Consider the following 60,948-nt stretch of genomic DNA (forward strand, 5'->3'; position numbering starts at 1 on the left):
GGTAAGTAGCTACTAGAGATTTTAGCTGGTCTCCCATTAGAATGAATGGACGCAGCCGGCGCGCAGGGGGTTAAGGCTGTGTGCCGGCTGCTTCCATTCATTCCTATGGAAACGCAGCGGAGCCTTCACACTGAGTATACACTCCACTCAGAATGAGCGGAGCGTATACTCAGTGTGAAGGCTAACATTGTTAGCTTTTCCCACAATGCTTGGCCAGTAGCAAAGCATTGTGGGAAATAATCACTGATCTCGATCCCACCTAAAAAGATTGTGTTCGGAATTCCGATGGCGATCGTGAAATTTTCTCGATCACCGATCGGAATCCGATCTTTTCTGAACACTGTCGCTCAACCCTACCCGTGACCTTAGACCTATACTCCATCTTGATCATCTATTCCCTGTCATGAGGGCTTCTTTCAAGGCATTATGGGTCAGCCCCCTGGTCTCTGAGGCTATGATCCCTTAAGTCTATCTATCTATCTATCTATCTATCTATCTATCTATCTATCTATCTATCTAAAGCTACTCAGCAGATCCAGGGTGCCAGGGGTCTCTAGAGTGTCCTGACATGCAGCGGCATCTCTCTCACGTGACCTGGCACCACGAGACCCCGGCTTGTAATCTTATCACTTCTGATAAAGCTAACACTAGAAAAGTGAGAAGACAAATATTGGTTGTTACACTGCAAACATCATGTAGATGGAAGTGATAAAGGACAATCCAGTGCAGGTCCGGGGCATGACTAAGGTCAAAGCAAACCAGCAAAACTACTCAGTATCCAGCTGACCTGGTTAGGGCTGACCCCAGCTTAGAGCTAGGTTCACACTACTGTTATGAATGTCTGTTGCTGTAATCTATGACAGGATGAGAGCAACGGACATCCTATCCTATCCTACTAATATTAGAAATGTGAAAGTTTGTGTGTTTGTGTGTTTGGATGTTTGTTCCTCAATCACGCAAAAACGGCTGAACGGATTTGTATTGTGTGTCTGTGTGTTTGGATGTTTGTTCCTCAATCACGCAAAAATGGCTGAACGGATTTGCATGAAATTTGCCATATACATAGATAGGAACCCTGATTAAAACATAGGCTACTTTTTATCCCGGTAAATGACGTCACTACACAACAGCAGTGAAGGAATTTAGGTTCACACAGCACTAAAGGACCTGTGATGACATCATCACAGGTCCTTCAGCCTTTCTAGGATAGGACCATGCTAGGCAGTGGGCGGAGCTACTCACTATTTTGTGGGCAGAGCTATATATGAAGCTGGACAGTGTGAAAGCTGAAGAAAATGGAGTCTCATGGAAGATCAGCAGACTACAGAACATGCAGGATGTGTGTGGGCAAGAGGACTATATCAGGTCTAGAGTTTCAGTGAGTATGATGGGGAATGTGTTGTTCTGCCTCTGATGGGGGAAGGGAGAGAACTTTGGCACATTTCAGCAACATCCGTTCAGCCCTTTGTAACACAGAATCTGCTCACACGGTCACATAACAAAACCCCTGTAATCACAATTGCCCGATGTAGCAAAGCTTAAACGGCGCTGTAGCACAGCTCAGTAGGCTCTCCATCTGCAAACATGTACATACAGCTGGGTATCCTACACATATGCAGCCATGTAGCAGAGCCAAGACGCGGGAGTAGGCTGATCGAACTGTGGCAAATTTCTGCAACATCCGTTCAGCTGTTTCCACCACAGAAACTGCTCAGACACTGACATAAGAACACCCCTCTAATCCAAATGGCCAGATGTAGCAGAGCTTAGGCAGCGCTGTAGCACAACTGAGTACGCTCTCCATATACAGAGATGTACATACAACTGAGTCTGCTGCGCATATGCAGCGATGTAGCAGAGCCGAGACGCAGGAGCAGGTGGATCATCCACAACAGCAATTGGCTAAATATAAGCGTCTCAGCGCCAACACCAACTTGCAGACGAAGTCGTGGACAGATGTTAGTTAATTCATAATGATGGAAGAAAAGTGGTACCATGTTGTTTACTCTGGATTTGATGGGAATGGAGGCGGCTCCATCTGTGTCTGACACTCCACTGCTGTTAATGTAGGGTAATGGGGCCTGCACAGCCATGTCTTATCTGGTATAGGGAACGTGTACCCATTTCTGCGATGTCCCTTTTTTAGTGATATGTTTATTGAATTCTGTAGCGGCAGTGGCCCTTCTGTGATAGTGAGACCACCACTGATAATAGTGGCTATTACTCCTGTTACATACCTCCCAACCGTCCCGATTTCCGCGGGACATTCACGATTCCGGTGACGTGCCCCGCGGTCCCAGTTGGAGGGAGGTATGTCCCGATTTCAACTCAGATCTGCGTCCAGAGGTTGAACACATACGCGGCTAAAGCAAGGAGCTGACACAGGTCAGCTCCGTGCTTCGCCGTTGCACGCCGCCTACTGGCTTGTAGACGTGATGTGATGAAGTCACATTGCGTCTACAACTGTGTCAGCGAGAGAGAGAGAGGTGCGGAGAATGCAGCGGGGGAACGAGGAGAAGGTAAGTGTAATGTGTACACTAAGGTGAAACTGGGGGCAGATGAAGGAGAGGACGGCATGACACTGGGGGCAGAGATGTGGGGACATGAATCTGGGCGCAGAGATGGGGGGACATGAATCTGGGGGCAGAGATGGAGGCGACATGAATCTGGGGGCAGAGATGGAGGGACATGAATCTGGGGGCAGAGATGGAGGGGAAATGATTCGGGCAGAGATGGAGGGGACATGAATCTGGGAGCTGATGAAGGAGAGGATGGCATGACACTGGGGGCAGAGATGTGGGGACATGAATCTGGGGGCAGAGATGGGGTGGACATGAATCTGGGGGGAGAGATGAGAGGACATGAATCTGGGGGCAGAGATGGAGGGGACATGAATCTGGGGTCAGAGATGGAGGGGACATGAATCTGGGGGCAGAGATGGAGAGGACATGAATCTGGGGTCAGAGATGGAGGGGACATGAATCTGGGGGCAAAGATGTTGGAACATGAATCTGGGGGCAGAGATGGAGGGGACATGAATCTGTGGGCAGAGATGGAGGGAAATGAATCTGGGGGCAGAGATTTGGGGACATGAATCTGGGGGCAGAGATGGGGACATGAATCTGGGGGCAGAGATGGAGGGGACATGAATCTGGGGGCTGATGAAAGAGAGGACGGCATGACACTGGGGGCAGAGATGTGGGGACATGAATCTGGGGGCAGAGATGGGGGGATATGAATCTGGGGGCAGAGATGGGGGGGACATGAATCTGGGGGCAGAGATGGAGAGGACATGAATCTGGGGCAGAGATGGAGGGGACATGAATCTGGGGGCAGAGATGGAGAGGACATGAATCTGGGGTCAGAGATGGAGGGGACATGAATCTGGGGGCAGAGATGTGGGGACATGAATCTGAAGGCAGAGATGGAGGGACATGAATCTGGGGGCAGAGATGGGGGGACAAGAAACTGGAGGCAGAGATGGGGGGACAGGAAACTGAGGGCAGAGATGGGGGGGACATGAATCTGGGGGCAGAGATGTGGGGACATGAATCTGAAGGCAGAGATGGAGGGACATGAATCTGGGGGCAGAGATGGGGGGACAAGAAACTGGAGGCAGAGATGGGGGGACATGAAACTGGGGGCAGAGATGGGGGACATGAATCTGGGGACAGAGATGGAGGGACATGAAACTGGGGGCAGAGATGGGGGACATGAATCTGGGGGCAGAGATGGAGGCGGCACATGAAACTGGGGGCAGATGAAGGGTGTATATGAAACTGGGGGAGAGATAGAGGGGGGACATAATATACGGGTGACTGTAGGAGGATTATACTGTGTGCGGGCACATGAAAAATTAATGTGTGGGCTGTTTTGGTTGTGCTGCTTTCTTCTTGTTCCTATATGTGTATATATGGCAGAATTTGCAGAGCTGCTTCCCGTCCCTGTTCTCTTTTATGAAGATGCCGCTCGGGTCCTTCCCCGCGTCTTACCTCGGAGACGGCTGATACTTCAGGGTCGTCTTTAGTGTAGTCTCTGCTTTGCTATGGCAGCCTAATGGCCAACTGGACCCCCAGAAATCTACCCGGTCCCAGCCTGGTCGCACTATTAGGACTACTGTGAGATTACTATTATTGGTTGATCGCTTTATGTACAATCTTATTCACAGGCTTCATTGTAATCAACAATTTATTATTATTTTTTTTTTATTAAAGTGCAACTTCCTTGAAAACAAAACTCCATGTGATGTAGGGGATCCAGAAAACTGAGATATGAGGAGTTATTTGCAATATGGCTGTATCTGCCCCAATGTGGTCACTGGTTGGACTTGAAATAAAGACATTTGTACTCATAGAGATGACTAACATCATCAGATGTGAGAGGTCTCATATCTCAGCTACTTGGACCCCTGTGAGTGTAATTTAAAGGGGACCTTTCACTGCCTCCACCATCTCCATCTCTTTGGATCCCCCCAAAGCTGCTGTTCCACTGATTCTAACGCAGTTGGAATTTTTCCTCTAGCCCCCACCATTCCTGAGCAATCATTGTTGTTAGTTTCAGCACCATTATGGTCTCTACTATGAGGTGGGCGGTCCATGTCTTTCTGCTCCAGCCTAGGACCGCCCACCTGAGAGTAGAAAGCCCAAGTGCATGGAAACTTATAGCAGCAATTGCTTGGGAACAGAGGGGGCTAGAGAAAAAATTCCAACTGCACTGGAATCAGTAAAACGGCGCCTATTAAAGGATGCAAAGAGTTGGAGTTGGTGGAAGCGGTGAAAGTTTCCCTTTAATGTTGAATTGTGATTGGGATTAATCCCAACTCATCCAAATTTTCAGTATTTGCACCATCATCATTGGAGGAATATTGCTACAGTTTTCATTTTTTCCTGGGTACATTCTTGATCACTATTTGCACTGACGAGTATTGACCGGGGCGCCAAAGACTTGAACTTCACAGAAATTGAGATATCCTGATTTTCCAGGTAAGATGATGTTCACGTATCGACCCTTCATGTTGTTGCAAAGGAACTTCTGAGTTCCAGCCAGTGGGATGGTTGTAATGGTACCACAGCTGCAAAAAAAATGGTTTAATATAGTTATTTTTATATGGGCCTCATGGGATAAGGCAAAGGAGCAAAAATGAGTGACCCGGGGGTAGCTGTTATTGATAAATATGACAAATAGACTACCAAGAAAGCCAAACCAGCAAGTCCCTTAGAGTTTAGAGATAGAGCCACATGAATGTATGGCAGAGCACGATTACCAAATGGATATCATTACTCTCCTTTGGCCTACAAGTTCACGAAGGTCTGAGAGCACGTGCCCCATATGCCTTCCCTTTAACATGTCCCCACTTACAGTTATCATACATACTCCACAGTAGTCCTTTCTCTTCCATAGACATTAGAGTCAGGTACTCACAGGCAAGGGCTTTCCTAGTCAGAGATGTAACTCTAGGTACTGGATGGAAAGGTCCAAGATGTGAGCAAGATGTCTAGTACTACCAATTGTTGCTCATTTACTACAAGAAGTCAGGTCTTTACCCCCCCTAAAATAATCCAATACCTGCCAGATCAGCAGTCATTTCTACGGTGCTGAGTATGGAGCCCAGAAGTGTTTGAGAATGGGTCTTCTCGAACACGGTGGCTGCATCATCGTTGTCGATGACTATTATCAGCTTCCACCAAGAATGGGTCTTCTTGAACACAGAGACTGCATGGTTGTATTCAATGACCATTATCAGCCTCCACCAAGAATGGGTCTTCTCGAACACGGTGGCTGCATGGTTGTAGTCGATGACCATTATCAACCTCCACCAAGAATGGGTCTTCTCAAACACGGTGGCTGCATGGTCGTAGTTGATGACTATTATCAACCTCCACCAAGAATGGGTCTTCTCAAACACGGTGGCTGCATGGTCGTATTCAATGACCATTATCAACCTCTACCAAGAATGGGTCTTCTCGAACACGGTGACTGCATGGTCATAGTCGATGACCATTATCAACCTCCACTAAGAATGGGTCTTCTCAAACACGGTGGCTGCATGGTCGTAGTTGATGACTATTATCAACCTCCACCAAGAATGGGTCTTCTCGAACACGGTGGCTGCATGGTCGTAGTTGATGACTATTATCAACCTCCACCAAGAATGGATCTTCTCGAACACGGTGGCTGCATGGTCATATTCAATGACCATTATCAACCTCTACCAAGAATGGGTCTTCTCAAACACGGTGGCTGCATGGTCATAGTTGATGACTATTATCAACCTCCACCAAGAATGGGTCTTCTCAAACACGGAGGCTGCATGGTCGTATTCAATGACCATTATCAACCTCTACCAAGAATGGGTCTTCTCGAACACGGTGAATGAATGGTCATAGTCGATGACCATTATCAACCTCCACCAAGAATGGGTCTTCTCAAACATGGAGGTTGCATGGTTGTATTCAATGACCATCATCAGCCTCCACCAAGAATGGGTCTTCTCGGTGGAGCCTGTATGGTCATAGTCAGTGACCATCATCCTGTTCCCGATGGCCTCCTTAGGTAACAGAACATCTAACAATCTAACAGTAACATCACAAGGGGCAGCAACTTGAAAAAAAATCATCATAAAAAAATAGGATTTTACCTTGGGTTGTTATTGCCATTATTGGCCAGTGAATCTCCAATGAGAATTTTGGCTCCATTGATGTAATCGGCGCAGCAGTCCCCTCGGTTGGTGATGGTGATGTAAGATATTGTATGCGTCTCCAGTAAATCCAATCTCCACCAGGGTGAGAGCTCAAATTGGGATGAAAAACATGATCCACGGGAGTAAAGAGGATCCACATTTTCATCTATGGCATTGATAGCAGCGCTGAGCCCCCCTGGATAATTTGTAGATTGCGTCGCCCGACCTCGAATTGCAACATTTTGTACTGTAAAAAAAAAACATTGGCAAAACTGAACAATTTTTTGGAATATTGTAAATGGACGACCACTAGTAAGATCCTAAACATTGGATTAAATTATATCTCCCTTTCCCATGTTATGCTTGAAAAGTCTTAGAAGAAGAGATTTCTTGGTGGGTTCCTTACACCGTGGAGCTACTTTAGTTGTTATATTGTAATAATTTACTCCTCGATTCTCGAATCTGCCAATATAAAGTGATGTCCAGCAGGATTTTAGGTTGTTGAGGCTGAAATATTGAGAAGCTCAATGGTACAGTATGGTTTGTTGGGGTTCTCACAATGTAGAGTTGTCACCTGTAGTCGACCTACTGGCTTTCACCTTCAGCCTATCATGATGAAGAGGAGACCTCTCGGAAGAGTTGTCAGATCTCCTAAGCACGGTGCTGTACCTCTGTAACCTTCCAAAAGAGGGTCATGGTTTGCCTTGTCCTGGTCCCTTTCCTAAGCTCATTCTGTAGTAAGAGATTACGATACTCACGATTATCTGTGGTGCACGATACAGAAACCCACAATACGATGAAGGTCAGTAAGAACATGGCTATTCAGAAATCTGAAAAACAAGGAAATCACAATGGGATGAGCAGAACACGATGGAGGTGTCTAGATCTACGTCTAGGTGGATAAGACCCCACCCTCAGTCATCCTGTATAAGAATCATAGAGGCTTCCACCATCTGGAGTCTTCTCCTTCTGGTCAGTCTTAGCTTTTGTCCCCATGTGATCTGTGCTCTCCTCTCCTAAATCTATTAGATCTGATGGTAAAGAACGGTGGAAACTATACGTTATGGTTTCCACCGCTCCAAAGCATGGACTAGAAAACAACAGTGGCTTCTTTACCATCAGATCTCCTCTGTTTGCCTCCATTTCTTCAGGTACCTTGGGACTTTTTATGGAGAATGGGGACAGACTGATGTGCTATTTGTTCTGCCCAAAATGGAAAACTCATGAAAGGAGCCATCACTGGGTGTTTATAAGGTGGATACAATGGGAAGTCTGGAGCTGGACTGGTCCATGACCATGCCTAGGAATCTGCCCTGTCCTGGTGTTGTATATACTCCGGCCCTGACCTCAGACTTGGGAGAATAACTTTACATGTACTGTCCTGTATATAGAGCCCCACTGGAGCCCAAGAGTGGTATACAAGGTCCAATTAATAGTTCTATATGGTGCCCAACTAACAATATACTGTACAGTGCCCAAAAAACAGGTGTATACAGTGATCAACTAACAATATTATACTATACAATGCCCAAGTAATAGCTGTATACAGTGATCAACTAACACTATTATACTATACAGTGCCCAAGTAATAGCTGTATACAGTGATCAACTAACTATTATACTATACAGTGCCCAAGTAATAGCTGTATACAGTGATCAACTAACAATATTATACTATACAGTGCCCAAGTAATAGCTGTATACAGTGATCAACTAACACTATTATACTATACAGTGCCCAAGTAATAGCTGTATACAGTGATCAACTAACTATTATACTATACAGTGCCCAAGTAATAGCTGTATACAGTGATCAACTAACAATATTATACTATACAGTGCCCAAGTAATAGCTGTATACAGTGATCAACTAACACTATTATACTATACAGTGCCCAAGTAATAGCTGTATACAGTGATCAACTAACACTATTATACTATACAGTGCCCAAGTAATAGCTGTATACAGTGATCAACTAACAATATTATACTATACAGTGCCCAAGTAATAGCTGTATACAGTGATCAACTAACACTATTATACTATACAGTGCCCAAGTAATAGCTGTATACAGTGATCAACTAACACTATTATACTATACAGTGCCCAAGTAATAGCTGTATACAGTGATCAACTAACAATATTATACTATACAGTGCTGTTCTGTGTTCAACTAAAATTGCTAATATTGGGGTATTATCCCTTTACCCATACTATAACCGGACCCTCATGGTACAAGCCTGGAGTCTCTGCTCACCTGTGTGCTCTTCTCTGTCTGGTGGTAAAGTCTTCCCGGCTATATATATGGAGCCATGGGACGTCTCCTGAGGTTCTTATGTCCCTGGGAAGTCCTGAAGGTCTTTTATGAAGCCAAACTATGTGGTTGAATTAGAGATAACGGATCCCCAACTAAACCAAATGTTTGTCCAGGAGTCAAATACCATTAAGACCGCAGGTCACGTAGGGTAATGGGAAATCCTCCCTGTGTCCACACGTTTGATAAAATACCTTATTTACTTATAGATTGTAAGAGTAAGATTGTATAGAGTGTATCCCCATTTCCTCATAGATTGAAAGTTCTTCTGATCCAGGCCCTCAAGCCTCTTGTGTCCCCGTCTCCTCAAAGATTATAGCTTCTTGTAGGTGGTGCCCTCTCCTTTTTGTGGTAGGTGGTGGCCCCAATGCCACCAGAAGGATCATAGAAGCCTTGGGTGCACAACCATAGTAGATGGAGAGTCTGCCCAGTCTTGGAGCAAGAGATGGTCAGGAGAAGTGGTTCTTGGTGTGTTAGATAGAGACAATCTGGAGAGCAGACATTTTTGTTGAGCCAAGTGTGTGTTGGGCAAAAAAGCCAATTGAGCCAAAGAGTCAGAGAGCGTCCTTGGAGAGGAGACCATGTGGAGAAACCATTGCACAGCCCCTGAGTTACATACACTGGCAACCACTGCTTAATCTTGCATCCTACTTAGATACAAACTTAAGAATTTAATCGTCAAGCCATAGTACTGACCTTGTCGAGACACCACCAAAGCCAACGCTGAAGGCAACCCTAGTCATCCCATGGACAATGATCGGGAGAGAGTCAATGCTCCAGACTTTATGAAGGCTCCAGAATAAACATTAGAAGCAAACGGCATCTGAGACAAACCTGGATGGTCCAAGCCTAGAAGCTTGGATGATCCAGTGAGGAGTAGCAAGGTTTTAGTTAGCAAAGTGAGGGAATGGCTACCGACCAACCATCAACCCATGCGTGAAAAGTAGGAGACTCTGACCACTGAAGGTAAGCTGTGGCATCAAAAGACTGGCTGGCCATCCTAGAAAGAGATCTCTGCTGAAGAGTTCAACTCCCTATGGAGATGGCCCACATGCTCGGTAGCGGTGACTACCAGTGAGTTGAACACATGAGAAAAAAGGGGCACTTTGAGCCAGCCAAGATTGTCACATAGCTCCAGAGATTTTGCCACCATCTTGACCTGTGGATGGATGCTCTTGCGTTGTATGGGAACCACCAGAACTGCATCTTGGCTGAAGCTGGGGCCAACAGGACTCGATTGGTGACATCCAAACCAACTATCTATTGCAACGTGTCATGATGGATTATCTGGTGGCAGAAGAGTCACTTCAGTTCTGGGATCAGCAGAAGAAGGTACATGAGATGTACAACCTCATTGCCCGGAGTCCGGATCCCCATACACTGAAAGTTAACAAAACTGCCTTTGAAAATTGGGAATTGGTTAATGATGGAGAACCAAACAGGTCAGAGAGCCAGGATGTTGCCAGGGAAGGAAAGGGAAGGTATAGTGCAGGAGGGTTTCCCTTGTGCTACCAGTGGGATCCAGTCTGAATGCAGGTAGTGCCAACTAGTGGTGGCTGTATAAATCTGTACCCAGTGAGCTCCCCCTAGTGGTGGCTTTTTATTCTGCGATTGCTCACCTCCTGTACTGATTCTCAGTAACATCCTGTATTCAGCCTGCACCCACTAGTGACCATCAGGTTCTCCAGCTGATGATTTCCCACTAGGAGGGCTCCATATAAAGTCACTCATATCAGTGCTCACCACCTCGAGGGTCAGACCTGACCAGGTCAGCTGGATATTGAGCAGTTTTGCTGGTTTGCTTTGACCTCCTTGAGGACGCTGCCCCGTGGACGTGCTTGGGGCCAGCACTGGATTGTCCTTTATCACTTCCATCTACATGATGTTTGCAGTGTAACCAACAATATTTGTCTTCTCACTTGTCTCAGATTCTAGTGTTTGCTTTATCAGAAGTGATAAGATTACAAGTGGGTCTCCTGGTGCCAGGTCAGGTCACAGAGATGCCCCACACATATAGCACGCCAGGATACACTGCATTACTTTATGTACTCTCATAACTAAAACAACCTTTTAGGGTTACAGCCGCCTCTCCAACCCCGCAGATATCTCTGAGAACCCCAATAATTATAACTAATACACTCATAAAAACATGAAAGATCTACAATGTCGTCAAAGACATTCTCCCCAGCGCATCATAACACTGAGAGAAGCAATGCAATGTATGTACACAGTGACTGCACCAGCAGAGTAGTGAGAGCAGTTCTGGCATTTAAAGGGGCTTTTCAATTCATGGAACTTGCTTACATTAGGATGCAAATTAGCACTTTGTAACAAGGGCACTGCTATTGCTCAAAAGATTTCATTTGCATATCTGCAAAAATGCTCTCATCTCGGCAATGGCAGCAGTGATTCACAAGGTGAGAACACTGATTCACGTGACAGTAACCTATCTATCTGCAGGGCTGGGGTGATATGCTGGTTCTGGTGACAGTAACCTATCTATCTGCAGGGCTGGGGTGATATCCTGGTTCTAGTGACAGTAACCTATCTATCTGCAGGGCTGGGGTGATATGCTGGTTCTGGTGACAGTAACCTATCTATCTGCAGGGCTGGGGTGATATGCTGGTTCTGGTGACACTAACCTATCTATCTGCAGGGCTGGGGTGATATGCTGGGTCTGGTGACACTAACCTATCTATCTGCAGGGCTGGGGTGATATGCTGGTTCTGGTGACAGTAACCTATCTATCTGCAGTGCTGCGGTGATATGCTGGGGTATGGTGACACTAACCTATCTATCTGCAGGACTGGGGTGATATGCTGGGTCTGGTGACAGTAACCTATCTATCTGAAGGACTGGGGTGATATGCTGATTCTGGTGACACTAACCTATCTATCTGCAGGACTGGGGTGATATGCTGGTTCTGGTGACAGTAACCTATCTATCTGCAGGGCTGGGGTGATATGCTGGTTCTAGTGACACTAACCTATCTATCTGCAGGGCTGGGGTGATATGCTGGTTCTGGTGACACTAACCTATCTATCTGCAGGGCTGGGGTGATATGCTTGTTCTGGTTACAGTAACCTATCTATCTGCAGGGCTGGGGTGATATGCTGGTTGTGGTGACAGTAACCTATCTATCTGCAGGGCTGGGGTGATATGCTGGTTCTGGTGACAGTAACCTATCTATCTGCAGGGCTGGGGTGATATGCTGGTTCTGGTGACACTAACCTATCTATCTGCTGGGCTGGGGTGATATGCTGGTTGTGGTGAAAGTAACCTATCTATCTGCAGGGCTGGGGTGATATGCTGGTTCTGGTGACAGTAACCTATCTATCTGCAGGGCTGGGGTGATATACTGGTTCTGGTGAAAGTAACCTATCTATCTGCAGGACTGGGGTGATATGCTGGGTCTGGTGACAGTAACCTATCTATCTGCAGGGCTGGGGTGATATGCTGGTTCTAGTGACAGTAACCTATCTATCTGCAGGGCTGGGGTGATATGCTGGTTCTGGTGACAGTAACCTATCTATCTGCAGGGCTGGGGTGATATGCTGGTTCTGGTGACACTAACCTATCTATCTGCAGGGCTGGGGTGATATGCTGGTTCTGGTGACAGTAACCTATCTATCTGCAGGGCTGCGGTGATATGCTGGGGTATGGTGACACTAACCTATCTATCTGCAGGACTGGGGTGATATGCTGATTCTGGTGACACTAACCTATCTATCTGCAGGACTGGGGTGATATGCTGGTTCTGGTGACAGTAACCTATCTATCTGCTGGGCTGGGGTGATATGCTGGTTGTGGTGACAGTAAACTATCTATCTGCAGGGCTGGGGTGATATGCTGGTTCTGGTGACAGTAACCTATCTATCTGCAGGGCTGGGGTGATATACTGGTTCTGGTGACAGTAACCTATCTATCTGCAGGACTGGGGTGATATGCTGGGTCTGGTGACAGTAACCTATCTATCTGCAGGGCTGGGGTGATATGCTGGGTCTGGTGACACTAACCTATCTATCTGCAGGGCTGGGGTGATATGCTGGTTCTGGTGACAGTAACCTATCTATCTGCAGGGCTGCGGTGATATGCTGGGGTATGGTGACACTAACCTATCTATCTGCAGGACTGGGGTGATATGCTGGGTCTGGTGACAGTAACCTATCTATCTGAAGGACTGGGGTGATATGCTGATTCTGGTGACACTAACCTATCTATCTGCAGGACTGGGGTGATATGCTGGTTCTGGTGACACTAACCTATCTATCTGCAGGGCTGGGGTGATATGCTGGTTCTAGTGACACTAATCTATCTGCAGGACTGGGGTGATATGCTGGTTCTAGTGACACTAATCTATCTGCAGGACTGGGGTGATATGCTGGTTTTGGTGACAGTAACCTATCTATCTGCAGGGCTGGGGTGATATGGTGGTACTGGTGACACTAACCTATCTATCTGCAGGGCTGGGGTGATATACTGGGTCTGGTGACAGTAACCTATCTATCTGCAGGGCTGGGGTGATATGCTGGTTCTGGTGACAGTAACCTATCTATCTGCAGGACTGTGGTGATATGCTGGTTCTGCTGACAGTAACCTATCTATCTGCAGGGCTGGGGTGATATGCTGGTTCTGCTGACAGTAACCTATCTATCTGCATGGCTGGGGTGATATGCTGGTTCTGGTGACAGTAACCTGTCTATCTGCAGGACTAGCTTGATCGGCTGGTTCAGGGCACATAAAGGAGCTTGTCTTGGTTCTCCACCAGTTCTCAGTATTAAGCAATTGTTCTCATCTTACATCTGATAAATAGAGGTGAGCGAACACTGTTCGGATCAAACATTAATCCCTTTGATAGATTCTCCATGTGATATAACAGTATTCACACCTATTTTCCAAGAATCGCCATCTCCCATCTATAGGACACTGTTTACACTGCAGTAACTACCTGTTTTCTCTTTTTTCTGCAGTTTCTATATCATTTTTTTGTTTGATTTGCAGGTTTTCATTTTTGCATTGATGTTGCAAGGACTGAAACTATTTCCAATAAAGAACATGTGATCAGGACTAGTTTACCCATGAACTCCTGGGACACAGCAGGACTTCTGGAGCAATGTGCTCTGGTTAGACAAGGGGTAGATTTCTTTTGCATAATGACAGGGGTTTGGGGTCCCAGAAATGTACAACATTTGGGACTCAGAGTTCTATTTTTCTGATACAAAGTTCCTAATCTGCAGTTTTCTTTTACACATCTGTAATATTAAATTGTAAAATTCTTGCTGCCAGCAACAACCATTAGGGGGAGCTCACTGTATACAGATTTATTTATCCACCACTTGGAGGCACTCACTGCATGAAGAATTATAGAGCCACCATTAGGGGGAGTACACTACATATAGATTGATACAGTCACCAGTAGGAGGAGCTCACTGAATACAGATTTATTCATCCACCACTAGTGGGCACTCACTGCATGAAGATGTATAGACCTACCATTAGCAGGAACTCACTACATACAGATTTATTCATCGGACACTAGGGGGACTTCCAACTATCACAGACAAGATGAAATAATCACTGTATGGCATTCTGTGGGGAGGAAGTCTCCCTCTCCTCCCTCACGTAGTCTTCCCTCCACATGGCCACACTCAGGTACAGTCGCTGTCCAGCACTCTCTCTGGTAATCGGGGCTCTGCTCAGGGTCTGCTCCTTGGATTGTCTTTCTCTGATTTGGAGCCCCACAGTCACGTCCCCTCCTGAGATATATTGGGCAGATTGTCCCTCTCCTCCCGTTTCTTTCCAAGGCTGCAGTGTGTCAGGACTCTGGCTCCCTCTGCTGACATGGGGGAGGATTTCTAGCACTATAGACACAAGAGGTATGAGGTCAGTGCTCACAAGAGCTTACACTCTATAAATAAGGTGTTTTATCACACGTGTGGACACAGGGAGGATTTCCCATTACACTACGTGACCTGCGGTCTTAATGGTATTTGAATCCTGGACAAATATTTGGTTTAGTTGGGGTGGACGATCCATTATCTCTAATCCAACCACATAGTTTGGCTTCATAAAAGACCTTCAGGACTTTCCAGAGACATAAGAACCTCATGAGACGTGTCCGGTGACTCCATATATATAAGCTGGGAAGACTTTACCGCCAGACAGAGAAGAGCGCAAAGGTGAGCAGAGACTCCAGGCTTGTACTATGAGGGTCAGGTTATACTATAGGTACAAAAATACCTTATAGACACTATATACTATAGCACTCTTACTGTACTTGGGTACTGTGTAGCACCCTAGTTTGGTTGGGTTGGGCACTGTATAGTATTATTGGTTGGGCACTGTATGGAACTATTGGTTGGGCACTGTATAGTACTATTGGTTGGGCAATGTATGGAACCATTGGTTGGGCACTGTATAGTACTATTGGTTGGGCACTGTATAGTACAATTGGTTGGGCACTGTATGGAACTATTGGTTGGGCACTGTATAGTACTATTGGTTGGGCACTGTATGGAACTATTGGTTGGGCACTGTATAGTACTATTGGTTGGGCAGTGTATAGTACTATTGGTTGGGCACTATATAGTACTATTGGTTGGGCAGTGTATAGTACTATTGGTTGGGCACTGTATAGTACTATTGGTTGGGCACTGTATAGTACTATTGGTTGGGCACTGTATAGTACTATTGGTTGGGCAGTGTATGGAACTATTGGTTGGGCACTGTATAGTACTATTGGTTGGGCACTGTATAGTACTATTGGTTGGGCACTGTATAGTACTATTGGTTGGGCACTGTATAGTACTATTGGTTGGGCACTGTATAGTACTATTGGTTGGGCACTGTATAATACTATTGGTTGGGCACTGTATAGTACTATTGGTTGGGCAGTGTATTGTACTATTGGTTGGGCACTATTTAGTACTATTGGTTGGACAGTGTATGGAACCATTGGTTGAGCAATGTATGGAACTACTGGTTGGGCACTGTATAGTACTATTGGTTGGGCAGTGTATGGAACTATTGGTTGGGCAGTGTATAGTACTATTGGTTGGGCAGTGTATAGTACTATTGGTTGGGCACTGTATAGTACTATTAGTTGGGCACTGTATAGTACTATTGGTTGGGCACTGTATAGTACTATTGGTTGGGCACTGTATAGTACTATTGGTTGGGCACTGTATAGTACTATTGGTTGGGCACTGTATGGAACTATTGGTTGGGCACTGTATAGTACTATTGGTTGAGCACTGTATAGTACTATTGGTTGGGCACTGTATAGTACTATTGGTTGGGCACTGTATGGAACTATTGGTTGGGCACTGTATAGTACTATTGGTTGAGCACTGTATAGTACTATTGGTTGAGCACTGTATAGTACTATTGGTTGAGCACTGTATAGTACTATTGGTTGGGCAGTGTATAGTACTATTGGTTGAGCACTGTATAGTACTATTGGTTGGGCACTGTATAGTACTATTGGTTGGGCACTGTATGGAACTATTGGTTGGGCAGTGTATAGTACTATTGGTTGGGCACTGTATAGTACTATTGGTTGGGCACTGTATAGTACTATTGGTTGGGCACTGTATGGAACTATTGGTTGGGCAGTGTATAGTACTATTGGTTGAGCACTGTATAGTACTATTGGTTGGGCACTGTATAGTACTATTGGTTGGGCACTGTATAGTACTATTGGTTGAGCACTGTATAGTACTATTGGTTGAGCACTGTATAGTACTATTGGTTGGGCAGTGTATAGTACTATTGGTTGAGCACTGTATAGTACTATTGGTTGGGCACTGTATAGTACTATTGGTTGAGCACTATATAGTACTATTGGTTGGGCACTGTATGGAACTATTGGTTGGGCACTGTATAGTACTATTGGTTGAGCACTGTATAGTACTATTGGTTGAGCACTGTATAGTACTATTGGTTGGGCAGTGTATAGTACTATTGGTTGAGCACTGTATAGTACTATTGGTTGGGCACTGTATAGTACTATTGGTTGGGCACTGTATGGAACTATTGGTTGGGCAGTGTATAGTACTATTGGTTGGGCAGGGTATAGAGGACAGGAACTGAGACTGACCAGAAGGAGCAGGTTCCATATGGTGGAAGACTCCATGATTCTTATAGAGGATGACTTGGGAGTGTTGGGTCGTATCCACATGGGTCGTATCCACGTTCATCTTCTTCTACAGATCCTATTGTTTTCCTTGTTTTGCAGGTTTCTCAACAGCCATGTTCTTACTCACCTTCATCGTCTTGTGGATTTCTGTGTCATGTTCCTGCAGCACAAATCAAGGTGAGTTTTTGTAATATCCTACAGAAAGATCATGGCAGGAGTGACCAGGAGAAGACTAAGCGAACCATGGTGAGAAGAGCCGGCGCCATAACTAAAGAATATATGTGCAGGAGATCTGCTATCTCTTCTGGGAGGTCTCTTCTTTCCATGATGTTCTGGAAGAGTTGGCAAGTATGTCTATAGGTGACAGCTCCACATTGTGCGATCCCCATGTCTCAACCTCTTGGTTGACCCACTCCCAGAAGAAGCACCAGGAAGTATGTCATTCATGGGCGCTGAAACCTTGCTATGTAGAGAATTACAACGTAGCTTCACCATGTAAGAATCCCACCAAGAACTCTTCTTCTAGGACCATCGTAAGCATAGCATACATGAAGGGGGACATTAGTTGACCTCATTTTTAGGTTCTCACTATTAGTCGCCATATACAATATTCCAATCCATTCTCAATGTTGCCAATTTTATCTTTACAGTACAAAATGTTGCAGTCCGAGGTCGGGCGACGCAGTCTTCAAACTTTGGAGGAGGGCTCAGTTCTCCTATCAATGCCATAGACGAAAATGTGGACCCCCTCTATCCCCACGGATCGTGTTTTAGTACTCAGTTTGAGCTCTCACCCTGGTGGAGATTGGATTTACTGGAGACACATACAATATCTTACATCACCATCACCAACCGAGGGGACTGCTGCGCCGATTACATCAATGGGGCCGAAATTCTCATTTGAGACTCGCTGGACAATAATGGGAATAACAACCCAAGGTAAAATCCTTTGTCTTATATGTCAGTTGCCAAGTTTCTGCCCATTGTACTTTTTAGTAGGCACATGGGGCCGCTGACATCACCCAAGAGGTCGGGAGAGTATCGAAGGGAACCCAATAGCGGTGAGGGATGATCAGGATGACCGGTTCTTTGCTTATTATGGGGCCTGAGAATCCAGGGAGTTATAAAAATTCTTGGATGTTGAAGCCCAAAAATCTAGGATTCGGGCAAAACCAAGATCTTTGGAAAATTTGGTAACAAATCTGGTTTGTACCAAGTTATTGCTCAATTCTATTGGCAAAGTGTGTAGGATAATTCAGAGTGGGATGCATAGGGCACGTGCTCTAGGACCTTGACCACCTTGGAGGGGGCCTAATGATGCCATTTGGTGATCCTACTGTGCCGTAGACACATGTGGCTCTAGTCTATGGTAGTTGTTGGCTTGGCTGTCTCTTATAGACTCAGTTGTCTTATCTATATACTAGAAGTGATATCAGGCCATGCTGGGTTGAGGTCCCATTCATGGACTGGAGGTCTCCACCATCCTTAAGCCACCCCTGATTGTAAGATTGATGAAGAACCTTTATCTTGGCTGTCTATACTTTACAATACCTGCAGCCCCGGGATCAGTCATTTTTGCTCCATTCCCGTACCCCTTGAGATCCTAATTGTAACAAACTGTTTTTCTGCAGATGTGCAAAAATTTCAGCCATCCCGCTGGGCGACACACAGAACTTCATCTGCAACAACATGAAGGGTCGATACGTGAACATCGTCCTCCCTGGAAAGACGCAATATCTCAATTTATGTGAAGTTCAAGTCTTTGCCGTCCCTGTCGATACTTATCACTGCAAAAAGTGACCGAAACACAATGAAGCCTGCAGAAATATCCCGTCAATGAGGATGAGACAAATCCCGAAAATTCAGCTTTGGTTGCAATGAATCCCAATCCCAACTCAACTTCATTTTACTGTCATGGGGGAACCGGGAAGCTGAGATATGAGATGTTGTTTGGTTGAGTCCTCACCCCCTCTCCCTTGTTATAAATAAACAGAAAATATAGACAGGTTGAAAAATTTTGGTAAAAATATTCACCCCATATAGTGAATGTTGAATCGGAACAGAAAATCGAAATGTCCAAAGTGAGATTTTTTTTTGCTGCTTTGCCTCAAATGCAAAATAAAAATTTAAAGTCAAAGGTCAAAACATCACCCCCCCCCAACATGGTACCAATAACAACTACAACGTGCCCCTCATCCAAAAACTTAGACACGGCTCCAGAAATCTGATTAAGTTACAGATGTCAGAATAGGCACGAGTGTAAAAACTTTGGCCCAAAGTTTTATTTTTGCAACATTCTATAATTTGTTATCACAATGACCTGCAGAATCCAGGTGACGTCTTCAGAGGTTCCCTCACCCTTGGTTAGATCTCTTACACCCTCTTCTATCTATACAACCCCGTACAGATGAGTATTACACAGGAGAGGTCTTAGAGTTCATTATATTTTTGTTTTTGTGCAACAAAAATCCTGAATTCTGCAGAAATCCATTTCATTGTGAAATCCTCATTACATAGACGGGGATAAGCCAAGGTGCACAGATCACAGAACCAGTACAAACATGGCGGCAGTGAGCGGTGGGGACAATATCAATATCAGACTTCTCCAGAACTGTAATGTTCTTCTGATCATTGAACTTATTTGTGTGACCAGCGACTGCTAGGAGAACTACAGATAATTTTGGAGATATTGTAACATGCGGTGATACCAGATAAGACCACACTTACCAACTCTGCATGATTTTTGGGAAGACTTCCAAGACCTCATAGACATCCCAAAGGTTGGCCAATCCCCCAGTTGCCCAGCATGATGTCCTCTATTTCCAGCTCCTTCTCCTCAAGCTTCTTGTCGTCTCACGTTTGCCTCTTTTTCCTCAGATTCATATCTTAAGATAGGCCCACAATTACCCCTGTCCCACGGGCCCGATGCCTTGGAGTAACCCTGGACTCCGACCTATCCTTCAAGTCACACATTCAAACCCTGAACACCTCCTGCCGCCTCCAGCTCAAGAACATCCACCAAATCCGCTCCTTCCTCACCCCTGAAACTATATCTCTCTATATTATAAAAATGAATTTCTGTCTGTCTGTCTGTCCGTCTGTCTGTCTGTCTGTTCTCTAATGCGAACCAAACGACTGGACCGATCTTCACCAAATTTGGTACAGAGATACTTCAGATATCTGGGAAGGTTTAAGACGAGACTCCAACTCACTCGAGCGTACCATTACTGAGATACAGCATTCCAAACACAGTGCCCCCCCCCCCTTAGCCAATACAAACCTGCAAGACTTTCACTCATATTCCAACTGCAATACACACGGTCACTCCACATGCACAATACAACACTGATATCCAAACTGAGATACATGCATCAGAGGATTAGATACACAGATCAGCACACAGTATCACACACCAGAGGATTAGATACACGGGTCTGCACACAGTCCCACACACCAGAGGATTAAATACACACTTCTGCACACAGTTCCACACACTGAAGGATTTGATACAGGTGTCTACACACAGTTCCACACTCTAGAGGATTAGATACGCGCGTCTGCACACATTTGTACACGCCATAGGATTAGATACACACGTCTGCACAGAGTACCACATGCCGTAGAATTAGATACACGCGTCTACACACAGTTCCACACTCCAGAGGATTAGATACGCGCCTCTTCACACAATACCACACAGGGGAGGATTAGATACACGCATCTGCACACATTTGTACACGCCATAGGATTAGATACACGTGTCTGCATAGAGTACCACATGCCGTAGGATTAGATACACGCGTCTACACACAGTTCCACACTCCAGAGGATTAGATACGCGTGTCTGCACACAGTTGTACACGCCATAGGATTAGATACACGCGTCTGCACACAGTACCACATGCAGTAGGATTAGATACGCGCATCTACACATAGTTCCACACGCCAAAGGATTAGATACGCGCCTCTTCACACAATACCACACAGGGGAGGATTAGATATGTGTGTATGCACACAGTATCACACTTTGGAGGATTAGATACATGCCTCTGCACACAGTACCACAAGCCAGAGAATTAGATACGCGTCTCCGCACACAGTATCACACGCCGGAGGATTAGATACGCACGTCTGCACACAGTACCACACGGGGAGGATTAGATAAGCGCGTCTACACACAGTACCACATGCCGTAGGATTAGATACGCGCCTCTTCACACGATACCACACAGGGGAAGATTAGATACACGTGTCTTCACACAGTTGTACACGCCATAGGATTAGATACACGCGTCTGCACACAGTACCACATGTCGTAGGATTAGATACGTTTGTCTACACACAGTTCCACACGCCGTAGGATTAGATACGCGCCTCTTCACACAATACCACACAGGGGAGGATTAAATACGCGCGTCTGCACACAGTACTACACGCCAGAGGATTAGATAAGCGCGTCTGCACACAGTACCAAATTCTGTAGGATTAGATACCCACGTCTACACAGTTCCATATGCCGTAGGATTAGATACGCGCCTCTTCACACAATACCACACAGGGGAGGATTAGATACGTGCATCTGCACACAGTACCACATGACCGAGGGTTAGATGTGCGCATCTGCACACAGTTACACACGCTGAAGGATTAGATACGTGTGTCTGCTCTAAGTACCACATGGGGGAGGATTAGATACGCACATCTGCACACAGTTCAACACGCTGGAGGATTAGATACGCATGTCTTCACATAGTATCACCGCCAGAGGATTAGATATGCGTTTCTACACACAGTATCACACGGGGAAGGATTAGATATACGCATCTGCACACAGTACCACACGCCAGAGAATTAGAAACGCATGTCTGCACACTGTACCACATGCCGTAGTATTAGATACGTGCTTCTGCACACAGTTTCACACGCCGGAGGATTAGATACGCGCGTCTGCACACAGTACCATATGCCAGAGGATTGGATTCGTGCATCTGCACACAGTTCCACACACCAGAGGATTAGATAAGCAGGTCTGCACACAGTACCACATGCCGTAGGATTAGATACGTGCGTCTGCTTACAGATCCACACGCCAGAGGAATAAATACACGCATCTTCACACAGTTGTACACGCCATAGGATTAGATACACACGTCTGCATACAGTACCACATGCTGTAGGATTAGATACGCGCATCTACACACAGTTCCACACGCCGTAGGATTAGATACGTGCCTCTTCACACAATACCAGACAGGGGAGGATTAAATACGTGCATCTGAACACAGTACTACACTTTGAAGGATTAGATACAGGCCTTTGCACACAGTACCACATGCCAGAGAATTAGATACGCGTCTCAGCACACAGTTTCACATGGGGGAGGATTAGATACACAGTACACACACATTACCACACGCCAGAGTCATTAGATACGCGCGTCTGCACACAGTTTCACTTACTGGAGGATTAGCTACGCGCCTCTTCACACAATACCACACGGGGAGGATTAGATATGTGCATCTGCACAAAGTACCACACCAACAAGGATTAGATACTTGCGTCTAAACACAGTACTACACGGGGAAGGATTAGATACAGCTTTACTCCAGGTATCCATAACAACTGATCACAGGTTTTTCACTGACATTCAAAATGAGATACACATAATCACATGACGCTTATGGACATACACACAAACCACATACAAAATACATCAGTGCAAAACTGGACAATTCTTATGAGGCCACTACACAAACATAAAATGTAAAATACCCGTGCGAACCCGGCTCCTCCCTCTAGTACAATATATTATCAAACTGTTCCCTCAAATTAATGGAGCTTATTATAAAAAATGAAGAAAGTCAATTATTTTCCATCAAACAGGACATAATAATAATAATAATAATAATAATAATAATAATAATAATAATAATAATAATAATAATACATTGTATTTATATAGCGCCAACATATTCCGCAGCGCTGTGCAATTTGTAGGGTTCAAATACAGACATACATAACAAAGAACGTCATTTCACACAATGGGACTGAGGGCCCTGCTCACAAGAGCTTACAATCTATGAGGTAGAGGGGGTGACACAAGAGGTAACAGGGGCACCACAGACAGCCTTGCTCAGAGCCCGCTCCGCCGGGAGGGGTTTGCCGAGGCGAGGTAGCGGGAGAGCGGTCTGCCCTTGAGGGACGTAGGTGGGGACGGGCCTCCCCTGCGAAGACACCCCAGCCGCGCCGGCCACTGGGGCAGGCGAACGAGGAGGAGTGACCCTCAGACAGGTGTAACCCCGGGAGGAACCTGGGGCCACAAGTTGCGTTTGAAGTGTCAATGATCAATGTGTCCTGCAATTCACACTATTCTTGCAGCTAGCTGCGTTCTTCATCGACGTGCGAGCCGAGTGATCCACCGCTAAGAGTCGCGTCTGACTCTTTGAGGGCGCACGAGCGCCCTTCCGTGAAGGCTCAGGTGGGGAAGCTCTCGCCCCCCCTCCCGGCCTTCATCTCCTGGACGGTCTCAGCAGACTCACAAACGTTTAACTGTGGGGGGCTCGACCCAATGGCCCGGGCGCTCCGTTCCCCCCTGCGGCAACCTCCGGGCCCAGAGGCCAGAGGAGGGGAGCGGAGACTTCTCAACCTTCTGTGCCCGCCAACCGCCTACCTCTATGGAGAGGAAGGCGGAGGCGGACCGTGTGGTACCCGGTGCCGGGCCTTTCGGGGGGTTAGGGTTCTCAAGGGCCCCTCGCCGGGTGGAAGGGGGAAGTGCCGGCGGCATCCCCTTCCGCGGAACTGGGGGGTCACGTGTGCATGCATCCTGCCTGGGTGAGGGTTGTGCGGCTCGGGAGCGAGTTTCTTTTTCCCGGGGAGTGGGGGGCCCGGAGCGCCCCCATCCCTGCGGACGGACCTCTTGTCTCTGGGCGAGACGACATAGCCAAAATGAAGGAGGAATTGGTGTGTCGCATGTCGGGTGTGTAACTATGGCGACCGCCCGGGAGCCGGGCGGCCGCCATAGCCGCCGGGTGTCTACTGCTTTAAGCAGTAGACAATCGGCGCTGATGTCTCCGATCGGTCTCGGGACCGATTGGAGACATTAACCCCTCTGGCGCCACGGTCAAAGGTGCCGGAGGCGTCATTTTCCCGGCGGTGCATGGGCGCCGCCATTTTGCTGGTGATCGTCGGTGCCTGGAGCAAGCTCCAGGGCTGACGTCATGTTGCCATGACAGCTGGGAGCCGTTACAATGCTCCCAGGCTTGTCTGCAATCTCTTTCGTTTGCAGGCTGCAAAAGAAATGATGATTTTTTGCAATGCATTAGCATTGTAATGCATTACATTAGTGATCAGACCGCCTGGGGTTCAACACCCCTAGGGGGTCTAATAAATGCAAAAAAAAAAAAAAAAAATTAAAAAATATAAAAAGTATTAAAAATTCAAATCACCCCCCTTTCCCTAGAACACATATAAAAGTAGTTAAATACTGTGAAACACCTACATGTTAGGTCTCCCCGCGTCTGAAATCGCCCGCTCTACAAATCTATAAAAATATTTTTCCTGCACGGTAAATGCCGTAGCGGAAAAAATAGACAAAAGTCCCAAACCGCCGTTTTTTCACTGTTTTGATTCTGATAAAAATTTGAATAAAAAGTGATCAAAGCAATAGCATTTCCCGAAAATGCTAGAACTAAAAAGTACACCCGGCCCCGCAAAAAAAGACGCCCTATGCATCCCCGTACACTTATGAATAAAAAAGTTACGACTGTCAGAATATGGCGACTTTTAGAAAAAAAAATTGGGAAATCCTGATGCGACCCAGCCTCACCCCGACTGTGAGTTTGAGACCCCTGATCTAAAGGATTGAACTTTGTTCCGACTGAACACTTTAATTTTTTTGAGACGCTATTGGACATTAACAAATTTGTCAGGTTGCTCACCATCAAACGATATTTTTTCAATATACAAACAGAAATGATAGAAAGTAACGAAACAATTGTATCAGCTAATAATGAATTTAGTAACTTGTTGTTTGAAGAACAGATATGTCTTTTATATCTGCAAAGTTTATATGATGGAGAAAGAACATGACATAGATACTAAGATAAGAAGAAAAAGTTTGCATTTCTCTTCCTAATTATGTTGCGCTTTTTCCTTACGTTATACTTCTCAATGACCTTGTAGTGAGCGAAATATTTTTGTTTTTGTGCAACAACAATCCTGAATTCTGCAGAAATCCATTTCATTGTGAAATCCTCACTCCATAGACTGGGAGAAGCCAAGGTGCACAGATCATAGAACCAGTACAAACATGGCGGCAGTGAGCGGTGGGGACAATATCAATATCAGACTTCTCTGGAACTGTAATGTTCTTCTGATCATTGAACTTATTTGTGTGACCAGCGACGGCTAGGAAAACTACAGATAATTTTGGAGATATTGTAACATGCGGTGATACCAGATAAGACCACACTTACCAACTCTGCATGATTTTTGGGAAGACTTCCAAGACCTCATAGACACCCCAAAGGTTGGCCAGTCCCCCAGTTGCCCAGCATGATGTCCTCTATTTCCAGCTCCTTCTCCTCAAGCTTCTTGTCGTCTCACGTTTGCCTCTTTTTCCTCAGATTCATATCTTAAGATAGGGCCCACAATTACCCCAGTCCCACGGCCCCATGCCTTGGGGTTACCCTGGACTCCGACCTATCCTTCAAGTCACACGTTCAAACCCTCAACACCTCCTGCCGCCTCCAGCTCAAGAACATCCATCGAATCCGCTCCTTCCTCACCCCTGAAACTACCAAGATGCTCGTCCATGCCCTCATAATCTCCCGCCTAGACTACTGCAACACCCTTCTGCATGGACTCCCAGCAAACACCCTCGCCCCCCTCCAGTCCACCTTAGACTGCGCTGCTCGCTTAATTCACCTCACCCCCCCGATGTTCATCGGCTGCTCCCCTCTGCCAGTCCCTCCACTGGTTACCTATAGCCCAGCGAATTGAGTTCAAGCTACTAACGCTAACATACAAAGCCACCCACACCCTGTCCCCTCCATATATCTCTGACCTCATCCACAACCTGTCCCCTCCATATATCTCTGACCTCATCCACAACCTGTCCCCTCCATATATCTCTGACCTCATCCACAACCTGTCCCCTCCGTATATCTCTGACCTAATCTCCCGCTACCTGCCCACACGTAACCTCAGATCCTCCAACGACCTCCTGCTCCGCTCTTCTCTCATCCGCTCCTCACACAACCGTCTCCAAGACTTCTCCCGTACATCCCCCATACTCTGGAACTCCTTACCAAGACACATAAGACTGACCCCCACAATCACAGGCTTCAAGAAGGCCCTGAAGACTCCCCTATTCAGGAAGGCCTACACCCCCCCAATAACACTATCACCGCACCGCCATCTGTACAGTCTCCCCCTCTCCTTCTGTCTCTACCCCCCTTCCCTCATAGACTGTAAGCCCTCGCGGGCAGGACCCTCTACCCCACTGTGCCAGTCAGTCATTGTTAGTATTATATCTACCTGTATGTTTTGTGTATTGTATGTAACCCCCAAATGTAAAGCACCATGGGATTAATATAATAATGTACAGAGCACCATGGAATTAATATAATAATGTACAGCACCATGGAATTAATATAATAATGTACAGCACCAGGGAATTAATATAATAATGTACAGCACCATGGAATTAATATAATAATGTACAGCACCATGGAATTAATATAATAATGTACAGCACCATGGAATTAATATAATAATGTACAGAGCACCATGGAATTAATATAATAATGTACAGCACCATGGAATTAATATAATAATGTACAGCACCATGGAATTAATATAATAATGTACAGCACCATGGAATTAATATAATAATGTACAGCAGCATGGAATTAATATAATAATGTACAGCACCATGGGATTAATATAATAATGTACAGAGCACCATGGAATTAATATAAAAATGTACAGCACCATAGAATTATTATAATAATGTACAGCACCATGGGATTAATATAATAATGTACAGCACCATGGGATTAATATAATAATGTACAGCACCATGGAATTAATATAATAATGTACAGCACCATGGAATTAATATAATAATGTACAGCACTATGGAATTAATATAATAATGTACAGTACCATGGGATTAATATAATAATGTACAGCACCATGGGATTAATATAATAATGTACAGAGCACCATGGGATTAATATAATAATGTACAGCACCATGGGATTAATATAATAATGTACAGAGCACCATGGTATTAATATAATAATGTACAGAGCACCATGTAATTAATATAATAATGTACAGCACCATGGGATTAATATAATAATGTACAGCACCATGGAATTATTATAATAATATACAGCACCATGGGATTAATGTAATAATGTACGGAGCACCATGGAATTAATATAATAATGTACAGCACCATGGAATTAATATAATAATGTACAGCACCATGGAATTATTATAATAATGTACAGCACCATGGGATTAATATAATAATGTACAGCACCATGGGATTAATATAATAATGTACAGCACCATGGGATTAATATAATAATGTACAGCACCATGGAAATAATATAATATTGTACAGCACCATGGAATTAATATAATAATGTACAGCACCATGGAATTAATATAATAATGTACAGCACCATGGGATTAATATAATAATGTAAAGCACCATGGAATTAATATAATAATGTACAGCACCATGGGATTAATATAATAATGTACAGCACCATGGGATTAATATAATAACGTACAGCACCATGGAATTAATATAATAATGTACAGCACCATGGAAATAATATAATATTGTACAGCACCATGGAATTAATATAATAATGTACAGCACCATGGAATTAATATAATAATGTACAGCACCATGGGATTAATATAATAATATACAGCACCATGGGATTAATATAATAATGTACAGCACTATGGAATTAATATAATAATGTACAGAGCACCATGGGATTAATATAATAATATACAGCACCATGGGATTAATATAATAATGTACAGCACCATGGGATTAATATAATAATGTACAGCACCATGGGATTAATGGCCCTATGTAAATAAACAATAATAATAAAAAAAATAATAGGGCCAACAAGCTAACTATTCCACCATGGTCCCATCTCCAGAACAGATCACAATTTACAGCAAAATATTAGTAACAATTAGAGATGAGCGAACACTGTTCGGAAAAGCCGTTCCGAACAGCACGCTCAAAGCATGCATAGAAATGAATGGAAGTGGCCGGCAGGCGGAGGGTTAAGCGGCCGGCCACCGGCAAAGTGTATGTGCCAGGTGCTTCCATTCACTTCTATGGGAGCATGCTGTTCGGAACGGCTGATCCGAACAGTGTTCGCTCATCTCTAGTAACAATAGCAAAAGTAACACATACTCATCAAGTCTTGCAAAATGTCCAAGAGGCTCCTGAAATAGATGGAGACGTCCCAAAATATGGGAAGAGCCAACAAATCTGCTTGGCCTAGTTTATACATGTCATGAGTACATTATGTCACAAAAACAGGCGGAGCATACATTTTCATGCCAATGTCTCAAAGACGTCATAATATTGGTGTGACTGGGGTTGAGCCGATCTTGAGATTTCAGGATAATTTTTAACATCTGATTTCTGATCATTCTCTATCTGAACCCGATCCCGATCCCAATTCCGATCCTAATGCAAGTCAATGGGATTTTTTAATGATCGAAAATCGAATTTTAAAAACGATCCTATTCACTACAAAGTGTGGAGTCCAAAAATTGAAGGCTGCAATTTTTGGACTCCATGCTGTGTAGTGATTAAAAAATCTGCCGGCTACTTAGTCCCCCCTGCTGTCCAGTTACCTGCATAGAACCGCTGCCGCCTCCCGTCCCAGTGTGTACGCTGATCCCGGAGCTCTGGCCGTTGTTCTCTGTCCGTTTCTCTCCTCTCTCATTCAGACACCAGCAGAGTGCCGTACGCGCCTCAGCCCCCCTAGTAAATCACTTACGTCTCCCCGCCCTGTACCCGCCCACACTTGCCTAAGCCACAACAAGCTCTGCCTACTACCAGCATCAGTAACACTAGCTTAGGGAGATGGGGGCACGCACAGCGTTCTGCTGGCGTGAGAATGAGAGAGGAGAGGACAGAGAACAACGGCCCGGAGCTCCGGGGAGCGGCAGCGGTTCTGTGCAGGTAACTAGCGTTGAACGATCAGGATCAGAATTCTATTCCCGATCTCTTTTAGGCGGGATCGGAACCTGATTACGATCACGAAATTTACTCTATAGCGATCTTTTCAGATCCCGATCGCTCAACCCTAGGCGTGACCCATGTGAGTATAACCCTAGAGAGACCCCAGTGTATTGTAGTTTCACTTCCAGGTCGTGACAAACTTATCCAACCCAAAACAAACAAATCTTTGGGACAAACCATCCTAAACTAAAATATAATGAGCGCCAATGTGACTGCTAAGGCCTGTTGCGACCACTAACACCAGTCTTCATAACCCCTGAGCCAGTGCACCTCAGCCAGTCTGTGACCCTCGGGGTAACGGCCGCCAGCTTGTAGCTCTCATGTGCTCTCCATGTCTGCTTCATCCAGTGCATTCACCGCCATCTTGAGGAACCTCAAGGAAGGATGGCTTCTCTACTCTTTTAGGTATTTGGCCAGGTCTACTCGTGTTCCTTGCCCGGTTCTATAATAGGATTCACCATCTTGGGCAATGAAAGATGCCGTTTGTTGGGATTCTAGCAAGTATTCAGCGAGGAGCTCAGTTACCTTCAATGTTAGCGGCCAGACTCCATCCCCTGTAGATTTGCTTTCGTGAGCTTCCGACATTTCCAAATGTGACAATGTGCGAGGTCATGGTGGTTTATCTATTTGGCACAAATCAATCCAACTTTTTTTTATTTTTTGGTTGATGACACAGATGTCAGACAGTAAATATTGGTCAAAGTTTGTTACAATGTTCAGTAGTTTTATGTACATAAGGCCGGACGGCTCGCCAATATCTGCTGACCAATCTGCTCCACTGACTGCTCGGGGCGGGGGACACACAGGGATATATAATAGAGAATCCCCCCATTGGGTATACAGCTGGTGACCATTCATACAGTAAGGTAAGATCTCTATTACATATTAGATATCACACAATGTACATAGTATGGGGGAGGGGGAGACATTGGAGCCACATTGTCTGGATGTAGCAGAGCTGGGCGCTGACATAGTCTGTATCTATAGATGTAGCAGTGTTATTAGTGTTATTATCTGTCATATATTAGATTTGCAACACTCATGAAACGGTTAATGACACCCCGCCCATCCTGAGCTTTCTGGTTCATGAGTAGAATGTCTGATACTTTGTATCACCTTAGATGAGGTCTCTATAACTGAGCAGAAGATTCCTCATGAGTGACACGTGTCATATACTTGACATGATATAGCCTGAGCTCAGTAATTTAGGCAGGTCCAGCTTGTTATCTAATGTGTATGGCGGCCTACTGACTCCCCTGATGTTACGGAGAGAGCGATCAGACAGCTGAGTTGTCAACATGCCCAAGCCTTCCAGACTGTCATAGTATCCTTATGTACACATGTAGCAATGTTTAACCTGACAATTACACTGACAGCCAGTGACAGCTTCTATATATGGCCCCAGAGATATACCATGCCTCTATATATAACCCCAGAGATATACCATGCCTCTATATATAACCCCAGAGATATACCATGCCTCTATATATAACCCCAGAGATATACCATGCCTCTATATATAACCCCAGAGATATACCATGCCTCTATATATAACCCCAGAGATATACCATGCCTCTATATATATAACCCCAGAGATATACCATGCCTCTATATATAACCCCAGAGATATACCATGCCTCTATATATAACCCCAGAGATATACCATGCCTCTATATATAACCCCAGAGATATACCATGCCTCTATATATAACCCCAGAGATATACCATGCCTCTATATATATAACCCCAGAGATATACCATGCCTCTATATATAACCCCGGAGATATACTATGCCTCCATATATAACCCCAGAGATATAGCATGCCTCTATACATGGCCCCGGAGATATACCATGCCTCTATATATAACCCCGGAGATATACTATGCCTCTATATATAACCCCAGAGATATACCATGCCTCTATATATAACCCCGGAGATATACCATGCCTCCATATATAACTCCGGAGATATACCATGCCTCTATATATAACCCCGGAGATATACCATGCCTCCATATATAACCCCAGAGATATACCATGCCTCTATATATAACCCCGGAGATACACCATGCTTCCATATATGGCCCCAGAGATATACCATGCCTCTATATATGGCCCCAGAGATATACCATGCCTCTATATATAACCCCGGATATATACCATGCCTCTATATATGGCCCCAGAGATATACTATGCCTCTATATATAACCCCAGAGATATACCATGCCTCTATATATATAACCCCAGAGATATACCATGCCTCTATACATGGCCCCAGAGATATACCATGCCTCTATATATAACCCCAGAGATATACCATGCCTCTATATATAACCCCAGAGATATACCATGCCTCTATACATGGCCCCAGAGATATACCATGCCTCTATATATAACCCCAGAGATATACCATGCCTCCATATATAACCCCAGAGATATACCATGCCTCTATATATGGCCCCAGAGATATACCATGCTTCCATATATGGCCCCAGAGATATACCATGCCTCTATATATAACCCCGGAGATATACCATGCCTCTATACATGGCCCCAGAGATATACCATGCCTCTATATATAACCCCGGAGATATACTATGCCTCTATATATAACCCCAGAGATATACCATGCCTCTATATATAACCCCAGAGATATACCATGCCTCCATATATAACTCCGGAGATATACCATGCCTCTATATATAACCCCAGAGATATACCATGCCTCTATATATAACCCCGGAGATACACCATGCTTCCATATATGGCCCCAGAGATATACCATGCCTCTATATATGGCCCCAGAGATATACCATGCCTCTATATATAACCCCGGAGATATACCATGCCTCTATATATGGCCCCAGAGATATACCATGCCTCTATATATAACCCAGAGATATACCATGCCTCTATATATAACCCCGGAGATACACCATGCTTCCATATATGGCCCCAGAGATATACCATGCCTCTATATATAACCCCAGAGATATACCATGCCTCTATATATGGCCCCAGAGATATACCATGCCTCTATATATAACCCCGGAGATATACCATGCTTCCATATATGGCCCCAGAGATATACCATGCCTCTATATATGGCCCCAGAGATATACCATGCCTCTATATATAACCCCGGAGATATACCATGCCTCTATATATGGCCCCAGAGATATACCATGCCTCTATATATAACCCAGAGATATACCATGCCTCTATATATAACCCCGGAGATACACCATGCTTCCATATATGGCCCCAGAGATATACCATGCCTCTATATATAACCCCGGAGATATACCATGCCTCTATATATAACCCCGGAGATATACCATGCTTCCATATATGGCCCCAGAGATATACCATGCCTCACTGGTCAGGGCGGGCTGAGTGAGTAACAAAGGTTATGGGCCACTTTTGAGCCCACACTTGGGGCTGTAGTTGTGCAGTCCTATGGAAATCTATCTAATAATCTTTGTCATCCGTGAATGTATTAAATGTATGAATATTGTCATTTCAGAGTCTACAGTAGATTGTATCGGTGACATAAGGAGAATGGGATTGCTCCATAGCGCCGCCCTCCTGTGGATTCTGTGTACTGCTGCTGCTGAGGACTCTATGCCCAGTAAAACATACACAAGCGGAGGTATAATATATTTATCATATACAATCACATACATATATATATATGTCCTGTCTCTGTACCTGTCACAGTTGTATACAAGTCTCTACCTCATTGGTTAATCTTCTGCTCCTCTCCTCTTTTTTAACCGGATAGCTAGAAATATCGCCCTACATGGTCGTGCAACCCAGTCCACCGTATACAGCGGGACCACCAGCGCTATAAATGCCATAGACGGGAATCTGGACACCGATTATAGCCGTGGATCCTGCTCATGGACTACTGCGGAGGTGTCTCCCTGGTGGAGAGTGGACCTCCTGAGACCCTACAAGATCTCCCAGATTGCCATCACTAACAGTGGTGCATGGCTGGACGGGGCCAAACTCCTGGTTGGGAACTCTCTGGAGAACAATGGCAATAGTAACCCCATGTGAGTACTGATGTATATGAAGGAGGGGGCTCTAAGTATTAGGGAACTTTGGGAGTACCATGTGATATGAGGTGGGGACAACTGGTGGGTGCAAGCTCGTAGATATCAACCCACCTTAATCATAACTAGTTACCGGATGATGAAATATACAATGCAATATTGTCATGGTGGGTTTTTACTCCTCTCCAGAATTGGTCATGTGCAGAGCACCTGAAGAAGTCATTCCAACAGAAACATGTTGCATTTACTCACTAGAAATGGGGCACATTTAGGATACTTATAATCAGGGGGAGTAACTGGAATCTTCTAGGACCCAATGAAAAATCTGTAACAGGACATCCCCTTACCATTATGGGCCAATCATATTACTGATGACTTCTTCTGTGGTAGATGTTCCATTGGGTCCTTCAGTCTCCAGGACTCGGGAGCAGTTCCTACCTCTGCACCCCCTATAGCTGCCCCCTTATAATAATGGTCCTATAGTGATTGTTTCCGTATTACATTACAGCTGTGCAGAAATAAATTCTATACCTGACGGGGGCACCAAGACCTTCCAGTGCAACTACATGGTCGGAAGATACGTTAACATCTTCCTGGAAGAAAAACACAACTATCTTCAGGTCTGCGAGGTTGAAATTTTCGGTGTTCCCGAATCCAACGAATGCCTGTGCTTTTAGCTTTTATGACAAGTTCATATATAAAAGGGTCTCCCAAGGGAGATATCATGGATTTATTAAAAAACCCTATGTGTTATTATAACATAAAATAAAACCGTCTTCAGATGTCTCCTGGTGTTATCACTGCAACCTCCCAAATACTGCAGGATTTCTGGGGTCTTCAGGACGTCACCGAGCGGTTGCCCCTGCCAGTGTCTAAGGTAAGAACAAGGCTGGGGCTTCTGAGAAGACACAAATAAGTCTTCATTCACATGGCCGGGGGTGAAAACTGCCATGAAAAAGTCAAATTTTCACGGCCATTTTACATCCAAGGGGCAGCAGTTTTCCCGAATCCCTCATATAGTGCAGTGTATGGAGGGATCTGTGGGGCACTTGTGGAGGTACAGCTGAGGCCGGAGCACTTGTGGAGGTACAGCTGAGGTCGGGGCACTTGTGGAGGTACAGCTGAGGCCGGGGCACTTGTGGAGGTACAGATGAGGTTGGGGCACTTGTGGAGGTACAGCTGAGGCCGGGGCACTTGTGGAGGTACAGATGAGGTTGGGGCACTTGTGGAGGTACAGCTGAGGCCGGGGCACTTGTGGAGGTACAGATGAGGTTGGGGCACTTGTGGAGGTACAGCTGAGGCCGGGGCACTTGTGGAGGTACAGATGAGGTTGGGGCACTTGTGGAGGTACAGATGAGGTTGGGGCACTTGTGGAGGTACAGCTGAGGCCGGGGCACTTGTGGAGGTACAGATGAGGTTGGGGCACTTGTGGAGGTACAGATGAGGTTGGGGCACTTGTGGAGGTACAGCTGAGGCTGGGGCACTTGTGGAGGTACAGATGAGGTTGGGGCACTTGTGGAGGTACAGATGAGGTTGGGGCACTTGTGGAGGTACAGCTGAGGCTGGGGCACTTGTGGAGGTACAGCTGAGGCTGGGGCACTTGTGGAGGTACAGATGAGGTTGGGGCACTTGTGGAGGTACAGCTGAGGCCGGGGCACTTGTGGAGGTACAGATGAGGTTGGGGCACTTGTGGAAGTACAGCTGAGGCCGGGGCACTTGTGGAGGTACAGATGACGCCGGGGCACTTGTGGAGATACAGATGACGCTGGGGCACTTGTGGAGGTACAGATGAGGTTGGGGCACTTGTGGAGGTACAGATGAGTTTGGGGCACTTGTGGAGGTACAGCTGAGGCCGGGGCACTTGTGGAGGTACAGATGAGGCCGGGGCACTTGTGGAGGTACAGATGACGCCGGGGCACTTGTGGAGGTACAGATGAGGTTGGGGCACTTGTGGAGGTACAGATGAGGTTGGGGCACATACAGGAGCACACCTCCAGCTAAGCCCTTCTAGAAAAATACCTGAAAAATATACCCTTCAGACAACAGCAAATAAAGGCCCCTGGGGTCTACCGTCAGGATGTTTCCTCCATTACTAACATCATACCGTACCATAGAGGGTCATCTCGTCACGTTAGCCTTTTATCCTCAGGGACCACAGTGTTCCCAATGCCAGGTAGAAGCCACACAGCCACCTTGTAATAGAAAGACCCCACCAAACATCTCCTTATAGTTTTTTGGACTCCTCTGTCTCATGGTGGAGGTGGGGAATGTTTTGTTTCCAAAGGATTGAAACGTTAATAAAAAAAATAAATAACTGGTTATAATTTACCTGGACTCCACACACCTAAATGGTGGTCTCTCCTTATGGAGTGACGATATCCCCCTCAGTACTAAATAAAGTGATTTGTGAGGCTGTGACTGTACTGTCAGACATGGCTGACGACTATTATCACAATAGATCATATAAAGGGGCCTCATCATCTAAGATTAATGCAGACCCCAGACCTTCTAATCTATTAGACCCCAGACCAGATCACCTAACAAATATAGATCCTAAATTAGACCCTAGACCAGGTCTCTAAAGGAATACAGATGCCAGACTCCCTAAAAACTAACACAGACCCCCTAAATAATAACATTCCACACCAAGAGGAGGGGGGCGAGTGTCCTGAACAGTTTTGTCCAATCCTTCTGTCTCTTCATGTGATCCAAGACAGACTGGACTGGACAATGGCCCTGCGGGGGCCATATCATCACTTCCAGGACTCCGCCTCCAAAGGGAAAAGGTCACACCAAATATTGAGGGGATTTACACTGATGAGCAAAAGGGTAACAATGATTAGAACTTGTGACATTCAGGCTCCAGATCTCACCATCTACTACAGCTCGGAACGTGAGACTTCCATCATTCTATAGACAATCCTCTTGGCTATTTCATACGCAAATGTGACTTGTAACTATTTAGCATATGATTAGTTATTCAGATTCTCATTGTGACTGCATTATTACTGTTTTGCTCCTGGTGGTGGAAAAATCTTTATCTTCTTGTCTACTACTCATTGCGTCCAGTCCTCACATCCCCTATAGCTCAGGGTGTTATTAGGAGAATCCCAAGAGGTCACATCGAGGATCAGCTGCAAAGAGAAGCCACATCATCCAGCTCATCGATAGCGATCTCTCAGCCAATAAAATTGCCAAACTGCATCATGTGAGCGCCAAGACAGTAAGTCCGTCCATTCATAAGCCAAGCGGTGGACGTCCAGGCAAAATATTGGAGTCAACCAGTCAGCTCACCCCAAAGGTCTCAGTTCTGGTGCGACAAACACGGCACTGGAGGTGATAGTGAGATCCAATGGTCCCAGTGCTGAGCTATATGTGAGTGTCCTACAAGATGAGATACTTTGTATACTCGAGTACGATGGGCATGAAGAAGACGACATAGTGTTCACGTTGGACAACGACCAGGAGCAGACATCAAGATTACTGAAGAAGTGGTTCAATGACAATGAGGTAGAGGGGCTGGACCTCAACCCAAACAAACACTTGCTACTACTACTATAGAGTAATGTGTAGATATGTGTACACTGGGGGTAGTAGTCATACAGTACACATATTAGGCTATAGACCTCCGGTATGGTATAGATATGTGTACACTGGGGGTAGTAGTCATACAGTACATATATTAGGCTATAGACCTCTAGTATGGTATAAATATGTGTACACTGGGGGTAGTAGTCACACAGTACATATATTAGGCTATAGACCTCTAGTATGGTATAGATATGTGTACACTGGGGGTAGTAGTCATACAGTACACATATTAGGCTATAGATCTATGGTATGGTATAGATATGTGTACACTGGGGGTAGTAGTCATACAGTACACATATTAGGCTATAGACCTCTAGTATGGTATAGATATGTGTACACTGGGGGTAGTAGTCATACAGTACACATATTAGGCTATAGACCTCCGGTATGGTATAGATATGTGTACACTGGGGGTAGTAGTCATACAGTACACATATTAGGCTATAGACCTCCGGTATGGTATAGATATGTGTACACTGGGGGTAGTAGTCATACAGTACACATATTAGGCTATAGACCTCCAGTATGGTATAGATATGTGTACACTGGGGGTAGTAGTCATACAGTACACATATTAGGCTATAGACCTCCGGTATGGTATAGATATGTGTACACTGGGGGTAGTAGTCATACAGTACATATATTAGGCTATAGACCTCTAGTATGGTATAAATATGTGTACACTGGGGGTAGTAGTCACACAGTACATATATTAGGCTATAGACCTCTAGTATGGTATAGATATGTGTACACTGGGGGTAGTAGTCATACAGTACACATATTAGGCTATAGATCTATGGTATGGTATAGATATGTGTACACTGGGGGTAGTAGTCATACAGTACACATATTAGGCTATAGACCTCCAGTATGATATAGATATGTGTACACTGGGGGTAGTAGTCATACAGTACACATATTAGGCTATAGACCTCCGGTATGGTGTAGATATGTGTACACTGGGGGTAGTAGTCATACAGCACACATATTAGGCTATAGACCTCCGGTATGGTGTAGATATGTGTACACTGGGGGTAGTAGTCATACAGTACACATATTAGGCTATAGACCTCTAGTATGGTATAGATATGTGTACACTGGGGGTAGTAGTCATACAGTACATATATTAGGCTATAGACCTCCAGTATGGTATAGATATGTATACACTGGGGGTAGTAGTCATACAGCACACATATTAGGCTATAGACCTCTAGTATGGTATAGATATGTGTACACTGGGGGTAGTAGTCATACAGTACACATATTAGGCTATAGATCTATGGTATGGTGTAGATATGAGTACACTGGGGGTAGTAGTCATACAGTACACATATTAGGCTATAGACCTCCGGTATGGTATAGATATGTGTACACTGGGGGTAGTAGTCATACAGTACACATATTAGGCTATAGACCTCCGGTATGGTATAGATATGTGTACACTGGGGGTAGTAGTCATACAGTACACATATTAGGCTATAGACCTCCGGTATGGTATAGATATGTGTACACTGGGGGTAGTAGTCATACAGTACACATATTAGGCTATAGACCTCCGGTATGGTATAGATATGTGTACACTGGGGGTAGTAGTCATACAGCACACATATTAGGCTATAGATCTATGGTATGGTATAGATATGTGTACACTGGGGGTAGTAGTCATACAGCACACATATTAGGCTATAGATCTATGGTATGGTATAGATATGTGTACACTGGGGGTAGTAGTCATACAGTACACATATTAGGCTATAGACCTCCGGTATGGTATAGATATGTGTACACTGGGGGTAGTAGTCATACAGTACACATATTAGGCTATAGACCTCCGGTATGGTGTAGATATGTGTACACTGGGGGTAGTAGTCATACAGTACACATATTAGGCTATAGACCTCCGGTATGGTATAGATATGTGTACACTGGGGGTAGTAGTCATACAGTACACATATTAGGCTATAGACCTCCGGTATGGTGTAGATATGTGTACACTGGGGGTAGTAGTCATACAGTACACATATTAGGCTATAGACCTCCGGTATGGTATAGATATGTGTACACTGGGGGTAGTAGTCATACAGTACACATATTAGTCTATAGACCTCCAGTATGGTATAGATATGTGTACACTGGGGGTAGTAGTCATACAGTACACATATTAGGCTATAGACCTCCAGTATGGTATAGATATGTGTACACTGGGGGTAGTAGTCATACAGTACACATATTAGGCTATAGACCTATGATATGATACAGATATGTGTACACTGGGGGTAGTAGTCATAAAGCACACATATTAGGCTATAGACCTCTAGTATGGTATAGATATGTATACACTGGGGGTAGTAGTCATACAGTACACATATTAGGCTATAGACCTCTAGTATGGTATAGATATGTATACACTGGGGGTAGTAGTCATACAGTACACATATTAGGCTATAGACCTCCGGTATGGTATAGATATGTGTACACTGGGGGTAGTAGTCATACAGTACACATATTAGGCTATAGACCTCCAGTATGGTATAGATATGTGTACACTGGGGGTAGTAGTCATACAGTACACATATTAGGCTATAGACCTCCAGTATGGTATAGATATGTGTACACTGGGGGTAGTAGTCATACAGCACACATATTAGGCTATAGACCTCCAGTATGGTATAGATATGTGTACACTGGGGGTAGTAGTCATACAGTACACATATTAGGTTATAGACCTCTAGTATGGTATAGATATGTATACACTGGGGGTAGTAGTCACACAGTACACATATTAGGCTATAGACCTCCGGTATGGTATAGATATGTATACACTGGGGGTAGTAGTCATACAGTACACATATTAGGCTATAGATCTATGGTATGGTATAGATATGAGTACACTGGGGGTAGTAGTCATACAGTACACATATTAGGCTATAGACCTCCGGTATGGTGTAGATATGTGTACACTGGGGGTAGTAGTCATACAGTACACATATTAGGCTATAGACCTCCAGTATGGTATAGATATGTGTACACTGGGGGTAGTAGTCATACAGTACACATATTAGGCTATAGACCTCCGGTATGGTGTAGATATGAGTACACTGGGGGTAGTAGTCATACAGTACACATATTAGGCTATAGACCTCCGGTATGGTGTAGATATGAGTACACTGGGGGTAGTAGTCATACAGTACACATATTAGGCTATAGACCTCCAGTATGGTATAGATATGTATACACTGGGGGTAGTAGTCATACAGTACACATATTAGGCTATAGACCTCTAGGATGGTATAGATATGTGTACACTGGGGGTAGTAGTCATACAGTACACATATTAGGCTATAGACCTCCGGTATGGTATAGATATGTGTACACTGGGGGTAGTAGTCATACAGTACACATATTAGGCTATAGACCTCCAGTATAGTATAGATATGTATACACTGGGGGTAGTAGTCATACAGTACACATATTAGGCTATAGACCTCCGGTATGGTATAGATATGTGTACACTGGTGGTAGTAGTCATACAGCACACATATTAGGCTATAGACCTCCGGTATGGTATAGATATGTATACACTGGGGGTAGTAGTCATACAGTACACATATTAGGCTATAGATCTATGGTATGGTATAGATATGTGTACACTGGGGGTAGTAGTCATACAGTACACATATTAGGTTATAGACCTCTAGTATGATATAGATATGTGTACACTGGGGGTAGTAGTCATACAGTACACATATTAGGCTATAGACCTCCAGTATGATATAGATATGAGTACACTGGGGGTAGTAGTCATACAGTACACATTTTAGGCTATAGACCTCCGGTATGGTATAGATATGTATACACTGGGGGTAGTAGTCATACAGTACACATATTAGGCTATAGACCTCCTGTATGGTATAGATATGTGTACACTGGGGGTAGTAGTCATACAGTACACATATTAGGCTATAGACCTCCGGTATGGTATAGATATGTGTACACTGGGGGTAGTAGTCATATAGTACACATATTAGGCTATAGACCTCCGGTATGGTATAGATATGTGTACACTGGGGGTAGTAGTCATACAGTACACATATTAGGCTATAGACCTCCAGTATGGTATAGATATGTGTACACTGGGGGTAGTAGTCATACAGTACACATATTAGGCTATAGACCTCCAGTATGGTATAGATATGTGTACACTGGGGGTAGTAGTCATACAGTACACATATTAGGCTATAGACCTCCGGTATGGTATAGATATGTGTACACTGGGGGTAGTAGTCATACAGCACACATATTAGGCTATAGACCTCCAGTATGGTATAGATATGTGTACACTGGGGGTAGTAGTCATACAGTACACATATTAGGCTATAGACCTATGGTATGATATAGATATGTGTACACTGGGGGTAGTAGTCATACAGTACACATATTAGGCTATAGAGCTATGGTATGATATAGATATGTGTACACTGGGGGTAGTAGTCATACAGTACACATATTAGGCTATAGACCTATGGTATGATATAGATAACCTCCATCACACCCATCCGTTTTTCCGATAGAATCTCAAGCTGGTTAAACAGTAGCTAAGACCAATGGTCGGATCACATAGCAAACACGAGATTACCCGCGCTTTATGGCTTCTTATAATGGATTCCAGTGGCTGCGCAGGGGGTGACCGGTGACCACATTCATCAAGACGAGGTTTGTGTCAATATTTATATTGGTTGGACTAGTCAGGTGACCCCCGAGCCTCCATATATAACCACCCTCACCTTCTCCAGTCTCACACACTCGAGCCAAGCACACAAAGAAAGGTGAGAAAAATATATTTTTTTACATGCCAGCCCTTATATGTAGCAGAGCTAAACGTTTCCCCTTAAAGGGGTTGTCCAGGAATTATAGAAAACACTTGTGTGGTTATAAACATAAAGACAGTCATGTTCACCCAACCTTAGCGCTCCGCTGTACAGTCCTGGTCCTTTTCCTTCCAGCGTTGGGACTACTGTGCTGCAAACAGAGAGGACCACATCACCACTTAGACCCATCACCGTTCTCAGTGGTCGCTGGAGATGGACGAGTGACATCACATATGTCATCATTTGTGTACCAGCAACCGCCGAGGACCCTCATTGGTTTAGGTGGTCATGTGGGCCTCTGCTTTTGGCCCAGTCATTCCAGCATGGAAGGGAAATCGTATGACTTTTTAGCTTTACATCCACCCTGGCCAACCCTTCAGTTTCCTGTAACTCCTGGACAACCCCTTTAAGTAGAGTCTCGAGGCCAGACACAGAATGGGTAGAAAAACCTGGAGTCACTGGTCAGAGAGGGCTGAGTGGGCAACAAAGGTTATGGGCCACTTTTGAGCCCACACATGGAGGATGTAGTTGTGCAGTCCTATGGAAATCTGTCTAATAATCTTTGTCATCCTTGAATGTATTAAATGTATGAATATTGTCATTTCAGAGTCTACATTGTATCGGTGACATAAGGAGAATGGGATTGCTCCATAGCGCCGCCCTCCTGTGGATTCTAAGTACTGCTGCTGCTCAGAGCTTTAATTCCTGTAAGATGTATACAATATATCCATCATATACAATCAATATACTGTATAGTTGTCCTGTCTCTGCACTTGTCATGGTTGTACACAAGTCTCTACATCAATGGTTAATCTTCTGCTTCACCCACTTCCCATCTTTTTTCACCCACACAGATAAAAATATCGCCCTACAAGGTCGTGCCACCCAGTCCTCCATATACAGCGGGACCACCAGCGCTATAAATGCCATAGACGGGAATCTGGACTCCAATTTTAACCGTGGATCCTGCTCATGTACTACTTCGGAGGCGTCTCCCTGGTGGAGAGTGGACCTCCTGAGACCCTGCAAGATCTCCCACATTGTCATCACTAACAGAGGGGACTGCTGCGGCGAGAGGCTGAACGGGGCCAAAATCCTGGTTGGGAACTCTCTGAACAACAACGGCAATGATAACCCCAGGTGAGAAGTGAATTTTCTAAATTTTTGCAAAAAAATTTGACCCTCACTCAAGGAGTTGAGAGACCACAATAGTGCGGTAACAGGAGGCATGGGTGCGACCAGAATATTTGTAGAAACTGTAGGATAGAACAGGGGTTGTTGGGCAGTAAGTCAGGTCAGATACAAGGTAATAGATTCCAAATTTTTATTGGGTAAAAGTAGCAATGCTCTTCAACACTGTAATGGTGCCTTCTTCAGGCCAAAATTTTTAGATACTTTTTAGATACTTATCATCAGGGGGTATCTGGAATCTCCTAGGACCCAATAAAAAATCAGTATCAGGACCTCGCCTTACCATCTTGTGCCATGTATATTACTGGTGGCTTCTTCTGTGGCAGATGGTCCATTGGGTTCTCCAGTCACCATTGCCTCGGAGCACATCCTACCTCTGCTCCCCCCATACCTTCCCCATTATAATAATGGTCCTATAGTGATTCTTTCTGTCTTACATTACAGCTGTGCAGAAATCACTTCTATACCCAACGGGGCCTCCAGGACCTTCCAGTGCAACGACATGGTGGGCCAATACGTCAACATCATCCTGCCCAAAAAAAACACCTATCTTCAGCTCTGCGAGGTCCAAGTTTTTGGTGTTCCCGAATCCAACGAACACTTGTGCTTTTAGCTATGACATATACACATATATATAAGGGTCTCCCAAGGGAGATATCATGGCTTTAGTAAAAAAAAAAAAAAAAAAAAAAAAAAAAACTATGTATGTTATTATCATAAAATAAAAACCTCTTGAGATGTCTCCTGGTGCTATCACTGCAACCTTCCAAATGCTGCGGGATTTCTGGGGTCATCAGGACGTCATAGAATGGCTGAGCCTGCCAGTGTCTAAATATACGATAAAAATACCCCTATGAATGAATGAGGTTGGAGCACTTACTGGGACACCCCATGGAAGTGCACTTGAGGCTGGTACACCTGAGGTGAGGGCACTCATGGTTGTGGTACCTATGGTAGCATACTTGATACTTCGGCCTGAGTATAAGGCAGCCCATAAAGTACCCTGTGGTCCTATACTTGGAAGGTTTCCTCCTGTACTAACAATATACCATATAGGGTCATCTCTTCATGTTACCCTTTTATCCTTGGGGACCACAATGTTCACAATGTCAGGTGGAGGCCGCACAGCCAGCTTGCAGTAGAAGGACCTCACCAAATCTTATAGTTTCCTGGACTCCTGTGCCACATGGTGATCAGTTTCCAAGGCTTATAGAGGTGAAGGACCTGTGTGCCATCTTGATCACATGACCACGACCGTGCAGGTCCACTCCTTCACCCTGTAATTTACATTGGCAGTCTGGAAATGATGGAAGCTTTGGCCAACCCCAAAATTTTTGTGATCCCCCACCCACAAACTATTATTATACTCTGGGAAGTCTTCAAACCACTGAGTGTAATGAGTGGAAGCCCAGGCGAGGGAATCTAGCATAGAAAACATTCATACTCACCTCTCTGGGGCTCCTGTGCTGGTCTTTAATTCTCTTCAATGACATCTCAGACCACCGAAGCCTGTGACTGAGCCTCATTGGTCCCATGGGTCACACTGGCGTCATGACCCATAATGACCCCAACATGACCCACATGACCACTTAGGCACAATTACAGGCCTGCAATGTAGTTGAAGAGTCCCAAAGCCCAGGAGAGATGAGTAACACTTTTTTACCGTATGTTGGATCCCATTGCCTTGGCTTCTGCCCATTATACTTTGTGGATTGATAAGATCCCAGACTATAATAGAAGCAGTTTTGTTTTGGACAAAATCTCCAGGTGAACCTCATGAGATGAATCTTGCAAGGTTTGCCCAACAAATACTCTAAGTGCTGTGGCATTACTTTAAAAATTCTCGCTCCTGCCCATGTCCACCTCTGTATCTCCTTTCAGCTTCTAGGAGAGACCCCTGGAGAGCTGAACGGGGAGCAAGGATTGGTGGGTAAATAGGGGTCATTATCTTCTGGACCCCCTAAGGCCACAGGTCACATAGTAGCCACTATAGATGCTATAGTCCTAGTTCCTCCACTGGCTATTGCACATCCTGAATGTTGAAAGACAACCATGTGGAAACATTTGAGCCCTTAAGGGGTTAACAGAAAGCAAGGCTTGCGTAATACAGCCTTAATATAATATCCTTACGAGGACCGGCTTTATTTGGCCGCCATTATTCTGGCTCCAGTACAGACTGATCTCCTCTTATCTTACACATTTACATAAAGCAAATACTCGAAGGTGACAAATGAGGCAGAAAAAACATTGACACGGCAAACACGATGTAGATGATAGGAGATGATCCAGAGCTGGGCTGGAACGTGTCCAAGGTGCAGTGAGGAGGTCAGCGAACACTGTCATAGTATAGACAGAAGTGAATGGACGTCACTCACTGGTCATAGCCTGACCTGCGAGACCTCTCAATACCTGTTATACTGGGTAGACACTATTATAATGGGTAGGCTTCAAACTTAAGGCATATAAAGGCGCCAGTAGTACGTATGAGCCACCCCATACTGCCATAGACCCCAAACCGAACCAGTCAACCAATACAGATCCCAGACCAGACCCTATAAACTAACACCAACACCACAGACCACATCATCTAATATGGACCTAACATAAAGCCCACCTAAATGAATATACCCCAGAACAGACCTTATAACATAATGGACACCCCAGATGAGACTTTATAACATAACGGACACCCCACACCAGACCCCCTAATCTAATATGGGCTTACAACAAAACACTAAATACAGACCAACTACATCTCAAACCCCATCTAATACAGACATAACCCCCCCCCCAAATATGGATCTCAGACCAGACCCCAAATACACCCCAGACCAGACCCCCATAAGAAATATAGACCCCAAATAGAACCCCTTAAATAAGTACAGTCCCTAGTCCAGATCCCTAAGCCAATACTGGTGGCCAGACCCCTGAAAAAAACTAATACGGGTTCCAGACCTCTAAACAAGCCATGTAAACTAATACAGACCCCAGACCGTTATTCTTAACCAAGACCCGATCCCTTTATCAAATGCTTACTTCTAATAAGTCGATGCTAGAGGGAACCCAATGTAAAAAACAAGCCTGGACTCCATACCCAGTATACTTATACACACCTAAAACTAGACCCTGACTTTATGGCGTTGGCTGGAATCCCAAGGACAACGTACAAACTCCTTGAAGATGTTGCGTTTGGTTGGATTTGAACCTGAACCTCCAGTGTTACAAGGCTGTGCTGCTAACCACTGAGCTACCATGCTGCCCATTAGCCTCCAGTATGGTGTACATAATCTCCATCACACCCCTCAGCTTTTCCCATAGGATCGGGCTGGAGCTATGGCTGGATCACATAGTAAACCAGTGATAAACCAGCCGCGCTTTATGGCTTCTTATAATGGATTCCAGTAGCTGCGCAGGCGGTGGCCACATTCACTGGGACCAGGTTTGGGTCAGTATGTGTTCTGCTTCTGTTCCTTATAGCTACATATATAGGGATGTATAGCTAGGAGCCCGGACTGGTCAGGTGAGTGGTCAGGTGACCCCTGGATCCTCCATATATAATCACCTTCACCTTCTCCAGTCTCAGTCACTTGATCCAAGCAAGCAAGGAAGGTCCAGCCAAACAGGTGGGAGAAGTCCTTTCTATATACTAATTTTTAGATGCAGCAGAGCTAAGCTTATGTTCTTAAAGGGGTTGTCTGGGGCTTAAGCACAGGGGTAGCTGGGGTGTGTATATATATATATATATATATATATATATATATATATATATATATACACACACTCACTCACTCACTCCTGTTCCGCTAACCTTACTGCTCCATTGCCCAGTCTCCATGCTGGGACTACTGGGCCAGAAGCTGAGGCTGACATGACCACTTAGACCTCAGGTGTCAACCACAAGGCCCAGGGGCCATATCTGGGCTGCAACCTTGTCTGGTGGTGCCTGATAGCATAGATTAGGGGGCGACATTCATTCTTATCAGTTGCTATCTGTTGGATTAATGCAATAGGTAGAGGCTGATATTTTACTCTGCTGTCCATGTTGGCCTCTAGTGGTTTTTCGAAGAGAAAAAAACTTCCCTTACATGTGTTAAAGCAAATTTCCTGGTCAATATAATGTGCTGGATCTAAAAAAAAAAATCCCAATTGCTAAAGCAAATTTTTTTTTTTTTTTGACTGCAAAATCTGTGTGAACATACTCTTAGCTTTGCTCTTGGTGTGTCAAGAAACCACTAAAAAATTGTAACCTGTAGAAAAGTAATACTAAATAAATTGGGTGTAAAATTAGGCCCTCTTAGTAAAAGCGTCCCATTGTCTAGGAGGAATGTTTGGACTTGGTCAGGCTCGGACAAGGTGGTACAGCTCTTGAAGGTCTCTAAAAATAACTTAATCCACCGTGATATTGGGTCTATAGTCATTCAGCTGGTGTCATGGGTGCAGTACTTGAAACGGCTTGGTCTTCTAGTCCAGTGGTCACCACTCGCTGAGATGGCTCCATCTATTGGCGAACTTGATCGCCTACCAGATCCACTCAGGGTTGACACTCTTCTACAGTAGAACAAGCCATAACAGATACATTTGCCCCTACAACCACACAGGCCAACCTCAATGTCTCAAACTTCACCACTCAGACTTGTCCATATCTCATGGCCTCATTATAGATAGTCTGCTGGGCGTGAGACGCCAAGGACATAGAGCATAACGCTAACGCCACCAATGTCTGTTACTACGTGGGTGTTGTGGTTATGTTACAAGTCTATTTTGCTCTTTAGGTGTCTTATTGATTTCTAATATGAAGTCTAAGACTGACGATAAGGAGCCGGCAGTGGGAGAGCTCCATGATTCTTATACAGGATCATAAATTGTGACATTGAGTCAATATTTATCTAGAGGTGAGATCGAAATGTTAATTTTGTTTTATTGATCTTTAAGTAATTTCCTTGTCTTGCAGCTTTCTGAATAGCCATGTTCTTAGTCACCTTCATCGTCTTGTGGATTTCTGTCTCCTGCAGCAATGATAAATGTGAGTGTCATGATATCTACAGAATACTAGCCCATGTGACCAGCAAAATTCAGTAGGTTTTCCTTAAAATTCCTTATCTATTTCTCCCAAACTCCCTGGTTAATGGATGCCAACGGTTGTGACTATTACTTGGCTGGTCCATGAGTTTTCTTAAACAATACCAGCAATTTCAAGCCTGTCTCGGAAGTTTTTGGGTTACAAAAGCTCTGCCAAAAAAACAGGTAGTCCCACTTAGTTTAGGGAGGCCCCAAATGGATTAGGTGGTTGTCTTTATATTACTTACAAAAACCTTTGGTAAGTGGAGGAGCGAAAACCAGTTCAGATTAGATAACATTGGACCTGAATGTTCCAAAGTTTCAGGTCAAGCCTTTTGAGGTTTGTCACCCACAAATCCGTGGGGGGCCTAAGGGAGGTGCTAAAACATGCTAAACACTTACTGAGGTGTGGCAAACTCCTCTCCTGGACTCCTTTTTGGTAGTCTCTTGGCCCCATGGGTGACTTCATTGGTCACCAGTGACTGCGGCTCAGCAGTGGCGTGGGACACAATGAGGTTACCCCACTTGTGTTAAAGCGTAAGAACGTTGGTGTGGCCCACTTTGACCATTGATGCGGCCCACTCTGACCATTGATGCTCCATCACAGGCCTCAGGGGGTTCCCTAGAGCATGTGACCTCAGCTAGGAGGTTGGAAGAGGATCCAAATAGCGTTCCAAGTATGAGTTTCTTTCGCACCTCCACTGGGCTTGTGATAGTTTGGGCTGAAACTAGAGGCAGATGTACCCACAAATATTCTGTGACTCTCCCGAGGTTTGCCTACCTCTGACAAATATGCTGGTTATTCCCATTCTTAACCCCTCTGTTACAAGTGTTGGCCCAAATGCCATCACTATGGGTCAGCCATGACTATCTAATATCTATGTGGTGGCTCGTCCTACTCTCCACTCTCCGTTCCACCTAACCTGTCCTAATAACACGCTCTTAGATATGACCACAGGTAGACGCCCATATATAATATCACTATGGCTCGTTGGAAATATAAAAAACACGAATACTTGGTGATCTTCAGTAGTTGATACCTTTTTAATGGCTAACTCATAATGATGACAAATGGCTAACGTTTCGGAGCGCAAAAGGCTCCTTTGTCAAAGTAAATTTAAAAACATTTTTGAAGGATGCATGCATTTTTAAATTTGCTTTGACAAGGGAGCCTTTTGCGCGCCGAAACGTTAGCCATTTGTCATCATTATGAGTTAGCCATTAAAAAGGTATCAACTACTGAAGATCACCAAGTTTTCATGTTTTTTATATTTCCAACCCACTGGCTAACACGGTACAACAACGAACATTTTCCTTTTACCATATGGCTCGTTGGTAAGCTCTTAAACTTGTCTTTACGTTTCTTACAGTACAAAATGCTGCACTTCGTGGCCGGGCAACACATTCTACAAACTTGGGAGGGCTGAGTGCCGCCATCAATGCTATAGATGGAAATGTGGACCCAAACTATAAACATGGATCATGTTTTTGCTCTCAATCTGAGCATTCCCCCTGGTGGAGAGTGGATTTACTGGAAACCTATAGAATTTCCCATGTAACGATCACCAACCGTGGGGATTGCTGCGAGAGCTTCATCAACGGAGCTGAAATTCTCATTGGAGACTCGCTGACCAATCATGGGAATAACAACCCAAGGTACGTAGTAATATGGTGTATGTTGACGTTCAAGTCTTCTACTGCTCATGCTTTTTGGATGTGACTGTTTTGGAGATTGTAGGTCAAATTTGCAGGATATGTGAATATACTGGACGCTGGAGTATTTGTAGAACTCAATCTTTCCACTTCGGGCATGATTGTGGCCATTGACGACGATTGTCACCCAGTGCTTGTCGTCTAACCACTGTTGGGCTTGGTCCAGAGCACCCAAGAATCAACTGATGGCCTGATGAGTATCAGATTATTTCAGAAGGTTAAAGATCATGTTAAAATGAGCCACCTATTGAAGCTCTAGCCATGACTTTGACCTCATTGTGAACTTTCCTCTCTAGTCCAGAAGAGCCATGTCTGGCAAAGTCCTTGTCTATCAAGATATAACGCTCCAACAGTGTAGACTGGCCCATCAGAACATCTTAGGATCCTCTTGATGGTCATCTTGTTGAATGGTCGGCCAGCAGAATAGCTTAGCAGTCTGGGACTGATGTTCCTTTGGCACAGCAGATATCACGCCTAGGCTATAGGGGACTATGATGGATACAAAGATTAAATGGAGATCTACCTTGGAGACCAAGTGGCTTGTCATCCACCATATTCTATATATGGCTTGGGTCTAGGACCCATAGATAAAATAGAAGCTCCCAATAACGTAATCCAGCTCTGATAAGTCCTAACAAGAAAATCTTGAAATTTCACATCCATCTGTCCCACAACACCAGCCCATCTTGTTCCTCTGCATTGTCCCACATAATAACATGTATACTGTCTTTCCACAGATGTGGAAAAGTTTCATCCATACCTCAGGGCGCTTCACAAAACTTTCTCTGCCCGAACATGGAGGGTCGATACGTGAACATCTTCTTACCTGGAAAAAAGGAACATCTCACTTTCTGTGAAGTTGAGGTTGTTGGAATTCCTGCCAATCCTCATCATCATCATCACTGCAAAATTGATAAGGAATCCCAACTCCCATAGCTCATCTTCATCCTAAAGTCACAGGGGTTCAGGAAGATGAGATTTGAGGTGCTGTTTGTTTGAGACCTCACACTGCTGGCTGTACACATTAGATGAACATTGGCTAAACCCACCAACAGTGGTATCATCCAGGTATATAATGTATATGGGGGGTTTCTGCCCCTCTCTATACTCAAAGTTGGGTCACGGCACATCTAGCCTGTTGAATCTTATAGAAGCCCTCCTTCTCTGAAATTGAGCCTGTGTAGTACAATGTTATATAACTTGCTCACAACTTATTGTGAAGTTATGTGCTCCCAGCCTGAGCACTGAGCTCCTCTCCTCTGAATATTGCCATCCTGTTCATACAGAGATCCCTAACTCGCCCATTGGAGCCTTAATGTGAAACACTTTGTGGATCAGAGGAGTAGAGGGGAGGTCTGTGCTCCAGAGGGAAGCATATAACTTCACAAAAAAAGTTGTCACTAAGTTATTAAGTGACATTACAACATGTACAGGCTCATTTTCAAAGTAAATTTTACTTGACTGTTTCTAAACATGTCCAGCCCTGTTTTCATTGGATATAAGAAGCTCCTGACTGTGGCTTAGTCCTCTATACCTATTGAGAACACACGAATGCTCAGCGGAGTCAGGAATCAAATGGAATTAGTGATTGGGAAAGTTACAGAACAGAATCTCTACAGTAAGTGGAACTCTCCAAACAGCTTCTCATATCTCAGCGCTCTGGACCCCTCTGTCACATGGGTGACTTTGTTTTGTTTTGAGGTGTTGAACTTTGCTTTAAAAAAAAAAAAAGTTAAACTGTTTTGTATGTGTATGAATAAACTTGACCTCTCATATGATTTGTATGGTTTCTGTTATGGGAATTGGGGTCTATATTAATTTGGAAGTTCTGGGGTCTATTAAGGGGATCTAATGTCTTATTTTAGAGGGTCTGGACTGTCCTAATTTCAGCGGCCTTAATTTATTTAGGGGATCTGGTCTGGGGTCTATTTATACAGGTGATTACTTTAGAGGGTCTGGTCTTTAATTAGCTCTTTATATATATATATATATATATATATATATATATATATATATATATATATATATATATATATATTTATATATTAGGTTATGGAGTCCAGTCTTGATTCAAGGATCTGCACTGGTCTAGGGTTTCTGGTTTGGGGACTGGATTTAATTTAAGTCGTTAAGCAGGGAGAAACTAAGCCCCTGTGCAGCCCCTATTATATGGTAAGCTCCTCCAGACCCCCAATTACTACCTGTGCAGTCTTCCCTGCTGCTGTACTTGCTCTATACGACATGACTGACTCTGGTCTATACTATAGAATTGTATTTGGTGTAGAGTCCGTCTTGGGACTAAGAGTTGGCACGGCAGCAGACGAGACGTCGGACAGACTTCTGGCCTCCTCTACTGTACTCTAATATAATAAATGGGGCTCTTGGGGTCCTGGCTATACTGTATATTATAAATAAAGCTTATCCATACCGGGAAATACATTAAGGGCCCCTTCACACGGGGTAAGCGCTTGGCTCATTCCGAGCCGTACACGTGAGCGCTTCTAAACACTTCCCATTCACTTCAATGGGAGCACTCATATTATATCCTTCAAACGTGCATGCAAAAAAATAACCAAAAAATATGTTCGGTCCTGAACCAGAGAAAATATCCTGATCCTCCTAACACGGTTGATATAATAAAGCATATATGATAGTATTGGTTACATGGCTCTTACCGCCTGTGAACATCTGGTATCTTACTGCTATATGGTCACTATGGTGGAACTTTAAGAGCCTTAAGAGTATTCTACACTATGTTTTATAGATAGGTTCCTAGGAGCCCTGACAGTATTCTACACTATGGTTTATAAATTACTAGTAGCTATCCTAGAATACCTAATGCCCAGGTAACTACTTTAGAAGTTGTACATAACGCCATTACATAGGACACTGAATATAATTGAACTAGCGCACTGATGCAACTAAAACTTAACATTTATTAAATATACATTAAATTTGTGCTGACAGACATATGACAATTATGTTAGGCAATTCCCTACTAGAGGACATATCAGTACAACAATGATGTATACTTATGTGTCCTACTGAGCTCCAGAACATCAACTAATTGGAGAAATATTCACGAAGACAACCTGTGCTTTCATCAAATGAACCAAGTACGGTGACCATAAACACTTAGTCTGCCTGATATAGTAATGAAACAGTCTTACCATGAGATGTAGGTAGGGGACACACAATTGCTGCTGGGCGTACCACAGGAGGATAGTCAATCCCTGTTCCTTACCTGCCAATAGGCCCTAGCCCCCAATAGACTCCCGCCCTAACAAGGGCAGTCCCAAGCTGACCCTGAATATAGGGCATCTTCTGCTGACAGGGGGCAGCACATCGGCACATCTGGGTCTTCTAGAAGTGAGTGATTCTGCATATCCATCTCTCAGAAATCATTGTCTGGCCTATAAGACTCCTTAAGCCTTCTCTGGTAGTCTCCACAAGGAATAACATTACCTCCAAAATCTTAAATTCAGAAAGTAAAGAACTGAAACCCAAACATGATTCATGATGATGCTTTTATTTATTTTATTACTTTTACATCCCGATTATGAGCATGTCTGATCCTTCAGTTAATCCTTCGTATAGACCTCGACTTCACACATATGAAGAAATTCTTCTTTTCCAGGCAAAATGACATTGACGTATCTGCCAACCATATCGTTACATTGGAAGGTCTGAGTCCCTCCTTCTGGAATTGATGTCACCACTGCACACCTGTGACAAGAAGTGATAGGTTAGAGTCCTCCGCTACTCTATCTATCTATCTATCTATCTATCTCCTATCTATCTATCTATCTATCTATCTATCTATCTATCTATAAGAGTGCACTGGACCGAGTAATCTGGCCCACTATAGTACCAGAAGAGCATATCCAGCATATCACCCCAGCCCTGCAGATAGGTTAGTATCAATCAGAATCCCTAGCGCAGAAGGTCTGAAAATAAAAGTAAAACAAATTTTTTTCTAAAAGTATAAAAAAACTGAAAAAACATAAATGTTCTAATCCCCTCCTTTCCTTAGTTCACATATAAAAAATAATCACTGATAAACATAAATCTAGAGATGAGCGAACACTAAAATGTTCAATGTATCGTTGTTCGTTGCGAATAGCATCTCAATATTCGACTATTCAAATGAATATGGAACCCTATTATAGTCTATGGGGGAAAATGCTTCGTTTCAGGGGATCCCACCATTCGACTCAGGAGGGTCACCAAGTCCACTATGACACCTCAGCAAATGATGCCAACACCTCTGGAATGACACTGGGACAGCAGGGGAAGCATGTCTGGGGGCATCTAACACACCAAAGACCCTCTATTACCCCAACATCACAGCCTAACAACTACACACTTTACACATTCAAAAAAACCTCTATCAAAGTGGGAAAATACCTGGAAACCTTCTTTACTCCCCAAATGGATGGACACAAACCCCAATTTAAGCTCAACAAACAGTAACAAGCCCCCCTTTATATCACGTTGTCCATGACAAACATGGAAAAGGCAATGGGAAATCCAACAGTCCCCCCCTGACCTGTCAGTGTGTGTGTGTGTGTGTGTGTGATGTGGTAAGACCTTCCAAAATTCCCTTTTCTGGCCCTTAACATGAGCCCTTCCAAATTAAGTTAGAGGTCCTTAAGCTGAGCTCCCAGCAGAGATTGAGGCCCTTCAGGTGACTTCAGCCTCTACCTGCAGAGTTTTTGGCCCTTGGAGTGAGTAAAGCCTTGCACCAGCAGTGTTAGCCCTTTTAAAACTCTTTGCCCCTAAAACAGTGGTTCCAGAACCTTCACTCTCATTGTGTTGGATTGATGCAGTGGATTGGACTGAGGACCCAGACATTGACCTTGATTTGGATTGGGAAATTGATAACATTTTGGCATCAAGTCCTGGGGGTAACTTTGATTTAGAGGACCGCAAAGGGGGAGAATTGGCTGCAACTACTACTATCGGTAATGGTCCTCTAATATCGGACTCTACATTACCTCTACAGGGTTCTGATTGGTGTTAAATGTCCAAACAACATGCTCCAGTACTTTACATGTAGATCAGAAACCACTTTCCCTTCTGACACCAGATTTAACCAAGCTTCACCATCATCATCATCCTGCTGAGATGGGGCCACTAAAGGAAACCTTACCTTCCAAGGCCTGTCCTGGAGCTGCGACTGAGCCAAATCTAAACACAGAGTCCTTTGGAACTGAACAAAATTCACCAGCAGTGTTTTTGGCCCTTAGGGTTAGTTGAGCCTTGCACCAGTGTGTGTCCTGTAACATCAGGCGGGCTGATGTTGAGCTTGCCAGACTCAAATACGGTCCACACATGGCCCACGTTTTCAACTTGTTGGTGCAATGGTTCTTTAAAACCTACACCATTGTGCCTGATATACTGGTCAAGGTGCGGCCATTTTCGTAAGTGAAAAATAGCCTCTGCTATGCTGAAAACATTCAGAGAACACTCCTGTCATCTTAGCACCGTTGGCTGGTGCAGGAAGACGAAGGGGATGAAGTGGCATTTCATGTCAATGTCCCACACGAGGCTTGAGGGTGAAGCAATGGAAGTGCTGAAGTGCAAACTGAAACTGAAGTGCATCCCATTGCTAACTGACATTGTTAAAAAATGGCGCGGGTGCATGCGCAGTAGCATGCTGCTTCCGCTACTGCTACTGCACATGCGCCCGTGCCATTTTTTTTTATCAATGATGATAACGATGGGTAAGTTGATCATATTCTTTTTTAGGGTTTTATTTTATTTTATTTATTTATTTTTTTAATGTAGATTGTGAGCCCCACATAGAGCTCACAATGTACATTTTTTCCCTATCAGTATGTTTTTTTGGAATATGGGATGGAAATCCATGCAAACATGGGGAGAACATACAAACTCCTTGCAGATGGTTTTTTACCCTTGGCGGGATTTGAACACCAGGGCCCAGCGCTGCAAGGCTGCAGTGCTAACCACTGAGCCACCGTGTGGCCCCTTAGGGTTTTATTTTAAAATCGGGGTGGGGGTGGGGGGGTAGTTTAATATAACTTTAGCGGTGCCTGAATAGCCTTTCTAAAGGCTATTCACGCATATGTGGGGCTCTATCAGCATGATTTTGCTGATAGAGCCCCTTTAACATTGGGGGAGTACAGCATTGAAAACTGGTTTGAGCATACACGGACTGAATGAATTGCTCTGTATACCTGTTAGGTGTTTGGGGGGACACCCCATGGAAAGCTGGACTCCTCTCCCTGCAGTGTATAGCTCTTAAAAAAACTGTTGTTTTTCTTCAGTTTTCCCTGCCTATCTAAAGCTAATCCTCTCTAGCCCTCAACAGCACCTCTGTCCCTACGTCTACAAGCCGCAAAATGACATGAAGATGGCAGCCGTTATCAGGAGTGAACCATGGCTTTCTGCCTCCTGAGGCGGACGTCAGAAAGCTGCCCCCTGGAGGGGGCGGAGCCGAGCGGAAGGGGGCGGGGCCGATCGGAGGGGGCGGGGTCGAGCGGAGCGAGTGTCTTTAGCAGGCAGGGAGAGGACCTGCTCTCTGCCTGAGCGTGAGGGGCGGCCTCCCCATTTCACCGCTCAGTGATGGTGACCCTAAGCCAGTCCGGGACAGCTTGTCCTGGACTGGCTTAGGTCAGCAAAAATTCCGCCCTCCCCGTGGCCCTGGCATAGCGCTGGCTGAAGCGGTCGCTTCAGGTCACCTCATGGGAGGTGCGGCGCTGGCCGTTATTCTTAAAAATCAGAGGTCACATGTTTTCGGCAGCCAATGGGTTTTTTACATTTTTTTCACTGCCTCCGTTGTCGTAGTTCCTGTCCCACCTCCCCTGCACAGTTATTGGTGCAAAAAACGTGCCAGGGAAGGTGGCAGGGGATACAAATTTTTACTGCGTATGCCGCGTGGTATTCGATTGGAATAGAATACCTCGAACGGCCTGATATTCCTAATACCTATTCGATCGAACGCCGTTCGCTCATCTCTACATAAATCCTTTAGGTCTCTGAAATGTCCAAACTATTAAAATAGGATAATATTTATCTCATCAGGTGAACAGCGTAGCGGGGGAAAAAATCAGAATGGCCAAATGGTGATTATTTTCAACACACGTGGGGGGTAGACAACACCAGAAGGGCTGTGGATCTGATTGATGTAGCTAACCATTCTTCTACTCCCACCCCCCTTCCAAGTCTTGGTGCTGCGAAAGCCTTCGACTGTCTGGACTGGTCCTTTATGGTGGCTACCCTGAAACGTTTTGGCTTCTCAGGGGCTTTCCTCACGGCAATCACTGCGCTATACTCCTTCCCTTTGGAGGTGGTTAAACTCCCTCACGCCTCTTCACCCCATTCTCTATTCGCAATGGTACTCGCCAGAGTTGCCCTCTTTCCCCCCTTATTTTTGCCCTTTGTATTGAACCGCTTGCTGCTAAAATTTGGTCATATCCCAATATTACTGAGATTAAGTTGCGGATTCGCAACTTTAAAATCTGCCTCTTCGCGGATGATGTTCTGCTGTCCTTTACCAATGCTCATACCACCCTCCCCTGCCTCTTGTTGACCCTACGGGAGTATGGCTCCTTGTCAGGTTATAAGATTAACACTTCCAAGACCGAGGCTCTCCACTTGAACATTCCGGATTCGGCCCTCCACCTTCTTCGGCAGAATCACAACTTTCAGTGGCGTGACCACTCTCTTAAGTACTTGGGTATCCACATTTCTTCTTCTTACTCCACTCTATACACTGCCAACTATCCTCACCTCTTTAACGAAATACGTTCGCTCATGGATAAATGGCGCCCTCTCCACATCTCCCTTGTAGGCCGTATTACGGCGGTTAAGATGACCCTCCTTCCCAAACTTCTGTACTTTTTTGAAACTCTTCCTGTCGCTGTCTCTAGATCTGAACTTCAGTCCCTTCAGAAAGCCATCTTCCAGTTTATCTGGAATAAGAAACGTCACCGTACCCCTTGCTCTGTTATAATGGTGGACAAGGCTCGGGGAGGGGGGGGGGGGTCTTATGGTTCCACACCTTCTTTATTATTATTGGGCCACCCACCTGCACTGTATTCCATTCTGGGCTGCTTCGCATGCATTCACGAGGTGGGTTGAAATTGAAAAGGTGTGGTTAGCTCCAACTCACCCCAATGCCTATTTGTGTTCCCGCTCCCCCTCTGCCCAGTTGTTCCCTTCTTGGGCCCCATCCAGTTCACCAGATCCATTTGGGCTATGTGCAGTAAGCTATTTCCGCTTGCTTCGCCTCGCTCTTCCATGATCTCCTTTCTCTACAATCTGCTCCTCCCGGAGGGGCTGAGTGCTCGCATGGTTCGCTTTTGGGGTGGTCTGGGTTTATCCTTATAGCGGACCTTGTTGACCCCTTTTCTTTGGAGCTCAGGCCCTTTGAATACTTCACTTCCTCCCTGCACATGCCTGGTTCAGATTTCGCATTTTCTGTGTACTATGTTTGGGGGTCTGCGGGTCTCCATCCCTATTGGCTTTGAGAGATTATGCCATGCTGGGACCTCTACTAAAGGTCTTATTTTGGACATCTACCAGCATGGGTCCCCCAGACATATCCCGCTGGTCATCTGATCTGGGAAGGCAGATTTCTCTACCTCAGTGGCAGATCATCTGGTCTCGTGCTACCAAATCCTCTACATGTATTACCTACCATTTTGGTTGGAGGTTCAATCTATGATGGAAGACATTTTCTTCCTTGCTATTCCCTTGGACCCTTTAGTTTATCTTCTTAACCTCCCCCCGCGCTCCCTGTGCAAACACTCTTCCATGCTATTTTTGTTCATCTGTACTGCGGTGAAATCCCTTCTAGCTCACCATTGGAAGTTCACCCGTTGCTGGCTCGCATTAAAGATGTTAAAAGCTTGGAGTACCTCACGGCTACTCTAAACAATACAGTTGAGAACTTCTGAGCTGTTTGGGCGCCCTGAGACTCGTACTGTGCAACCCGTGGTCTCTGACCCCCTTCCCTTTATCTTGCAGTCGTATGGATAAATCACTATATGTCTTACCTTGGATTGTTGTTCCCATTGTTCACCAACGAGTCTCCTACAAGGATTAGGGCACCGACCAGTCTGTATCCAAAGCTGTCACCTCTGTTGGTGATGGTGATGTGACCAATCCTGTAAGACCTCAGCAAGTCCACCCTCCACCAGGGAGACAGCTGCCTGTTTGTGTGTGAACACGAGCCATGAAGTAAGTTTGAGTCACGGTTTCCATCGATTGCGTTTATGGCCATTCCCAAATATCCGTTATTAGTCTCACTATTCCTATGGATGCTAGACTGAGTAGCTCGACCTTGAAGTGCAACGTTCCTGTCTATTGAGAGAAGAGGAAATATTAAAACGGTTGTAATGGTTGCATTGTAGTAGACAGGATCCCACTGGCCCAGTGAGGTTCTGATGAATCTTCCCCAATGGGCCCGTGCCTTTAGGGGGGCCATCCGATCCACGTTGTTTTAATTGACCGTTACCAGTTAAATTACTCCAGCCAGTAACGGCCACTATTAATTTATCCTCGCTCCTGCCCACAAAAGCCTCCTCCTCCTCATTCTTCAACCTCTTGGGGGCCCCGTGCACCACACATAACAACATCAGGACGGAATGGAGGCAAGAATGAAGCAGACAAGGATGCTGTGGATAGGATCGGGGATAGGTAAGGTAATAGCAGCCGTTACTCTAGAAGGTAGTGGCCATGTCACTGTATGGGGGGCACTTACAGTATGGGGGTCTTGTAAAGTGGTCCTTTTTGTATGTAGGCCCTTGTAAATGGGCCTGTACTATTGGGCCTGTACTCTTTTGGAGCCTGCAAAGAAGCAACATAGTGTGGGGACCCAAGTAAAGGGGTAATTACTATATGGGGTCCTATAATGGGAACGATATACCATGTGGGGGGTCAATAAGGGAGACATTATACCATTTTGGAGCCATTAAAGGTCTGATCGGTGTATAAAGCTCTGTTTCTGTTTTATGCTACAGGGAGCTTGAGGGGCGGAAAATGAAGAGGAATCTGAGGCAGAGGTCTACCTCAGTTCTTCTTCAATTTCCACCATCTGAACAGGTCCTTACTCTTTCCTGACCATCTGAGGACTATAACCTACTACAGTTGTAGTTTTATTACTGCCAACCACAGTACTGCAGAGATAGGGCCTGCTCTAATGGCGGAGACAACAATCTCCAAAGCTATGTAACCCTTTAGATGCTGCTGCCAATACAGACTGTGGTACCTGAGTAATATGGAAGATATAAGGGCTGATTTATCAAGAACAATATTTTCCACCCGCCGGAGTTTGCGCCTAGTTTATAATGAAGTTCACAACTCGTCATAAATTAGACGCATTCTCCAGGGGTCCGTGCACCTAAATAGAACTACACATCAGCTCCTTGGTAACATGATATTACGTCATCATTTATGGCAGAAAACTGGCATGAATAATATATCTAAGGGGACCAGGAAAGGGAACTGACACCAATAGCAGTAGGGTGGGACACTGGAATTAATTCCACTGATGGGCCCTGGAGATCCCAGTCCAATACTGGAAGTAGGGAATGGATATGTTATTCATCACTACATGATAGAGTACTGAGTGCTGCAAAGCTTGCAATACAGATAGGAGTAGGAGAATTATAACACAGTTCAGTCACTCCCACCATGGCCACCACTCAGCCACACATTCATATGCATTGGTGCACCATCACATCCCACTAGACAACCAAAAAACATTTTTATTTCACATTGGTTATATTAACCACTTCCGGACCGCCCGTAGACTATATACGTCCGGATAGTGGTTGTCTAGTTCTGCCAGGACGTACCTGTACGTCCAAGTCAGAACACAGCAGCTGCACAAGATCGTGCAGCTGCTTTCACTAGGAGCCGGCTGTAACTTCAGCCGGAGCTCCCAGAGAGATAGCAGGGCAGATTTATTACCTGCTCTGCTATCTCTATCGCTGTGTATACAGCGCTCAATGAGCGCTGTATACACGGCTATGGACGCAGCCATAAATCAGCTGCCCTCTGACCCG

The 60,948-nt window shown here is 44.8% G+C and overlaps 5 protein-coding genes, 1 non-coding gene and 1 pseudogene across 6 annotated transcripts; 4 read left to right on the top strand and 3 right to left on the bottom strand.

The window, feature by feature from the left end:
• Positions 1-4,852: 4,852 nt before the first annotated feature.
• On the bottom strand, positions 4,853-9,031 carry LOC142198359 (fucolectin-like). The gene is made up of 4 exons (XM_075269350.1): positions 8,938-9,031; positions 7,438-7,509; positions 6,638-6,926; positions 4,853-5,071 (listed from the first exon to the last, which is right to left on the bottom strand). The coding sequence occupies exons 2-4, from the start codon at positions 7,493-7,495 to the stop codon at positions 4,906-4,908; spliced, it is 513 nt and encodes a 170-aa protein (XP_075125451.1). The 5' UTR covers positions 7,496-7,509; positions 8,938-9,031; the 3' UTR covers positions 4,853-4,905.
• Positions 9,032-15,145: 6,114 nt separating this feature from the next.
• LOC142198358 (fucolectin-5-like) lies at positions 15,146-18,931 on the top strand (annotated as a pseudogene).
• A 4,477-nt stretch (positions 18,932-23,408) lies between these two features.
• LOC142198762 (5.8S ribosomal RNA) lies at positions 23,409-23,561 on the bottom strand. Its single transcript, XR_012715404.1, has one exon. It is a non-coding gene; the product is annotated as a 5.8S ribosomal RNA (ribosomal RNA).
• Positions 23,562-32,994: 9,433 nt separating this feature from the next.
• On the top strand, positions 32,995-34,168 carry LOC142198360 (fucolectin-1-like). Its single transcript, XM_075269351.1, has 3 exons — positions 32,995-33,064; positions 33,218-33,491; positions 34,000-34,168. The coding sequence occupies exons 1-3, from the start codon at positions 32,995-32,997 to the stop codon at positions 34,166-34,168; spliced, it is 513 nt and encodes a 170-aa protein (XP_075125452.1).
• Positions 34,169-42,587: 8,419 nt separating this feature from the next.
• On the top strand, positions 42,588-43,754 carry LOC142198362 (fucolectin-1-like). Its single transcript, XM_075269354.1, has 3 exons — positions 42,588-42,657; positions 42,805-43,090; positions 43,586-43,754. Exons 1-3 carry the CDS (start codon positions 42,588-42,590, stop codon positions 43,752-43,754), a joined length of 525 nt encoding a protein of 174 aa, XP_075125455.1.
• Positions 43,755-48,081: 4,327 nt separating this feature from the next.
• LOC142198652 (fucolectin-like) lies at positions 48,082-50,848 on the top strand. The gene is made up of 3 exons (XM_075269681.1): positions 48,082-48,164; positions 49,570-49,855; positions 50,650-50,848. Exons 1-3 carry the CDS (start codon positions 48,107-48,109, stop codon positions 50,846-50,848), a joined length of 543 nt encoding a protein of 180 aa, XP_075125782.1. The 5' UTR covers positions 48,082-48,106.
• A 2,645-nt stretch (positions 50,849-53,493) lies between these two features.
• Positions 53,494-59,366, bottom strand: LOC142198653 (fucolectin-like). Its single transcript, XM_075269682.1, has 2 exons — positions 58,936-59,366; positions 53,494-53,638 (listed from the first exon to the last, which is right to left on the bottom strand). Exons 1-2 carry the CDS (start codon positions 59,364-59,366, stop codon positions 53,494-53,496), a joined length of 576 nt encoding a protein of 191 aa, XP_075125783.1.
• Positions 59,367-60,948: the final 1,582 nt, after the last annotated feature.

Source organism: Leptodactylus fuscus, chromosome 3, assembly GCF_031893055.1.
Source record: "Leptodactylus fuscus isolate aLepFus1 chromosome 3, aLepFus1.hap2, whole genome shotgun sequence".
NCBI lineage: Eukaryota > Metazoa > Chordata > Amphibia > Anura > Leptodactylidae > Leptodactylus > Leptodactylus fuscus.

Excerpts from the sequence above, each read along its gene's own strand:
- LOC142198360 (XM_075269351.1), top strand. The coding sequence starts at position 32,995 with ATGGGATTGCTCCATAGCGCCGCCCTCCTGTGGATTCTGTGTACTGCT. Across the intron at positions 33,065-33,217 it reads TGCTGAGGACTCTATGCCCA|CTAGAAATATCGCCCTACAT; the intron begins GTAAAACATACA and ends TTAACCGGATAG. Across the intron at positions 33,492-33,999 it reads AATGGCAATAGTAACCCCAT|CTGTGCAGAAATAAATTCTA; the intron begins GTGAGTACTGAT and ends ATTACATTACAG.
- LOC142198652 (XM_075269681.1), top strand. The coding sequence starts at position 48,107 with ATGTTCTTAGTCACCTTCATCGTCTTGTGGATTTCTGTCTCCTGCAGC. Across the intron at positions 48,165-49,569 it reads CTCCTGCAGCAATGATAAAT|TACAAAATGCTGCACTTCGT; the intron begins GTGAGTGTCATG and ends CGTTTCTTACAG. Across the intron at positions 49,856-50,649 it reads CATGGGAATAACAACCCAAG|ATGTGGAAAAGTTTCATCCA; the intron begins GTACGTAGTAAT and ends GTCTTTCCACAG.
- LOC142198653 (XM_075269682.1), bottom strand. The coding sequence starts at position 59,366 with ATGGCCCCCCTAAAGGCACGGGCCCATTGGGGAAGATTCATCAGAACC. Across the intron at positions 53,639-58,935 it reads AATGGGAACAACAATCCAAG|GTGTGCAGTGGTGACATCAA; the intron begins GTAAGACATATA and ends TTCTTGTCACAG.
- LOC142198362 (XM_075269354.1), top strand. The coding sequence starts at position 42,588 with ATGGGATTGCTCCATAGCGCCGCCCTCCTGTGGATTCTAAGTACTGCT. Across the intron at positions 42,658-42,804 it reads TGCTCAGAGCTTTAATTCCT|ATAAAAATATCGCCCTACAA; the intron begins GTAAGATGTATA and ends TCACCCACACAG. Across the intron at positions 43,091-43,585 it reads AACGGCAATGATAACCCCAG|CTGTGCAGAAATCACTTCTA; the intron begins GTGAGAAGTGAA and ends CTTACATTACAG.
- LOC142198359 (XM_075269350.1), bottom strand. The coding sequence starts at position 7,495 with ATGTTCTTACTGACCTTCATCGTATTGTGGGTTTCTGTATCGTGCACC. Across the intron at positions 6,927-7,437 it reads ATCGTGCACCACAGATAATC|TACAAAATGTTGCAATTCGA; the intron begins GTGAGTATCGTA and ends TTTTTTTTACAG. Across the intron at positions 5,072-6,637 it reads AATGGCAATAACAACCCAAG|CTGTGGTACCATTACAACCA; the intron begins GTAAAATCCTAT and ends TTTTTTTTGCAG.